We start from the raw sequence: 72,089 nt of genomic DNA on the forward strand, positions 1-72,089 counted from the left end.
AATTAACGCGTGTATTTTCCCTAACAGTTACACAAGGCCCTGTTGCTAATATTTCGCTACTTAATTATGCAATTATAGTCGGAAGGTGCTCAGAGGTGACGCGCGCCAATCACCATCTTATAGACGCGCCCCAACCCGTCAACCAATAAACCCTTACTCATCTTTAACTTTTCAAACTGAACTTGCTTAGGTCATAGACCTCAGCTGATTGGTCTCTTTTAATCGAAAGGAACCAATAGGGGTCTTCTATGTATGACAGTCATTTGACCGGTCGGTACCGTTCTCGGCTAGCATTCTGCAGGGCCCGCGTTCGATTCTCCGACCAGCCAATGAAGAATTAGAGGAATTTATTTCTGGTGATAGAAATTAATTTCTCGCTATAATATGGTTCGGTTTCCACAATAAGCTGTAGGTCCCGTTGCTAGGTAACCAATTGGTTCTTAACCGCGTAAAATGAGTCTAATCCTTCGGGCCAGTCCTAGGAGAGCTGTTAATCAGCTCAGTGGTCTGGTTAAACTAAGGTATGCTTAACTCATCTGAATTGCCCACGCCAAACCTCAACGATCGTATGGCGTTCGACGAATCAGCAATACTTGTTCGTTATTTAATCACAAAGGCGTACAAACAACTAGCAGATTTTCTGTTACGTCTCAGACATGAATTTCTATATAAATCAGTTCATATATATATTTCAAATACGTAGCAATTTGTAAAATGTGCGTACTAACACAAAATAATATTTGGTAAAATAAAACACCAATTTATTCATAAAATATTCTGTGGAACGCTATGGTCATTTAATAAGTTTAATAATAACATTAATAACAAGATAACAACAACGACGATCATGGCAATCGGTAATGACGGAATACAACAATAACAGTAATAATAACGACACCACTAATACAATACATGCCATCATTAATAAATAACAATTGTAATAGCATTAACAATAATTACGGAAATGGCAACAGTTGTGAAATAACCGTTTACGTCAAATAACATAAAATTTAAATTTTTTCTGGTTTCTCTGCCTATTAAGGTCCGACTTTTTTTTTTTATCTTGAGCTAAGGCCTATAAAAACTAATGAAGCAAAAGATGATGCGATTTACTTAAGGAAAGCAAAAGAACGTAGAAATGTCTCAAGCCACCAATGACCTCTTAACTTCTCAATTTCCTCACAATTTTGGGATCCGTTGTCTCCCTGTATCCTTTTAACATGCGTGGGTTCAAATTCCGCTGGAGAAAGGTTCGACTTCTTTCATAACGGTGCGTTGTATTTCCCGCTCGGATTAAATGTTTACTAAACTAGGGGCATTCAAAAGTGTGAGGAAATCAAGAAGGTAAGATGTCTTTGTCAGCTCACTGTCAAAAATACATCCAGCATAACACGTGCATGTGACCAAGAGATGAGTAATGTTTCAGATAGCGAATGTTAGATAGAATTAAGTGCATGCTTTGTAAACTTTAATCACTTTTGCCAGTGAGTTCAGAATTATAAAACAAATATGTATGTTTATAAATACATAGGCTACATATACATATATATAAATATATATATATATATATATATATATATATATATATATATATATATATATATTGATAGCTAGATAGATAGATTTAGATATATGGATATACAGTACATACGTGTGTGTGTGTGTGTGTGTCATGACAAAAATGTTCTTATGAACAAACAAGGAGAAAACACAAGGCCGTTATAATGCTCTGGTCATTGTGTGCCTTCATCGAACACTGATTTCACAGTTTTTAACAAGAATTTTACATAGATTGCTATTCATTAATTGGAAGATGAATAATGTAAAAATGTGCAGTATAACACCAGTATAAAATCACATTTTCCATTGATCTCCTTGTGTTTCCACATTCCAGGATTGCGCTACAAATACTCACCTGTTGGAATAAAAGTTTTCACTGACTGCACAACTTTGCAAATGCCTGTAATCTCCAGCTAGAAAAATGATCAACCTCAGTTGAAGACTTGAAAAACTGATTAAAAATGCTCTTATAAAACCTCAACATTGCACCAAAGCATTAAAATTCGTTAATAAACGAAATCATCGTCCTCCTAAACTCCACATTGAAATTTTAAGGCTTTCGAGGGATATTGTTCTATTTTCTGAGGGACCTGTGGGATAGTCTCATTTATTTCAAGTCGAACTACACTCTTGAAACGGTTTAACCAACAACTAATAATTTTTCTTTTATCTACGCAATACAGTCAGAATTAAACTGAATTCTGAAGAGGGCGGGAGCTCTGAAGAAGTACATTTATTAACAGGCATTGTGCTTCCAGTTGAATTCGAAACCAGAGTAAATATTTGGTCTGACGAAAGGCAAAGGGTTGTAGTTCACTGTTGTGTCAAGGTTTGTGTTGACTGTTACGAAGAACGGTCCTGTCTTCTGTACTGATGTCATCGAAGCCTAATGGAATGAGAATACAAAAGATTAATAGAATTACACTTAAAAAAAAAAACATGCTGACACACACGTCATCTAAATAGAAATATTGCATCTGAAGGCCATCAAACACAAAATGTCGATGATGAAATTGTACTTATGACTATTAAGCTTGCATAGTATGACTGTTCTAGTCTAGTAGTAGTAGTAATAGTGGTCGGGAGATACCACTGAAACGGCGCCATCTTCGCCACTGTGGGGCATCAACCATCAACCTCCGCGTCTAAATTTGTTAGTATAGTGGCACTTCCCCTAACCTTTTCCGTGGTTTAGATCTGTAGGTACAGCCTGCGCTTACGTTTCCTTTTTAAGGGCAGTCTTGGCTTACTTCATGAACAACACGATTAAGCTAGACTTGTGTATCTTTAGTCTTGCCTCTAGGAGAGCATCCAGTTGAAGGTTCTCCTTTTGTTTGTCATTCTTTGCTTTACTATTGGTCTAATAAAAATTCATGGACTGTTTCTTATTTCAATTACCCTCTTGGTTGCCCAAAGCCTATTGCTTTAGCATCCATGTGCTCAGTATGCTTGAATCTTTATTTCCAATCCTTCGAAATATTTCTCTGAAAGCCCTGTGGGTTCTCCGAGCACCCTCCCATTTCTGTGATTTATTAATTTTTTTTCCCCAAAAGCTGTTTAAAATGTTGTTGGTGAAATTATAAGGAAGGCAAGTAAATCAGTAGCAGTATTTGCCTGCAGAGAATATAGTGTTCAAAGAATAGATTTGATTTATGAAATGTTGGTCTAATGACCAGGAACTGAATAGGCTCGGGCGATTAAGCATATATCTTTTTCTTGAAGACTGGTAAGCCAGAAGCATAGCTACCTACAAGTGACATGCTTTGTTTTCCTTTTAAGCAAGTACACTGTCAAGCCATGTTTGAACGAAACCTTGTCGTACAGTAACAGAACTTTCTGCGCCAGAGAAAATGGGATGGAAAAGCCACGATTTTAAACATGAGCGCATTCAGATGTCACTGTAAAAATCAGTGCTGCAAGCGTCATGACTGTCAGTAACAAAGTGATGATGACGTTGATGACCAGACCCTTGCATGAACGTGATGTCATTTGAATGGAAATTACTATGCCATTTCTGTGTTTTAGTGACTTAGTATAAGAAAGACATGAATTTTTATGAATGATACATAGATATTAATTAAAAGAAATTGTCAAAAAAAGCACAGTTCATCATAATGCATCAAAAGTGTCCCATTAATCTAAAACTTTGTTAGGATACTGCAGTTCGGCCCCACCAATAAATCTAAGTATTGTATAAAAAATCAGCTAATTTGTTAATTTCCCATCATTGAATTGACCAACTCTACAAACTGAACAACATCACCTGTAGAAATCTCCTACGCAAGAACAGTGAAACTTCTTTACAAGACCATTAATCTGGTTCTTTTCGTTAGATTGATTTCTATGTCTGTTTGAATAAACGCAAATATAAGCCGAGAAATGAGAAGCAAAGAAAGAATCATTTTATATTTACCGGATACAGACAGACGCTAGACGAGTAATACATCTGGGCTTGTTGTGCGCTCGTCTGTGGGCACAAGGTTGTGGCTCCTGGGACTACTGGGTTGGGCGGCGTTGTCACTCCGTTCCCCATCATCAGTCGTAATACGTCTTTACTGTCGATGTACTGGTTGTCGCTCTGTGAATAGGAGCATTTCAAATGATGAAAATAAGGGGGAAATGAGATTTTTCTATAAATGAAAATAACAATACCGCCATTGTTGTTGTTGCTAAGAAATTCACAATGTATAAATAAATGTATTATTTGTAACAAATAAAAACAAAGCCTTTCGAATACCTGAACGGTGTTCCTCCTTAGTATATACGTTAAAACGAATAGCGAAAAGGCAGTTTTCCTAAGAGTTTTGAAACGGAGGGACGCGTGCAGACGGGGCAAGAAGATAGCGACCCAGCACCAAAGTATTGGTCTGAGCGTTGTTAACTAATCTTAGGGATTGCCCGCTCACTATTTCTTTTAACAAACACTGAGGAGGAACACCGTTCAGACTCTGGTTCAGACGTTCGAAAATCTTTGTCTTTATCTATTACAAGTATTACAGTTTCTATTTATATAATTGTGGATTTTTATTATACAGTCGTTGTTCTTATTACTAATAATAAAGGAAATATGAAAATGTTCACCAGAGATAAAATATAGAAGACAGGTATCTCTCCGATACGAAGCATAAACAGCCAAGCTGACTTCATAATACAGGCATTTTTGCAACTATGAGTAAAGTCTGTGAAAACTCGAACACCGGTGAAGCCTAACCTTGACTGTTGCTGTCAAGCGAAAACCTCACAGAAGTGCTGTGCAGTATATATAAAAGTTTGAATGTTCTGTATATGAAAAGATTACAAATCCAGTGATATAGCCTACTTTCTTGAATACCAACCAGGAGTATACTCGTATCTTGATGGCAAGACTCTTTGGTTAAGCTTTTTGTGACCTCATTTAGCCGTCAGTATGAGCACTGACCTCTGCCGCGTCCAATGACGGTTTACCTTCTATTAGGTTTAGGGATATGAGTGCTTCTCTTCATTATTATTATTATTATTATTAACTGAAAGGAATCCCTCTGAGGGCAGAGCTATTAAAAACAGATGCTGTTTCATTGGTAGCCTATTAAGCCTATGTATTTTTCTTATTGTATTCGTCTCATCAGCAGGTGGATGATGTAACAAAGTCCTAAAGGAAATGGAAAAGATCATCTATAGAGAGAATGAGCAAGATGCAAAGGTGTACATGCATATATACCGGGTGAGTAAGGTTTAAGGTCTGCTGAAGTTCAGGTTGGTTCAACTGTCGTGATTCTTCTTCTTCTTCTTCTTATAGTTTAAGTCGATAATGTGCTAGACTGGGTTCATGCTATTGGGGATCCCGTAACCAAATGGTTAGTTGGGGTGCCGGATGATTTCGCGATAAAGCAGGACTTCAGGAAGGAGCAGGCGTCGACGGTCTAGTGCCGTGTCTAGAAGGTTCACTACCTTAATCAATCATCTTTCTGGCCTTTGGTGTTCATGACTGCAGTGATTGAAAATGGCACCTTTCTGTACGTGACAGTATTTAAAGTTTTCGTCTCCATGCATGAGTAGTTTCCTATCCAGAGGGAGCGTAAAATCGTTCGTCGCAGATGGCGCTACTTTTCTTCAATGCTGTCTGAGGGAGAGCCAGGCATATTATTTTGGTACCCGATGAGTACAATTTTCTTTTCATCTGGTATAGGTGTCGTGAAAAAATTGGATCCGTTTTTTCTCGACAATCCTTCTCAACGTTCAGGATAAGTGAGGGGGAGTAGTAAGCAGGCGGCGGAGTTCGTGGTTCACTTTTTTTCTGTAAATATGTCTGATTATTATTTGTGTCCGGTGAATTGCCTGTGTTGTCTGTGTCGGGAATGTCGGAGAGGATCCTTTTTATATAATTCGAGTGCCTTCTTTAGTAAAATAACCTATGTATAAATCTTGAAAGGGAACGGGGGTGAGACGAAGCATGCAGAGAGGCGATAGGCTATGCGTTTTTGTCGAGGGTATCGCTTTCAGCCAAATCGTTCATTTTAAAGTCAAGAGCCGGTTCCTTTAGTATGCTAAATTAATCTCTTCACGTTTTTGCCATTCGGGGCCTGATACAGTTAATATTCATTTAAAGTGCAGCCAGATTGTACGGAAATAAGTTTTGTGTAAAATTATAGCTTTTAGAGTTTTTTATTTTATTTTTTAAAAATAAAATTGTAAAACCCTGCTTGATCTTGCTGGACCTTCGCTTCCATGTTTGCTGGTTGAGCCCTTCAGTCCTGATCATCCCAGTCGTTGGGAAAAATTCGCGACAATAGGAGTGACGTTTTCTTTTATGTTTTTTCTTTGTTACATTTTCATCATGCAGGTGTTTTCGGTATATAGGCTATGGTTCCGAGATGGAGTAAAGATCCATTTTCGTTGTCTTCGTACGTCGAGTTATTTACTTTAATTCTGGTTCAACCATTTGGTTCGATAAGCCATTACTGAAGAGTGTCTGTGCCGATGCCCCAATCTCCTTATTGTTGTCCCAGTTCTAGAAAGAGCAGGTCAGCAAGAGCGTAACAAATTTAAACCTTATCTGCACATCTACGTCACAGATCTCATGTTGCCATCGATAATTTTTCTGCTCGTTAACCACGCTCTTTAAACTTCTCTCTCTCTCTCTCTCTCTCTCTCTCTCTCTCTCTCTCTCTCTCTCTCTCTCTCTCTGAATGAGGGAAAGAAACAGGGTGAAAATGATTTTTTCGCAGATTTCTTGAATTTATTTCATACATTTCTGCACGCTGGTAGACAATTGCTAGCTGTTTTAGAATTTCTTTTGTTATTTGCGAAACGATATCCTTATGGCAAATGAAACTGTAAGCGGTAAATCAAACAACACTTCCTTTCGAAACACTCATTAATCAGATTGTAAGTTTATTCTTTTCTAATTTTACCCTGCAAGTCTGATCTTAGCATTATGTCACCCTTAAATATATAGATAATATTAGCAAAAAATGCTTATTACATCGTCAGAATATTCATACTGAACTGTCTTATTTCAGAGAAGAATTTTTCAACGTTGTTTTCTTTATAACAACCTCACCGTATGAAGCAATAAATATAGCCCACGTGACACCTAACGCAGAAAACACTTGACTATCAGGTGCTTGGATCGCTTTCCCTCCTGATGCACGCTTCCCACGATTCAGTCTGAATTGCGGCTTCGCTATTTTTATCTCCCAAATTCGGATAGTTCATAGAAATGTTTTGATTATACCAATAATATACCTCAGATCCTTTTCTTCAATGATCCCGTCTTCATTTTATGTATTTCTGTAACTGTATTTTCTTATCTTACAGTACTTCTAGCAACGCTTTGTGCATTTCAATTTGATCTAATCGAAAACATACTGGTTGTCGCTCGTTTATATGACATCATGACTTGATCACCTGAACTTTTTCCTCCTGCTCGTAAAGTGCATCCATTCCCTCATTATTAATGCATTTTTTTCAGTGCTGACTTAATAAAATGGCAAAATAGTAATTTTTTTCTCATTAACATGAATAAACCTGCTTTTGATTGCAGTAATGTTAATAATGACGGTGGAACTCTTGGTTTGCCATAGGATTTTTAAATGTTCTTTAAGCGTAGGGGAGAGAGGTGATGATTCGGACTGTAGGATGGTCCGGACAGTGCATTTTCTGGAAAACTTAAGGGGCCCTCAGCTCCGAGAAATCACGTGAATCGCGAGAGTTTGTTTGCCATTGACTCGTGGACTTGGGGAGAGAAAGGTCTATAACTTTAATGTAAGGGTTAATCTTTGTGGTTTTTCTCATTTCCTATGTATTTTTTTATTTTTATTTATTTATTTTTTTTTTTTTTTTGCGTTGGAATCATAAAGCTGTGTTGTAGTGAATATGATGAGGGAGTTGATTATCAGTTTTGGGTGTGAATTTGTACTGTATGACGAAGATGTAGCTATCACCCGCGAAGGACTTGGATCTGGGGGTGTTATCAAATAGCTATATGAGGGGGATTATTCGGACGTGTCCGAATCATCCCTTCTAGCAAACCTTTACTAAATATGAATTCCAACAAAGAAACAAGATTTTCACCAACAATATTGAAGTTATATTTTGTGTATATACATTCATTAGCCCCTCATTACCTTATAAAACACTGCATAAACCCATCATAGAACCCCTTCTTACGAAGAAAAATAGCCTGTCTTTTGTTTCAGATTGATTATAGTCCCTCAGGCCTATCATGGGACGAAAGTATAGGAAGAAAACCAATAGGGAAAGGGATGCTGCTGCTATAGAAAACGCACTTCAGGAGTTTAGAGAAAAGGGTGGTTCAGTTAGAACAATTGCTCTTAAGTTTGGAATCCCTCGGAGTACATTTCACGATTATATGAAGAGAGATAGAGACAGGGTTGACCAGGAGGGTTTTCAGTTACCTTCTTACTCAGGCAAGGCCTAAGTGCTCTGCTGTTGTTCACGGACTATCAACTTAAATAAAAAAGGAAGCTTGCATATTGAGTATGCAATTGCAAACAAAACACCAGTGCCAGAATCATGGGAAGGCAGAAGGATCTCTCTTTAAGAAGTCCAGAGGCAACAAGCCTAGCTCGGATGACAAGTTGTAATAAACCATGCTGTTTTCCAGACTAAACTAGAAGAGATTTTACAGCCACACCCTGCACCATCATCACAACAGCAGTTTTCTCCTGAGAATAATCAACCATTCCCAAAAGCTGGAGTGAGGAAGGAGACAACTAAAGTCAGAAAGCGGGGAAGATGCATGAATGCAACGGACACTCCAGAAAAGCTTGAACTTGAACAGAAAGAACTGAAGAAAAAGGGCCTTCCCCCCTCAAGAAAAAAATGCCAAGAAGGAAATAAATTTGGAAATGATAGCTCAAAAACATTAACAAGCAAGAAAAAATGCAAAAAAAAGTTAGACAGTGATGAAGACCTTCATCTCCTTGAAGACCTCTTAACAGCCGAGCTTAATAATTCTTTTGACATCTCAGAGGACGAGATCGAAGACACAGAAATTGGTTTCTTTGATGAAGTCCCAGAGGAGGGAGATTTTGTTCCTGTTGGGACAGATCCAGTAAAATGTAGCAAAGTCTATTATATAGGTAAATTAATCAGCAATTTAGACGAGGATGATGAATTTCAGGTTTCTTATTTAAGAAAATCACAGAAATGTGCTACTAATAGTTTTAAATTTCCAGCAATTGAGGATGAAGCAACTATTGGTAAAAAGGCAGTAATCGGAGTGCTTGCAAACCCAGTTCAGCAGAGTATTAAAAGAAAGATGGAGTATTTAATTTTTTTTTTTTTGTGTGCAGTATACAATATTCGTTAGGCCAACTTTAACATTTAGGCACAACAAATGTCATGTAATTGAATGACATTTTGTGTTTGGTTTTTACTCATGGAGAGAATAAATTCAAGTATATTTTGGTTATTTAAAAATTTGATGGCAAGTATATTTCAAATTTAGTTTTTTTTTTGAAGGATATAATATTCTTTAAGCCTACTTTAACATTTATTCTCAGCAAACATCGTGGATTTGATTTACATTTTCTATCTGTCATTCATCAAGGGAGAGAATAATCTTTTAAGTTGATTTTGATTATTTAAAAAAAATCGTATGGTATTTGTTTTATTTATCATCTGACTCAAAGGTAAATATTCAGTTATAACAACTGTCCGAATCATCCCATGCTCTTGTCCGAATCATCACCATACGTAGGTATGATTCGGACATTTTGGAAACTTTTATTTGAAGATAAATAGCTTCAAGTATACTGTAGTATACGACTTGACACATTCACTCGTAAATGTAGGATGATGAGGCTACACATTGACATGCCGAGGATATCACTGCTCCTTTAACTCTTATTTCTAGATAAAAAAAAAAGTGTCCGAACCATCACCGCTCTCCCCTACTCTTGCTAGTGCGCTGCAGAGGATGTGCGATTGATTGATATATGAAATTTAGGGTGTCAAGCAAAGCGCTGGATCATTTACAGCTATACTGCGTTTAAAATAGTGAATAGAGGTAGCTGGAGTGGTTGGACAGCAAGATGAAAAAAACTAAAGGAAATGAAGTACAAAGATACAAAGGTGGCACTGGGAGAAATAGGCCTACAACTGCACTAAGAAAATTCAGTTAGAGGTGTTGGAGAGCAGGCAGCGTTACAGTAAAAGGCTAAAAAGTGGATGCAGCTAGCGAGCGAAAGAACACTACAAACACCTTATAGTAATGCCTACAGCGCACAATGTGAGGTTGCAAGGTTGCAGTAAGAGGTTGCACTATCCCCTACGAGTAGGAGACCGTGTCGTCAGAGTAGCGATGAATCACATCAACGCGTTGGCTGACCTGTTTTTCTAGTCTCGACCGACGTAGTATCCTTCCAAGTGGAACAGCGCTTAAGGGCATGACTGACGAAAGTATCCATCATACATTTCTTGTACCTGTCCGACTAAATCCTCCAAGCAATATCTAGTTAACCATAACGTAAATTTACCTTGTAAACACATGATAATTGAGACCCTTGCCCGTTCATCGCCATATGTAAGTCAAAGGTGACTAAAAAAAAAAAAAAAGCTTTGAGCGGAATTGTCGAGTACGAAATTAAAGTAATGTTAGAAAAGAAGGAGCAACCCATTTGTTCTCTCCCCTGGGAACTATGGTTCCATCCCCGGCTAAATTCATCGAATCCCCGTAGATCACTCACAGCCATCCCTCCACTTCAGTCTTAATTTCTAGTTCCTTGATGTCTTACCGTCTTTGAGAGAGTGTAAGTACAGTAGTTAACCTCTCTTCGGAAACAGATGGAGTAGAAGAGTCCGGCTAAATAATAACTGTTTACGTTGTAGTTGTAAGAATTGATCGTCCCGGATAATCCAGTGTAGTATTGGCCACATTTTGTCGGAACTAGAGGGGAAAAAAAAATTTGTTAGGTCAGTGCTCTAGGATATAATATGTTAGGAAATATAACTGAATATTTCATCTTCAGACAAAATGACGTTTTTACTAAAGTACTTTTTCCATCTGAAGCTTTTAGTACAACAGCTAGTGTGATGTCAAAAATCATGACTACTGAGTCCAAATGCTGTCTCTTACTATCATGGTCAACAACAAGAACATCCAGTCAAAATGAGACTTTAATTTGCCAATTATAATTTGCAGAATCAGGGAATTACATTTTAGTAAGAGTAAAAAAAATCGAGCATCAAAACATTCTCCCCTGAGGAACTTACCATTAAGGGAACAGGGCACGTACGAAACGCGTATCGCGTAATTTCGATCTTTACTGGTACTGTCTGTCTTGATAGTGAAGCTGTGTGGGCTAGTCGTACCAGCGGTCTCAACATACCCTGTGGAAAAACGGGCGTTAGCCAGTTAATTCGCAAATGATTGATTGTATGAGAGCTATTGATTATTATGGCAGGAGTTTAAATAACTTATTCATCAACTAATAAAAATACGCTGTTAAATGTTCCATCTTGAGACATGAATGAGAGCCGATACATTATTCAGAGCTGTGGTTGTGTCTCCCTTTCCAAAACCTCAAACAAAAAAGCTAATCGGACGATGTTTTGTTTTAATGTTTCTCGATTAGTTATACTACAGTGGTATCTCATCCTAATGGAAGTGTTTGACTGATTCTTCAGAAATTGTGTCCTGCATTGGCTCTGAAAAATAACGGGGAAAAGAAACTTGCAATAGCGCCACGATGGAAGTCTTGTCCTTTTTAAGCTTTGCGTTTTCGCAAAGACAGGAGTACAACACAATGTCTCTTTGGGCGGGGGAAGAGATTTTTTCCCTATATCTAACTCACATTCAGTTATTCTTGCTGACCACTCATAATTTATATTACAGTATCAAAGAGAGTAAGTGAAATTTGTTTGAATAAATTGACCATTATTATTATTTCTTTGGGTTTCTGTTACATGAAGGGCATCAACTGAAGAACACCGAGAGGCCCCTGACCTGTTGGTCTTTATATATATATATATATATATATATATATATATATATATATATATATATATATATATATATATATATATTATATATACTGTATATATCAAAGAAGGAATGAATACAGTATAATAGTTCAGATTTAAAATATGCAAAAGGACAAATGCAGAGATGCATGTACATCTTTTTCCTCGCGTTAATCTTGCTCTCAGATGAAGATGAAAAAAAAAAAAAGATATTTAGAACCTATACGACTGAAGAAGTCGTGTGAAGAAGAGCCACTTACAATGGTAGTTGTCTGGTGCCACTCCGCAGAACCACTGGGACTTCGTGTCGTCATGGAAAATCAATTGGTCATTGTTGCAGTAACCTGAAAGAGTCAGAAGTTGAAAGGCATCTTCTACCTCACCCACGGACACAAGTGTGAACAAGTATGTAAATATGCAACACTTTTTTTTTTTTTTGTCAGAAACCTTGTTTAAGAGCAGATGAAAGGAAATTTCATTATCTCAGTCAGTTAAACAGCTAAGATAAGACCAGATAAGACTAGGGTAGTAGGAAGCTTTTACTGCTACTAATATTGGTAACAATAATAGGCTAGAGAAGTAGCTTTATGTTTTGTAGCATGAAGGAAATAAAAAATTAAGGACATTTCCCGAGGGCATTTCTGAGGTAATGACCGGAAAGCGATTTTTGAACAGGCAGCATGAAACAATTTATAGAAATGATGCCGAGTAAAAGTGAGAATGAAATGAAATATCAGGAAAACCAAATCATTGCAAGACTGCTTTCGTACCATAATTTATATGAGAATGTTTTTGGATTAACTATATGGACTGAAATGCAGTTTCCTTCTCAATGCATTGATTAAATTCGATTTTACAGAAATCTCTACGAAAAGCAGCAACGAAATAAAAAGAAATTGAAAGAAAACAAATGAAACTCTGTATGTAACTCGCTACGTTTCCATATCGAAAAAAAACTAAGAAATAATATATATATATATATATATATATATATATATATATATATATATATATATATATATATATATATATGTATGTATGTATGTGTGTGTGTGTGTATAGAGAGAGAGAAAGGTATTGCTCTTAACAACAGAAACGCAGTCACACAACTTTTCTCGACGTCAGCAATTCTCACCAGTAGTGGAGGGTCCCACGAGGGTACTATCGGCAAAATCGTAGCGAATCTGGCATATCCTTCCAGCAGTGTCGTCGAAATAAACGTTCCACGTGCACGTCCTGGCTTCGTTGAAAGTGCCCGGGTACTCGGGATTCTGTACCCAAGTGTTGTTGACCCGTATGTCCCCTCCGCACTGTGTCGTCACGACTGCCATGTGAAAATAATTATAGTGAAGATGTCAGACACTTTGAATCAATGTTTTTTTTTTTTTACCAATGAAGAGAAATAATGAAAAACTTCACTACGATTAGATTTACTCCTTTTATATTGCCTTTTTTTTTTTTTTAATAAAGTTTAGTATGTTCTAGATGTCATGAATTAAAAAAAAAAAAACTGAAATACTCTAGAGATGTTCTATCTAATTAATTTTCTTTGCGACGTGTTTCGTCGGTCCCCGACTGATATTTTTAAGCCTGGGCACTTGAGGAGAACAAGAGGACATTTTGTAGAGGTGTGACTGAAAAAGCTGCGAGAGCTGCTGCAGGTCACACAGGCTAATGTATCAAAGACTGAGAGGGTCTGCACAAGTGAGGAAGATGATGAGGAAAGGTGAGGAATAGTTGGAAAATTTCTTTACATAAATTCAGAAGCAGTGGCGTAACTAGTGGTGAAAATTAAACGCACATTTTAAGCCTTAACATCTCAGTCATTTATTTTATTTCATAAAGCTAAAAGAAAACCAACACAGCAGATTTACAACGGAACCCTACGAGCTTTGTTGGAAGAGAATTCGCTAATAACAACATCAAAGTCCAACTGATTAGTAATTTCATGCTCTATTGACAATAGATACCAGAGTGCCACCCCACCCGCACGGACAGTGCCGCCCGGGGCGGACCGTCCCGCCCCCCAGCCCTTAGTTACGCCACTGTTCAGAAGAACGAACACAAATAGGGAAGCTCAATAGAGCATGGAAGGAGGGTACTGGTGAAGACTTGAGGAGATGAAGGTTCAGACAGTAAGAGTCAAAACAGAAGAGTGGGGGGTAAAATTTATGGACTGCTCTTCTGGAAGTCCTAATGCATCTAAAATGAGCATTTGGACCACATACTGTACCTCTACCTGCAGCAACTCTTAGGTGACCTGCCAAAATCGTTCTTTGTGACCTGAGGGACTTTCCCAGGTCGGTGGCGCTACGGGTGTCACGTATATACTGTACATATACTATACAAGAACACTCAGTATCAGGAGTTTTTGTGAATCGAGTCTCCCTCAAGAGAGCATGTATTTGTATACGTTTAGTCGAGAACCAAACAAGGGTAAAAAAAAATTGTTTTTTTTTAAATAAAAGTGCTGATACAATTGCCTGAAGCTATGTCACTTAAGTTAAGTACACCTTAGTTTAACTAGACCACTGAGCTGATTAACAGCTCTCCTAGGGCTGGCCCGAAGGATTAGATTTATTTTACGCGGCTAAGAACCAATTGGTTACCTAGCAACGGGACCTACAGCTTATTGTGGAAATCCGAACCACATTATAACGAGAAATGAATTTCTATCACCAGAAATAAATTCCTCTAATTCTTCATTGGCCGGTCGGAGATTCGAACGCGGGACCAGCAGAGTGCTAGCCGAGAACGATACCCACCCATCCAATGAGGAACTACTGATTTACGAGATATTTTCTTCGGTGAAAGTTTTTTTTTTTTAACTAAGACAATATTTTGGAAATTATTCGAAACTTGGGATAACCGGATTTCAGATTAAAATCTGTTTGTTCTAACCACAAGTCTATACTGATGAAATCTAGATAATCGTATGTATGTCACTGATAAGTCATTCCATATCCTCATCGTCCTATTCCTAATACCTTAACGAAACTTCTAGTCATAAGCTAAATATTATGAAAGTACTAGATAGTATACCTATGAGAAGAACAATATATATAACGCTCAGGTTACCGCATATTAAAGATAATTATACCAGCGGTATCAAGCAAATCATTTATAAAAACTGAGAACTTTTTGTTTCATCAAGCTCATTTTAAATTGAAAGGTGAACATTTTATCTGTTTCAGTGAGGAATCATTTCCTTTGCTATCACAAGGAAAATGATTAGGCAATCCTAAAATTTGAAAACGTTCAGGTTTACCCTACATTCAGAACAGAAAATATACAGTAGTATTCTCAGAGGAATACGAAAAATAGAATTAATTCCTGCGGACATGCACTATTTACAACTTAGCTTATGAAAAGGAAATAAAATTTCTGTGACATCATTTCTTACGCAACGCTTATCCGAACGTTTCTTTATACTTAAAGAAATTTCAAACTTTCGTTTTAACCTGAAAAAGATTGAATGTCAAGGAAAAACATTCAAGTTCCTATTCATAAAAATTCATTGAGAATTTTGTTCTGAATGAGTTCAGTACATTTCTGTGCTATCCTCATGAAGATATTATATATATAAATAAACTATTTTTATATTTTATTTATATAGAAGATGTCTTCATGAATAAAGTATATATAAAATATTTAAGGGACTCCTAAGGACAATGTGCGCTCTGGCATAGCATATGTGTGTTGTCCGCAGAGCCATTTACATTTAGTCAGGAGCCTTTGTTTCCGTTATCTTATTATTTCGCACTATCGCCCACAAAAACATAATCCAGACCTATTTCCATCAAATAGATTCATTGTTTTTTACTGTGGTATAATTTTTGTGAGTAACGTGTGGTGACATTGTCCAGTCAGGGTATACATGCTTGTTTTCATGACAGCTATTAAACTCAGCCTGGGGTTTATAGTATCAGGTGCTAAGTTGTCGTTTAGTATCAGGTGCTAAGTTGTAAAACCGTCAGGTTACCAGACGCTAATAAATTTTCTCCAGTCATGAGTGACAGCCGCACCTGAATCGACGGGATGTTTCAGCTCGGGGAAATAATGGCATCCAAAATTGCTCTGGAGGTTTGACTGACTGGTAAAGACCTCGAAGAAGATGGCGGTTAGTTAGTTGAAAATTTGAATTTAGTTGCACATATTTCTTTATTTTTATTTTTTTTTTTTTATAGAAGAGAGCAGTTCAAAAGTTTCCATTCGGGTTTTATATCTTAAGGGCATTCCCAGAGCTTCCAAACCTCAAGGAATTTTGCCGGAAAGTTAAAAATCGGGTCCCCACAGCTCCATCAAAAAAAAAAAAAAAAAAAAAAAAAAAAAAGACAATGAATAAACCAGGTGTACTTCAACTGTGTTTGCAGAATTTATCATTAAAAATTGCAGATGTAAAATGAACTGTCATTCCTTACACAATTTCTTGCCACGGGGAACGAGTTCGGTTAGAAGACCCAGATGATTTCTTTTTAGATGATCTTTGACATGTATTTCTAAAATGTTAATAGGACATTATTTAAAACTGTAGAAAACCAGAAATCAGGTTTTATTTTTTGCCTTTGATGTTTTACAGAAGTTCATGGATACACGTTAATAATTTATTGATAACTGAGAAGCACGATACGGTGTTTTTATATTTCATATATATATATATATATATATATATATATATATATATATATATATATATATATATATATATATATATACATATATACATATATATATACACATTATATATATGTTTGTATGTATATTTTCATGATGCTGCCGTGTAATACATATATCCTCCTATAATTTTGATATACAGTATTTTCTCTTTCATTTATCATGTATTATGTATGATAATAACTATTGAAATATCATATGTGGTGTAGATTCAGATCTCCAAAGACTTAGTGATTTAGAATTAATAATTTCTTCCCTGATAAAAACGCAGTATATGAGGAACACGTGTGTCTTAGTGAAGGTTTGTTTCACTTCATCTGTCATCAGTTCAGATAAGAGGAGCGCATTGTGTTGGTTTTTCCGCTTTGCTTTAATTCACGCGATGACAGGTCGGGAATAACAATTGCCATCTGTTTGATCATGTTTTGTAAGGTTACATGGCTCTCGTCACGTATTCTCTTTTGAGAGACGAACAAGTATTGTCCTGATTGCGTTCAATTACATCATCTTCCTTCTAGAAGAATTTTTGCATCTCGCACTCAAAATGCCTTAATGATGTCTTATGATTGTTGAATTTCTACTGGAATCCTCAGATTAATTAATTTTCATTCTGATTAGAGAGACCTTTAGCAGTGGTTCTCTCTCTCTCTCTCTCTCTCTGTATTTCATCAAAAGAGAGAAATATTAACGTAGAATATTTGTGGTCACTAGTATTAAATATAGCTTTGAGATCTGAATTTAGTAAAATTATTTAATTTGTAACGGCGCCCGGTAAAAAAGTGTGTTTTGTGATTCCAAGCAGCTGCATATAAAGGGATTTTGCAAAGGTTTTCACAAGCTTGTGTAAGGTAAAGTGAATTTTACTTATTATTACCATGGTATGATAAGGTGTGTTAGGAAAATTTTTGCCTTAGTGAAATTATTATCGATAAATCTTTTGTGCAGTTTTGTGTGTTCTTGTGTTTGCAATCTCTTGATTTTTATTGGTGATTTAACATTTATTTACTTGGCATTTTAAGTATTTCTTAATAATTTAACATTGCATACTTGATTTAACTTTCATTTATTAAGATTTTCTTTTCAAATCTCGAGTAATTCTTGATAGTTTAAATTTTACTTGATTGATTTAATCTCTTGATAAATTGAAGTTTTGTGATTTAATTTTGTTCAATAATTTAACTCAAGAATTAATTAAATTTTGTGTTGTTTTCAAGTAACAGTAAATTTTTCAGATTGTGAATTTTAATTATAAATTTTGAATTTAACAATAAAATTTTTTATTTAATATTTTTGAAAAACAGTGTTTCATTTATTGACCACCAGTGAATAGGATTAATTGTGTGTGCATAAGGCAAAGTGATAATCATGTTTTGTTCCTTTAGTTTTGCTGAAGTGAATTAAGACCAGGGAAACAGTTAAAGTTGTTTGATGGAGTGATGCTCTTTTATTCTAGTATATTTCTTGTTTAAACCTCACAATTCTTTTGATAAACTTAGTTTGATTTTTTCATGTGATTAATGAGTTTTTTAAGGGATCACTGTTACCTTAAGAGTACTCAGTCATAATTCTTATTGTTATGAGAGTTCAGGTATCTGGCTGAAATGAGGTACATTTTTGAAATCTGTGATTAGTTGTGTAATAACCAGGTACTTGGTGCGCATCGTGACAATATATATACACACATATATACATACATATATATAAAGTATATATATACATATATATATATATATATTATTATATATATATATATATATATATATATATATATATATATATATATATATATATATATATATATATATATATATATATATATATAATATTCCCAAGCAAAAGAAAGCCGAACAAATCACGAATCTGAATTTCTTACTGATGCAATAATTCATAATAAATAATTACTTCTTGACCTATTCAAAAATACTACTGAATACTTGGCCATATCAGGCAACTCAGTTAATGAATGCTGTAGTTCTTACCTTTGCAACAAGTGCCGTAGCCCTTGGCACAGGTGCTGACGCTGGAACCACCGTTGGCTGCACACTCTTTAGATGTGTAGCAAGTTCCCGAGTCTGTCCCGGAACCACAGTAATCATTGGGGAACCTTATCACGGTGAAAATAACTGCCATAAATAAAATACTTCATTAATACGTATAGAAATATCTGTCACTTATATATAGTAGTCTATATAGAATTCAGTATATGTCAAATAAATAATGAAAGAGAACCAACAAATTGTCAGTGAACCAGGATAGAAGTCGGTTTCATTTGAGGGCACCAAACACTGCCTACTTCAAAAGCTTAACCACAGACATGACAAAAATCCTTGATGGACAATAACAAACACAGAGCACAAGTTTCTATAGCAGTGATCAATTTTGACAAGGGTACACCAGATACATTTTTTTTTTAAATATACGATTCTTTATAATACAACAAAACTCATTTGGGAGGATACTTGAAGCTCAGTTCAAGGAATCACTTCATTTCCAAAGTTCAAATCTCCACGTTTATCCAAAGAGCCAAACTTACTCAATTAAATCGCTACCATACATATTCTCAGTTTAAGTTCCTACTATTCCTAAACATACATTTGAGCACTTTTCCCCTGAAGCAATGGATCAGTTTCATTCTGCTCCTCCGTTCCTTACACACTCTGGTTATCCATTCAGTACAGATCCACTGCACGAAATCCTTTTATACACCCTGACAATATCACTTTTATCCTAAGACCCACATGTTCATTAAACTCTCTCTTCCCCACAGGTGAAATTTTTTCTCCCTGAATTTACTCAAACTCAACTTCTGAAAATTTCAGCTGCTATCACTTTTTCCCCTCTTACACTCTCCTTGACCTTATCATTTCTCTTCTTGTATACCTCTATAGAATCCTCTCTTCTGTCCAGCAATTGCTCTTTAAATTATCCTCATTTTTACTTTGCGGAATCGTTTCACAAGCCCTCTATCCATAATGCCTATACTAATCTTGAGCTAAGCAAACTTTGCCATTTTAAATTTGTCAATGAAGTTTAAATCCACAGAATTATACCACATTACACTGTTTAGTATGAGATTTTTGGTACCAGGATTCTTCACATCAAATCAGTTACAAGTTTACATTTTATTAGTTAAGTATCCATTTAATTACATGAATGAATGAATGAATTAACCGTATAAACCAACCGTATAAATTAACGTGTAAACGTGTGACTACACTTGGCGGGAGCACGATCCAGATTTCTGGATCCTGGGCGGGAGCTGACACGAGAGCGATAACTAAACCTTCATCCTTGCGTAAGGATGAGACATCAACCGGAAAACGCGAGAATAAAATTTTTATCATTTTGATTTCGAATTACAGCTAAACTCATTTTTTTATTTTTTTAATTTCTTAAAGATTAGTTTGGTCTCATTCAAGAGTTAGCTGTGGTGAACGCTAACATTCAAGTATGACAAGCCCCAGGCATAAAAAAAAAATCTCTGAAGCTTTTTCATCTGGCAACATCTCATATTATTATCTCCATCTTCCTGTCTCCCTCTTTTCTTTATGTTTTATCACAAAATTTCTCTCTCTCTCTCTCTCTCTCTCTCTCTCTCTCTCTCTCTCTCTCTCTCTCTCTCTCTCTCACATACACATACACACACAATTAATTATTTTTTTTTAACATTTGGTATCACAAAAGAATTGCATCTGGCAGCAGCCGATATACCCCCTGGGCAAGATTACCTGAAAACATGTTCGGAATAGGATGATTATTATTATTATTATTGTTATTATTATTATTATTATTATTATTATTATTATTATTATTATTATTCCAGTAGATGAAACCTATTCGCATGGAACACGCACACAGGGGCCATTGACTTGAAATTCAAGCTTCCAAAGAATGTTGGTTTCAACCTCCCACCGCAGACCCCACACTGCAGCGGTAACTGATCATAATATAGAGCCAGTGATTTTTCATTGCCCTGGGGGAGACGCGAACCTACGACATCTGAGTGGCATGCCACGACACTAACCACTGGAAAAGTAATTATAAGAAATAAAACCTAACAAATAATGCCCCTTCATGTGCTGGTGTGTGTGTGAGTTTGTATATTTATGATTCTGACAAATTCACACTATCATATTTAGGCTTCCATAAATTGCCAGTCAAATATAATATATCTTGCTTCTTTGGCCGCCCATTCTTAACTAAAGTTCAGTGAAAGCCTTCATGCGAATCAGTTATATGCACGGATGGCTAAGGGACATTAAAACTCAAACCAAGGGTTACAGAAAGAGTAAGCTAAGGAAAAAGTGGAATATTTAACATATAATGTCGCGCGGTCATGGCTTAAAGATGAATGAAAGCGTGAAGAGCAAAGTATATCTTAGTTTTAACCAGACCACTGAGCTGCTTAACAGCTCTCCTAGGGCTGGCCCAAAGGATTAGATTTATTTTACGTGGCTAAGAACCAACTGGTCACCTAGCAACGGGACCTACAGCTTATTGTTGAATCCGATCCACATTATGACGAGAAATGAATTTCTATCACCAGAAATAAATTCCTCTAATTCTAATTTCCTCTAATTCTTCATTGGCCGGCCGGTCGGAGATTCGAACGCGGGACCAGCAGAGTCCTAGCTAAGAACAATACCGACCCATCCAGTGAGGAACTACATTATGACGAGAAATGCGTTTCTATCACCAGAAATAAATTCCTCTAATTCTTCATTGGCCGGTCGGAGAGTCGAACGACGTGAAGAGCAAGATATGTGTGTTAGCACGTACAAATCTCATACTGATGCTGTAATGAGACAATGGCAGGAGAGAAACGAAGAAATTGGTCAAGGGACCTGAAGAAGGAAAAGAAAATTTGAAGGAAATATTAAGAGGACTTCAGATAAATGTGATAGAATTAGCGACGAAACAAAGAAGAGGAAATAACTACAGATGCGGTAATAGAAGTCATCTAAATAACTAATTCATGAAGAAAATGGGCCTTAACCAGCGAATGTGTAACTGACACTTGAATGTTTTAAGTAATAACACAGTCGGTTAATGAAGACTCGGTTAATGTTCTGAAAGTGAATTACTCATAATTATCCTGCTTTGACTGAATATTTTGCATTGTCACTCGTCACGGGACTTGCACAATTTTTGGTTAAAAGCGTAAGAAAATGCAGTGTCATCTGAAATGACAATAGAGGCGATGTAATGACATTGTCAGCAACACAAGTCAAATGTTCAAGTATAGCAAGGAGCCATTTTCAAACCATCAGCCACTTACAGGTATTGCTACATTATGTCGTTCTGTATAGATTAAGAATGTGGTTAGGAAAGTAAACAGCAGCAAGCAGGGTAACAGTATACAAGCAAGTCATGTAAAAGTGACAAGCAAAAGTGCCGTGAAATATCTACAGCCATTATCAGCACCACAACAGACGTTTTTCTGCAGTCCCAACAACAGGTGTTGAAAAGTACAGCGCCCTGAATGGCAGATGTTCGTCGCTGAGGTGAGAAAGGTGTGAGCCATATGGTGAAACTCTAGAGTGGGAAGTTTAACTTTAGCCTCGTTAGCGGCTTCAGACGACGGGACGCTCTTCAGGAAAGCAGGTTTTAGCTACGTGGGTGAAAGAAACGACTATTCTATTTTCCCTTTTCACTTTACAAATTTGCACGAGTGTATTATTATTATTATTATCTATATCGTAATTTTTATCATTATTAGAGTTAGTGGCATTGCTATTCGAAATGTTTCATGTTTCATGTTCAGCATGCTTGCTGATAGTGATGGCGGTACTACTAATCATAGTTATTTATTTCTGTCCTCTGGGCACTCTGCCTATGATGTAGTGATATGTGGTAAAAACAAGCAGGGGTCATTCCACTAGGAGTAAAAACCATCTAGGTCAAAAGAATGCAAGTGAAAAGTTAAGTGGGAGATGACTAATACATTCCATCTAATTGTTAACACAAAGAGAGTTTCTTATTTCTCCTCACGTCAGTGTGAGTGGAATAGAGCCACATAGTATGATGCACATTAAAGTCTCTTCAGGAAAAGCAAAGAAAATAACAAAGGCTTGTGTCAATAAATAAAGTAACTGAACACAGTATCAGACTCGGTAGAATTTGATGAACAACATCTGAAGCATAATAAAAGAAGCTAGAATGAAAAAACTCTTGCCAGAAAAATTATTTTTGAAATGAGATTCAAATTCTCGAGTGTAGATGTGGATGAAGTTAATGTTACAGTAAACATGGACCTCTTTTGTTAAAGAAAACATGACTAAAGTTTCTAGCAAGGAATTGGAAATATTCAGAGCAAACATTTGTTGTACATCAGGGCTTTGCAAAGAAGATTCAAGATTTGGTGAGGTGTAGTTGACAAGTTGGCAAAAAAATGAAAGATTTGAGGCCTACAGTTCAATTCTTAGGGACGTGAATAGGAAAAGGGGCATGTCTATTATGAGCGAAGTATTCATTTGTGGATCCCTTATGTTGCCAGATGAATCCTCCCTTGCACTTTCAATGGAGTCTGTAGCATTCACGGGAAATAGTAAGCAGCCCATGGTATCAGGTGGTGTGACCCGTGTGTAAAAGGTGGAAGGTGAGGCGCGTTCACTGCTGTTGCATGGGACGAAAGAGATAATGTGTAAAGAATAGGTTAGAATATTCAGAGCAGGTGTAAGCTAATGAAAAGGGCTGCTCTCTTATGTGGAAAATTAAAGAGTCCATTAATTCTTTCTGCACTGTAGGGTCTATCAACACTGCAAGAGAAAATGGCCTACTTACACTTAGGATCCCTGTCATCTGCTATAGTTTGGTTGCTATCACCTGCTGTCAGTGTTTCAGCTTGTACAGTAAAGGTGACTAATAACATCCACATGCAAGCCGTAGCCCACTTCACCAAGGACAGGCTGTTGTTATCGCTCTTCAGCATGTTCCTGAAAAATCAATCATTTTTAAAGCCTCTAGTACGTCATATACAGTGAAATATCCAGTTTTCTCATCTCTCTCTCTCTCTCTCTCTCTCTCTCTCTCTCTCTCTCTCTCTCTCTCTCTCTCTCTCTCTCTCTCTCTCTCTCTCTCTCTCTCTCTCTCTCTCTCTCTCTCTCTCTCTCTCCTGGAACTGCAGTGAAAGACATTTGGTACTAGATGAAATTTGACCAAACGTGAAGGTGGGACAAATATTAAATGCTCCAAAGATGAGAGGTTTTGTGGCTCTCATTTGGCAACGGAATGAACAATACCTTTAGAATTGAAGATTTCTGTAGACTACAGTGGAAAAATGACTGATGAAGACCTTGCTTCTAGCTTAGATGCAACTCAGCTCCATTGTAAGGTTGTTAAGCTATAGTCTGCTTCTTGGCCATTGCTTTCAAGAGTTTCACGCACACAGATACTGTGTGCACCTCATGCATTGGTTTGATCAATCTTTCTTTGCATTTCCCTTCGAAATGTGGAATTCTCTGCCCTCCCCCATGTTTCTTGCAGTGACCTAGGTTGATTTAATAGCCATTCTCATTGGGTTCATCTCTCCCTTTCGTTTCTTTTACTGTACCTCCTTTCATATTCTCTTTATTCCACTTACTTTCCACCCTCTCCTAACAATTGATTCAGAGTGCAACTGCGAGGTTTTACTCCTGTTACACCTTTCAAACCTTTTACTGTCAATTTCCGCTTCAGCTCTGAATGACCTCATAGGTCCCAGTGCTTGCTTGGCCTTTGGCCTAAATCCTATATTCAATTCAGGAAAGGGTGAACGAAGGAAGCAAAATTCTGTTGCTTCCTAGATGGCCGAATCAAACAGAAACGGGAGGGAAAACCTTGACAAGAAGAAAAAAAAAAGTTCTGTTTCATGAGAGGCTTAAATTTATTTACTGCGCCATCTGGATCCACACTACTAGATTAGGTTTTCGTGAAAGTTCCTGGTTACAAATGTAGCTGTCATCTTTGGGTCCTGGCAGTAATAGAAGTGTGAAATTAGAGAAAGTTTTGAGGCAATTCCAAGGCCTTTGCATAGCAACAGCCTCGTGAATGGTTGCGCCATTCATCATCTCTCTGAAAACTGAGTACAGTCTTGCATTCATGAATATTGCATTTGAATTTCCAAAGAAGTTTGATCAGAGTTGAATGAGAAAGTTAGGTGTTAGCTATTCACCATTCTAAATGAAGATGCGGATGGCAAAGAGAGACTGTTATGAGAAATTTGAGAAAAATGGAAATGGGAAATACAGATTTTAAAAAAATGAAAGAATTTATTTTAGTGAAGACAATAGCTATTCACTCATGAAGTTTTTTTTTTATTTAGTACGTTCCGCTTCATGAAGATTATTTAGGCTTTGTTTAGTACCATTTTCAAATTCAACTTCCCTCTCACTTTTCTCCACGTTTAATTCGGATAAACTGCAAATACTAAAGCTGAAAGCCTTTGCTCTCTTCCAACAGTACAGTTCACGCACTATTACCATACACCGAAGACCCTTCCCTTTACGAGTGATGTGCTGTAATATTGTTTTATCACTTGGATGTTTGCACTGTACCTTGAGCTTTGTCTCTTGAGCGTATTTGCTTGAAGCTTTAGTTTCCTTTTCCGGACAATAATCGTTATCATTTAGGCCAGTGTCAGAGGAATAATTTTTTTTTAAATTTTTTTAGCCATCATACGTACTCTATAACAGTGAAAATTTGCAGTAATGGTCTCGGTGTCTCCCCCGTAAAGAAGTGCGCGCTATTCATTTTACGTTAGCTGTCACGTCCTAATTCCCCTTAACACGGGCATTTCACTCCATTGCGGTTAAATTGGGGTCCAGGTCTCATAGCTGTGTTAGGACTGTTAATGGTCTAAAGTTCAAGATATGTTGTGTTGCTATAGAAAATTTCCACTATATTAGAGGCTTCATACACCTACAAAAAGGGTTCTTCAGCAGCTCATCACAACTAAATGCACTGCACCAGTCACTTCTATCTTGCAAACATTCATTCTCCTCCTAGTTCTTAAGGTCCTTCCATTCCAATGCACCGTCCACCCATCTACCTAGCAATATCTCGGTCTTTCTCTTCCCATTCCTCACAAAACCTTTAAATTATACACTTTTGGACATGACCAAATAATCTAAAAACACTCTGATCTTCACTTTTCACCAGTACTAACCTTTTTACTTCCCTTACAGTATTCCACATTTCAGTCCTTCTGGTGGCCCTTATGCTATAAAAACAATTAATCGTAGCATGTTTAATCTATTTTCTTTCACTGGCATTCAATATCCACATTTTACTACCATAACGGAGAGTTGGTTTAAAAACCCCTGCACAATCCAACTTTAGCTTCCTTGGACACTCCCATTTTCACTCGTCTTTCGCACCCACCCTGATACCTTGCTTGTCTCACCTATTCAATGACTCTTCTTCTCTCGTCCTTTTATCATCTGCTCCATTTCCTTGAAAACACCTATACAAAATTAATCATTTGCTTCCAATCTTACAACAATCACATAAACACTTATGACTCCAAGTTTTTGGTTTCCATTTACACTGACAGACTGAATTTCACTCGTTTACTTATAACTTTCCCTCATTTCACTTTCAAAGTTTTTCTCAAGTTCCTGCAGTTTATCTTAACTATCCACAGTCAGTGCTCTACATCTGATAAATTCAGCCACTGTATGCTCCACTCGCAGCCGATTTTCTTATGCCACAACTGTGCAGCTATATGTGACGTCCTTTTCCTGGCTTCTCACATCACTCGATCTATAAATATTTTGAATAATCGTGGAGACATAATATTCCTTCGTCTCTGGCCCATTTTGGCACTAAACCAGTCACTTTACCATCCACATCCATATATTCTTAAATCGCTTCAGTTTGAGTGTAAACACTTGCGATTAACTACCATACCTCGCATACACATACCATACATTGCATCCTATCAATTATTCAGTTAGAAGCCCTTTTTTAGGTCATTATATTGTTCCTAATAAACACTTTATCCAAACATCCGTTTCATTGTCTAAACCTACGCTGCCCTTTCCCAATTAACCTTTCTGTCATCCACCATACAGTGACCCCTAATAGTTGTGACATAAGGTAACTTATTCTCAATCAAAATTCTGCCATTCATCCCTCCCAGTATAGTAGGCTATGCAGTGTCTCTGATTCTTACTGTCTTGGCACACACACACACACACACACACACACACACACACACACACACACACACACACATATATATATATATATATATATATATATATATATATATATATATATATATATATATATATATATATATGCAACGAATGGAACCTCTCTCCAAGTCACCTCACCCTTTTTACATCCGTAACATAGCAGAGAAAGAAATAAAATTTATTTTGATTGTTTCAATTACTAGAACTGTGGATTTCCACTTGCCCCTTCATAAACTCTCTCCTTCATTCCCCAAAATGGTTAAGCCTAACCGTTCTCTCTTTTCAAATGACTGCCTAAGGCCTTGTTTTCCAAGTGACTGTCGTACCTTCTTGGTGTCAAGCAAGGCAAGGGAGGAGCCAAAAAAAGAGAAAGTTGGCAACCCACCCTGTTCTAAACCCTCCATGAGGGTTAACTGATGCCATGTGGCTTATATAAAAAACATGACAAAGATTGACCTTTGCGCTACCTATGTTGGACGCAAAGCGTAATCTCTGAAGGTTTTTTATAGACGATGCAACGGAAATCAAAGAGAGGGAAGCACGCAGAACGCCACTAAGGAAAGATGTCCTTAACCTTGCCTGGCCCCCCGAACTTTCCACGTGTTTGACCCTGAGGCTTGAACCAGTATACTTTTGTGGCGGCATTTTAATTCCCTCCTCCATCACCAGCACCCTATCGAACGAGGACACCGTCATCTTGACAAAGGTAATGTACCGGAATAAAGTTTCTTAGTCACGATTCCTGTTATTTCTCTGTCTGATTTTTCATTTGTTTTCCGTTGTGCAATCACCTTCAGTAGTTTGTGTTGGAGCATTCAGTGTTAACGTAATTATGCATTAGTGTTGAACTGAGTTATTTGGCACCATCTGTGCATTCCCTCAGTTCCCTTTGAGCGTCTTATTATTCTTGCAAGTAACCGCCTTGCATATATTGGCCTCGACTGTGGAATCTCTCGGCTCTATCCACGTGCAGTCCCCCTTCTACCCCCACTGCGATGTTTCCTGTTATGAAAACATCATCGGCGTAGAATAGTTATTCTGTGTAGGATTCATTCATTTATTGTTATTATTACCTGCCCAGTAATTCGTCATTCTTCTGATCTGTGTTTGTTTTGCAAATATAATTAGTTAAAGAGAACCCTTGAGTTTACGTAATTTTCCCTCACATGAAGAAGGACCTAAGCCACAGATTTCCCTTGTTTGTCTACGAAGTTGTCCTAATATTGAGTCAGATGTTTAACAAATACAGTAGATTTCTTGATAATGTAAGAACTCCCTGCGTTCATCCGTTGCCGCCCAGAATCAAGTAAGCATCCCCTTGACATTTGCTATTCGTAGCAATATATATACAGAGAGAGAGAGAGAGAGAGAGAGAGAGAGAGAGAGAGAGAGAGAGAGAGAGAGAGAGAGAGAGAGAGAGAGCCTGTTTTGCAAGTTAATGACTGTTCTGTTAAATGGTCAAGTGAATGTTTCACATGGAAACCTACGAATAATTTTTAGAGAGTATTCACGAACTGAAGCAAAACGAATCTGCCAATTTAATTCAGTTCTTCAAGGGAATCGTGGGTTCTTGCGCCGTCAGTACTCAACAACAAAAGGAAACGCTTTTCATTTATCTCGTCCAGGAGTTATCTACTGTACAAAGATATAACCGCATATATGTGAATTACTTCATATTTTCTATGGACAATAACATCTAGTCAGTGTTCATCTGCTATCCCTTTTCGTTTCCCTGAACTATAAGGCGGCGCGGTTAACTCTCATGCGTAATGAGAAAATAAAATGCGGGGAAAGTACTGACCGACTGATCCGTAACTCTTAACTAAGGAGGACTTGGAAGTGTTTCCGACTATATGCAAACGACAAGCAAATGTAATTAAATGTGACTCTTTCCTTCTACCATTGCTAAAACCCTGACTCGTAAACAGTTACTCACATGCATGTATACACACACACACACAGGCTTTCTACCTAATCAGTCACAAGTTTTATTTCCGTTAACCTCTTGGTTTTTAGAATTAGGGAATTATACTTGGGTTTTATCTGACTCAGTTTCTTCAAAATTTCAGTAAATAATGTGAACTTTTATTATGTTTGTCATGAGAAAAATTAGAGGAATGGAAGGAGTCATCCTTGAGACATTCAAATACTGTCACTCTTCTAACTATAAAATAAAAGCGCAATTCCTTGTTTAACTAAGAGTAAGGTAACGAGTTTTCTTTTTATAAAAATATATGTGCATTACAGTACTAAAACCTCCAAAGACGAGACATGTTAATGGGCCTTTTTGAAACGGTTTTGACAGTTGCAATTGAAACCACTCGGAGAGATGTACTGTACTATAAAATTAGTAAAATTTCATTTCTTACGAAGAGATTGAGATTGGAATATTGAATAATGAAGAGTAAGCTAACAAGAATGCTAAGTAATCTTCAAAATTGTGTTAAAAAAATTTATGAACATTTAAATAACTGTGTAACATTGTAAAAAGCAATGCAGTGCGCGTGCGTGCGTAGTCATAAAAATTAAGCGCTCAAGACTACATAACATTACATAAAACAACCCCAAGCAACGAGAGTAGCAATTACAAAAAAATAAATAAATAAATAAATAAATAAACAACAACGGTCTAGACTATATTTACGACGAGACACGAGTGCTTGAGACATAAGTTACTGTAATGCCAACTTGTATTTACAAATGCCGGTGTAATGAGATCTAGACAGGAGAGAAGGGTGAATGCCTGTAGGCCAATTAACTCCATAACTGTATAACAGTTACACCAGTTGGCGGTTAGGAGACTAGGCTATGCTGGGGCCTGGGGGACGTCAACCGAGGGAAGCGGCATCTGGAAGATTATTTAGGTCGGCAGCCCCCTCAGTGGCCAAGGCCTTTGCGTTTTGTTGACGGCATGCCTCGTTATTCGCATGAAAATAACCTCCATGACAAAAATAATATTTCATTATTGATACACATAGATACATTATTTTTTTGTCTATTAACATATATGACAGAGAAAGAGACAGTAAGAAATCCTCCCTTCCGGAAGCAGCGGTCAAGTGGCCTGCCTTTAAACACCAACGTACCAGTTTAGTGCTGTCACCGCTTCCGTTATTATAACGGCTCTCTTCTTACGGCGAATTGGTGACAGACCAATTAATAATCACAGCCATTATCTTCAATGTTTTTAGGAATATAATATGCGACACAAGAGGCAGAAATATTACGAAATTGCTTAAAAAGCTTTCGTAGAACACCTTCTCCGCTATATACTGTAGATAACTGTGAATGGAGCGCATATTCTTATTTTTACCAGTAAATGGCTGTTTCTTCCATGTTAAAATAACATGGGCATCACCTCTTTTTCTTTCGTTTCATTGTATCACATAACTTTTTTATATTTCACATGTAACAATTTCCCAACAATATTACCTACACATAGAGACACGAGCCATTATATATATATATATATATATATATATATATATATATATATATATATATATATATATATATATATATATGTGTGTGTGTGTGTGTGTGTGTGTGTGTGTGTGTGTGTGTGTGTGTGTGTATTAATTTTCTATTTTAATTAATTCAACGATTTCTTAACTTCTTGATTTCCCAGAGAAATGGAAGCAGAGATTCTTGCCAGATGGCATTCATACCTGCTCTGATTAGAAAAACAAGCATGAGAAAAATATAAAATCAGGGTTGCATAAAAAAAAAAGAACGGGGTCGCCTACATACTTCGTAGAGGTCGGTATGCCAAGTACCTGTGAAAGAAGGAGAAAGTTTAGAGAAAGAAAATAAAATAGGCGAGAAATAAAAATGAAAAAAGGCAAACCAAGAAATGTCTCGTCAGGACTAGATGGAGAAACCGGAGACAAAACACAGATTTCAGAGACACAAACTAACAGGAAGAGGCGTCGTTCTCAACCGCTCTCCCCTCGCCCGCAGATCTGCTGGCTATACGTAAACCACAGTCACTCCTGCGGAAAGTCGGGGTCGGGGTGACCCAGTTTTTGCCTTTCTTTGGACCTTGGTTTTTGCATTCAGTTTCCCTACTATCCAAGATGTACCCACTGACAAAATATCTGTTTCTGTGACTTGTGTGGACAGATGAACGGACGAACAAACGAGCTTACGAATGGGCTGAAGGCTCCGTTCCCTTCTCAACGCCTATGGGCAAGAGACAAAAAAGGAACAGGATGTCTCTAGCCTGACCAAATGAGAGGCCGTCGAAAAAAAATGAGGAAAATTTACTACATGAGGAAAAAATGAAATGGCAAGAAAAGGAATTGAATAAAAACAAAAGATAATAAAAGTGTAACCAAAATTTAGCTGTCTTGTGAGGGTTAACACGAGAAACCGAAGACAGAAGTGAGTAGTACATAAATTCATTTCTCTCATCACTCCTTTCCATAGTCTCTCCCAACAGCTTTGGCAAGACAATGTTTTGCTCCTTTGCCAGGTTAATCTCTCTCATCTTTCATTTTTATGGTCTCTTATCAGCTGTGACAAGTTGTTGATTGACCTACTTTTCAGTTAAATCTCTGATTTCCTGGCTTTCTCTCATTAGTATTTAGAAGACATTTTTTGTTCCTCCTTCTGGTCAAATCTCTCTCTCATCACATCTATCACTTGTCTCTTACACTGGCTTTCAGGACACATTTCACTTCCGTTCTTTATGAGGTATCTCTCGCTAGTTTTGAGAAGCAATCTCTTGTTTTTTTTTTTTTTTGCAGTAAAATGCGTTTAACTTGCTTCGAATGAATGAATGCCTGAATCATATAATGTAGGCTATGAAGTCAAGCAATATGGCATCCCAAGCTATTTTGTGTTTAAGGCAGTGAAAAGAGGGAGTTGGAGTGGTTGAGCAGCAAGATTAAGAGATCCAGTAAATGACTGAAATAAATTGCGAGGATCTAAAAGTGAAACTGGGAGAAAACCCCAAAGTTCAGCTTAAAAGTAATAATTAGAGGTTGGACAGCAAGGCAGAAAAAAAGAGAGCGGGAATGGAAGTAAAGTAAAAGTCTGAAATATGGGTGCAGCTAGGGGCGGTAGGGACGCCACAAACACCCGTTAGTAATGCATGTAGTGCACCACGTGAGGTGCACTGAGGAACTACTTAAGGGTCATGCTTTAAAGACATTTCTTGTGCCCTGTTTTGGTAAAATCTCTCACGTCTTGTCTCCAGAAGCTTTCATTTTCCAGGTCACTTTTCTCCCACCTATTCTATCCATGGTCACTCTCACCTGATTTGAAAAGGAATTTGTCGTACCTTTGCTTAAGAAAGCTTTTTCATCTGACTATCTTTTCTTTCGATCTTCTCTCTCACTAACTTTGAGGAGATATCTCTCGTTCATTTTTTCCAGTGGAATCTCACTCGTCTTTAATTTCATTGGTCTCTCTCACTAGCTTTGAAATGAATTGAAATTTCAACAAAATCTCTTCTTTAGCTTTTGAGTTAAATCTTAATCATCTCCTTTTTTTCAATGCTCTTTCTCACTTGCTGCTCGGAGATATTTCTTGTTCCATCTGTCAGTGAAATCTCTCTCATCATTAGTTTTCTATGGTCAGTCATTGGCTTTGAGGAGAAATTTCCCGTTCGTTTTCCTAATGAATTTCTTCTATCTTTTCATTTATGTGGTCTCCCTCGTTATCTTTGGGAAATCGTTTCTTCCTCCATTTTTCAATGAAATCTCTTTCAGCTTTCATTTCTGTACCTTGTAGAAGGTTAGTGCCGTCAGTGTACTTTACGTAGCGCAATGTAGGCATTTCCAAAGTGTGTTTGCAACGTCTCTTCGACCGCTAGCTGCATCCACTTTTTAGTCTAATACTTTACTCCCGTTCCCCTCTCCTTTCGTAAATCGTGCCTTCCAAACATATAATTGTTCCCTCCAGTTCCACCTTCAGATGTTTGTATTTTGTTTCCCTTATTTTCTTGATATCTATCTTGTTGTTCAACCACTTCAACTCCCTCTTCTTACTCTCCTCAGAACTGAATGGCCGAGAGTGCCCCTTCAGTGCTTGGCTTGACAGCACTAAATTTCTAAAATCCAATTTCATTTCTGTGGTCTCTCTTACTAGCTGTGAGTAAAAATTTCTCATTCCCTTGTCTAGTTAAATCTCTTATCTTTTCTCCTGTGGCCACTCTCGGTAGCTTTGAGAGGATGCCCTTATTCCCTTTTCGCTTAAATCTCTCTCTTATTGTCTTTCGGTGAACAGTACTTATTCCATTTTTAGTTTTCTGTAAAAGAAAGCTACTGAGAGGGCTATTTTTCTGTCCGCCCTCAGATCTTAAAAACTACTGAGGCTAAAGGGCTGAAAATTGCTATGTTGATTATCCATCCCCCATTCATCAAACATACCAAATTGCAGCCCTCTAGCCTCAGTAGTTTTTATTTTATTTGAGGTTAAAGTTATCCATGATCGTGCGACTGGCACCGCTATAGGTGCCAACAACACACGCCACCACCGGGCCGTTGCTGAAAGTTTCATGGGCCGCGGCTGAGAGTTTTATGGGCCATGGCTGAGAGTTTCATACAGCATTATGCGCTGTACTGAAAACTCGATTGCGCCGAAGAAACTTCGGCGCAATTTTTACTTGAGTTACATCCCTTATGTCTTCTACCTGTGGTCTCTCTCTGCACTTGAGTAGACAATTCTCAAACAATTCTCGAACCCTTTTCAGTTAAATCTCTCATTTTTAAGGGTTCATTCGCTAGCTTTAAGAAAATATTTCTCATACCATACTTCAGTCAAATATCCGTTATATTTTGTTTTTATGGCCTCTCTTACTAGACTTGAGAATACGTCTCTCGTTACATTTTTCACTTAAATCTCTGTCTTACCGGATTGGATTAAAATATAAAATTTAGGCCAAAGGCCAAGCTCTGGGACCAACGAGGTCATTCAGCTCTGAAGATAATGTTGGAACAATTGTTAAGAGAGGGTGGAAAGATGGAAGAAAGAGAATATGAACGAAGTTATAGTGAAAGAAATGAAAGGGGCTGCAGCAAGGGGCCGAAGGGACGCTGCGAAGAACCTCAAATAACGCCTACAGTGCATCGCGTGAGGTGCACTGAAGGCGCTATCCCCTTACGGATCCCGTATTATCTTTGTGTGTCCCCTCTCACATCTTTGAGAAGAAATGTCTCATTACCCTTTCGGTTAAACCTGTCATGTTTGCTGTCTGCGGTCTCTTGGACTGGCTTTCAGAAGTCATTAACTGTTCCCGTGTCACTTACATTTTCCTCATCGTTACTTTCGACCGTCGCTGTTACTAATTTCGAGGAGGCATTTTTCGGTCTCTTTCCTTTTACAATCAAATCTCTCTCATGGTCTCTGTGGTCTCTCTCTCTGTCTCTCACTAGATTGAAGAGGATATTTTCCTTTCTCTTTTTTAAGTGAAATCTCTCACTTCTTATTTGTGTTGTCAGGGGCGTTCTAGACATTTTGGGGCTCGGGGGCACAGTCTCATTTGGGGCCCTCTTATGGGGTGGGAGGCGAGTGAAGCGAGCCAAAGCAGCTGGGGCAGGGGTGGGGGCGGGTTTTCGAGGCGCGTGCTGTAAGCCTCCCCGGGAAAATTTTTAGAATATGAGCAATTGTAGGATCATTTTAAAGGCACTTGTAAATGCAAATTTCAGAAATTTTATTTCTTAGATTTCGCATTTTGGGTTCCCCCTCACTTTGGGGCCCGGGGAGCGGTTTCAAACAGGCCCCCCACCTCAGGAACGCCACTGTGCGTTGTCTCTCTCATTATATCTGATGAAAGTTCTTTCCCTTTTTCAGTATATCTAACTCATCTTTTCTTTCTTTGGTATCTCTCGATAGCTCTTGTTCACTTTTCGGAGTAGCTCATTTGTTACTATTTATGGTCTCTCACTATTTCTGAGAAAACAGTTCATGTTCTCATTTTCATTTAAAACTCTCATATTTTCTCTTTATGGTTTGAGAAGACTCTGCTTGGTCTCTTTTTCAGTTAAAGTGGTATCATTTTTTCTTTCTGTGGTCTCTCAGTAGATTGAGAGCGGCTTTCTCATTCCTTTTTCAGTTAGATCCTACTCATATTCTCTTTCTATGGTCTTACCCAAAAACTTTGGGAAGAAATTTGTCCCATCTTCCATATAACTCTCATTCCGTTTTATATCCCCTCTCTTACCATCTCGTCATATGAAATTTCTTACTCCTTGTTCAGAATTAAAATGACCTTATCGTTTGTTTCTACGGTAACACTCACTAATTTTTAGATAGTTCCAGGCAACTATTAATTATACTTACTTTCTGTTGTCCAGCTACGAAAGTTCGTATCTCATTGCAGTATTTGGTTCGATTTCTATTATTATTTCTTTAGATTTCAAAAGAAATTTTACGCTTCCTTTCTAAGATAATTATTTTATATCTTTTCTTTCTGTCGTGCCTCTCCTAAGCTCTAAAATTCCCTTTTTTTTCACTTAAATCTTTCTCATGTTTTCCTTCCTCTGTCATTTCTCATTGGCTTTGAGATGACTTGTGTTTGCACCTTCTTCAGTTAAATCTTGTTCATCTTTAGCTTGTATGGCCTACATCACTGGCTTCCAGAAGATACCCCTTTTTTTCCCTTATTTGTAAAATCTTGCTCGATATTTTTTTCTGTTGTACCTGTCACCAGCTTTGGTAACACATTCCTCCTCCCATTTTCCAGTTAAATCTCACTCCACTTTTATTTATAGTTTCCTTCCACCCAACTTTCTGCCTAATCTCCCATTTTTTTCTATAGCCTCTCTCATTAAATTCAAGAACAAAAGCCTTGCTCTTTTTTTCAGCTAAATCTGTCTCTTCTTTCTGTAGTATTTCTCACAAGCTTTGAAAAGACGTACTTGTCATCGTTCTCAGTTAAAGATATTTTTTCCCTTTTGTGTTAATACTGCTCATTGTACAGGAACTCATGGAGTATAAAAAATCCCCCTTTGATGCTATTATTGGTCACAAGAGGACGTTAGACAGTGTTCTCAAGTGGGAGGTTTTGCGTCACTATAGTATTTCCGTTAAATACGCTTTGCTAATTAGATGAATCCACGGACTAAGTAGATGCAAAGTTAACTTTAGTTCACAGACGAAATATTGTCTAATATCTAAAATATTACTATTATTGCTTCCAAATATATTATGAGGGTAAATTTCTTAAATTAAAATCGGAGCAAAGAAAATTTTTTTTATAGATAATATCAAATCTACATCCGGCTTTGAATTTACCTGAATTTATTTTGAAAACTAAGTAAAATTAAAGTACAGCGAAAGGTTGCTAGCGTCGTGCAATCTGATCTTACAATCCTTTGACACACATAACGTTGCTCGCTCGAGCAGCAAAGTTGGTTCTGATCAGTACTCGGACGGATGGTCACCAAGAAAAGCTCGGAACTGGTCTCGCTCACCAGAAACATGTATTCATTTTAATGGACATAATGACCTTTCAACCTCTCGGTTCCTCACACTTTTTGGATGCCAGCCTTGAATCCTAATGGAAAATAAATGAAGAAGCTCTTTCCTTCTGTGGTGGAATTTGAAAACACAAATGCAATAATAATAATAATAATAATAATAATAATAATAATAATAATAATAATAATAATAATAATAATAATAATAATAGTGAAATCACCATACGCTATTGAAGCATAAGTAAGGTAGCTGATTAGTTCATTATGCAATGTCGTATCGTTATTCAATTATTCACACTATGTATGTTCACAGTTGACTGTCTCTTCTGTATAATACCGTTAAAAACAGGGACGTGAAAATGTAAATGACTCTAAGGTATTAGCACTTTAGCGATGATGATGAATGTTTTAAAGTAGTTATTACACAAGACTGAAGTCCAGAACAATATAGGCCTACTTTTCGAATGAAATCTATTCATTATTTCTTTGTTTTGTAGCAAATATAAACTATACAGAAATAAATGACGGGAAACATGGCTCAAACTCGGCACTTAACGACGGTCTTTCATGGGCTAGATATATCCCGGATTACAATGTAACCGTTAAATTTCTATTACATTGACCGTACGCGGAGGGAAGTAAAATTCTCTGGGAACAGCTAAAACAGCATCTGTGACTTATGCAGCCCAAGACATCATAAAAAAAAAATCTTCGTAAAACGAGACATTAACTCGACCGTCCGCTTAAAATTACCATTAGTTCCATGATGAGTGTAGGAGCCAATGCGGAGAGAGAGAGAGAGAGAGAGAGAGAGAGAGAGAGAGAGAGAGAGAGAGAGAGAGAGAGAGAGAATATTTATCTGTGGTAACACTATTTTATTCGCAAAGTTTTATTCACACATATATTTGCCATCGTTCCCAATGTCGTTTGAAGACAAAATCCTGCGAACAAAAACTTCTTCGAGATAAAGTATGAGATGAGTATTGAACTGTAGTCATTTCCAGCAAATTACGCCGTAAGTTTACGTGACAGACTTGAGTCTTCTACTGTATGACCAGCTCGGAGATATGTCTGGTCCATTGTCGATGACAAGCCTTTTGACATGTCCAATACATCGTTACAAATCTCTGCATAATTCAGTCTTTGAAATGTTAGTGAGCACAGAGGCCTTTCCAGATGTTGCAGCAGTGCATAAGCTACCATGGTTTTGTGTCAAAGCAATGGGGACAGATTATAAATACGCCCAAGAATCCTTTCCCAAAGGGTAAAGGAAAATGCTTTTGCAGTTTTTTCCGCTTGATCATGATAACCATATATGTGTTTAATTAGTTTTTTAAACATTCTGTTGATTTAGTTTTACGGTATCACACACAAATATATATATATATATATATATATATATATATATATATATATATATATATATATATATATATATATATATATATATATTAGAGTAATAGCTGTTGTCTTGCTTTTCGGATACTGCTTCTTAGAATACCATCTACTATGTTTTGTTTCTCGTGAATGACACTTCAGCAAATGTTATCCGTAATGTGGAAAAATGCTAACCTCGTGTTATTTATACGACGACGTCCCTAGGCTTATAGGTGTGTTTTCCGTTGGATAGACTGGCTCCCCAGTGGTCGCCGCCGTCGCTCTCAAACTCAGACTGACTCCTACTACTCTCTGTGAGGCCGCTGAGGCGGTATTTGACTCGAATCATTACGATGAAGGGGACGGGTGACGGGGTGGACAAGAGGAGGAAAGGAAAGAGCGCGAGGAAAGAAAGTAGGTAGCATGTCATTTTAGAAAGGTAGACTGTGGCGTGGAGTTGAAAGACAAGAAAGAAAACAATGAGAATGGTGAAAACCAGAGCAAAAAGAGAGAGAGAAAAAAGATAAGGACAGATTTTTTTATAACAAAACCCAAAGTTTGCTAATTACCTGAGCAAACGTTTGCCTCAAAATAGGTAATGTTATTCATATAAAATTATATATATACTGTATATATATACACACATATATATGTGTGTGTGTGTTTAGATATATAAATATATATCTGACAGTTTTGTTGCATATACACACGTGACTTTTTTAATGCACACAAATATTAAGCCACAAATATACCTAATTGTGGCATTCAGTTTACCTTAGGATAGCAAACACACTTAGGAAATTGTGACTAATTAGTGCATCTGCCCCCTTCTGGGATTCGAACCTGTGCCTTTTTGGATTTGATAATTAGGCAAACAATCTACTTATCCTTTCGATAGATATATGAACACACACACACATACATATATATATACATACTGTGTATATATCAATTTATATATATATATATATATATATATATATATATATATAATATATATATATATATATATATATATATATATATATATATATATATATATATATATATATATATATATATATATATATATATATATATAGAGAGAGAGAGAGAGAGAGAGAGAGAGAGAGAGAGAGAGAGAGAGAGAGAGAGAGAGAGAGCTCAAAGACCGTCTTTGCTCACAGAGTGGAAATAGCGGCCATAACTCGTACAAGCCGCAGACACATTGACCTCTGAAGCTGCTACAGTGCGTCACGAACGCTTCCAGTTTCTGCTTCCAGCTTTCCAGAATACAGGAATGTCATGAGACTCGATTAGCAGCACTATACTTTTGTAGATCTTGTCCTATTCTGCAGAGTTTCATAGAGACTTGTGGGTCCAAGAGACTAAAACCTATCGGTGATACATTTTTTCCTATAGCCTATTACAGTATTTATTTATTTATTTTTTTGGCGGACTACGTAATTTACTAATATCTCTACAGTTTATGGGTGTTAGCAGGGTCACCCCTCGCCATTCCCTACTCTCCCCCGGCCTCCAAGACCCCTACAAAAGTTTTTTGCGACGACTAGCGACCAAACTATGAAAATAAAAAAATAAACAAATATAAGTAATATAACGTAACTCATGAACCACAAAACAAGTTAACAGTAGAAGTTCAGTAAGGACAAATGACGACGTATTAAGACAATACCCTTTTATTATGATGGAAGATTTTTTTTTTAAATAACAAGCTTTTCTCCATAACTGAAATATCATGAATTTGTACAAAGAAACTGATCCATGATACATCATCTGGGAGGATAAAAAAAGAAAAGGATGGACTGAAAGAAATGGAACCAGCGGAGATCATGAAAAAGCTGAGACTCTTCCTCGCACTGAAACATCCTCTGCACATTTCACTGACCAGCTGTGCACAACGAGCAACCCTGAAAGGTTTTCCAGGGACGGAACGAGTGGTAAAAACTCGGTTGCTATCGACAAAGCCTCAGTGGACGATGATCATGATGAGTGCCATGTTTCTTTGTACACTCAGCATACATCGTGCACCGAGAAAAATGACGCTCGAGAAAAGGAAGGAGAATTACTGAGAAAGTTTCTTGCAGTACTCTAATGAATTTTTCCCTTTTTAACATAAAGTTCCTCTTCCCGCTTCCATTCCCTTCCTCCCGACTGGAAACTTTTGATAGAGTGGATTTTGTTCTCAAAGACAATTCTCATGTGGACGTTAGGCTGAGGTTCAGGTGGAATGTTATTGTTCCCTAAGAGTAGTAACACCCTGCCAATCCACAAAAGTGCGCTTTCACCAAGTCATTTTGGGCATTTAACGTTACCCCTATCTTAAAACTGTCTTTAATGAATAATACCGTAGCGTGTGTAGATTCTGGCAAAATACAAACAACAACAATAACAATAATACCATGACATGTTTATGACAATTGCTTCTTGTCTTTAATCGTTATCCCTTTTTAAGGTAAGAAAAAACAACCAGTATCAGTGTAGCAATCCTTAAATTTAACCGTACATTTTTTATGTAGAGGGTAACATCATGTATTCTGTTTTAACACATAGTTGAACATTTAGACTAAGAGGATTTTCATCGGAGGAATCTAGGTCACTACACAAGACTCAACATTTTCATCATCTACAATGTACTTTTTGATGTCTCCTTTTACGGCTGTGGTCCAATTCTCTTGCGTGGCGTCATTTAAATCTTATTTTACGAGATCTTCCAGCTCAGCCATTCAGAATGTGTTTCTTTGCCATCATACTTTAACTACAGCCCACGGAAATGGCAATGATAAAGAGGGAGACGAAAGACTAAGAGCAATGAGTGCGGGTAATTTCTGTCACATAATATATTTTCTAAATTACGCGAGTAGAGCTTCACTGCTTTCAAAAGTTCTCCCTCAGGCTCAGCAGCTAATTTGTGGGCAGTGGTCGGTGGTTTTCTGTGCGAACTGTATGATGAAGCGTATTTTCCATTATAATGGCGGAGGATTGTGGAAAAATGAGAAGATATGCACGAAACCATTTTTTAGAAAACCATGCTGTTTATCTGTAATCGCCGTAATTCTTTGTAGAGAGCATTAGATGATGAAACAAATCCACCGGAAAATGGTGAGCCTATTCCTGTTCTCTGTTGGAGTAACATGAGTTAATATCCGCCTAGAATTCGCTAAATGTGTAAATCTTATTGACCCAGGTCTCGCTTTGATATCCTATTTGGTTTATAATTAGCATTTAGCGCAAAAGCTTGTTCTCGAAGATCTTTCCATCAATAATGGGGCACCCTTCACAACAACTGGTTCATACGATTTCAGCCATAAACATGAGAAAAGTCGGATTTCCCTTCGTGCCGAAAAGCTCAACTCCGGGTCCAAATTCTACTCTTATTAGAAATGCGATTTTCAGTACGATTTCAGAATCATTTCCAAATCTCCAAGTGACGACCAGAGTGGCCGTTTTGATTTCGGCAAGCGCCGATTTGGCCCCCCCGAAAGCAAGAAGTATGCCATTTGTACATGTTCTTCAACGTATGAAAGAACCTGACATCTTATTTTCTTTCTATTAATACATGTGCACATTTTTGTCGTCACCGAACTTATTTCTATATATGAGCTTAGATCGCCATGTAGAGGACCTAATCTTTGCGAATATATTTCATGTAATATATTGTATATAATCCTCTTGACCTTTTATAACATGTTGGTTCCAGTGGTCATCTGAGTAAACTGAATAATTTAATGTAACTAATTATTAAAGGAATTAATTATTTGACTGATTGATTATAAGTTTTCAAGCATCACACTACAAGAGTCAGTGATGAAGATATTGATATCTGATACACTAAATGATGAAAACTACCTGCTACTAATAAAAGTTACTGGAAACAAATAAGAGCATTCATGTTCCAACCCATAAAAACTGTGGTATGAATGAGTTTAAAAGAAACTTGTTGTCAATAGGAATATAAGTCAGATGTATAAAAGGATTCAAATCCACCGTTTTAATTGTCTCTTTAGATATGTTTAACTTACTGTAGATTTCTTTTTTTTTTCGGTCTCGTTTATCAGCTCTTGACTTTTACATGGCAATCTGCAATCACTCCGGTAGTTTTATTTTTTTTCTGTTTACAGAGATACTTCCTGAATGCTTTATCCATCTGACCTATGTTGTTATGTAATTTTCACATTTCATTCCCATGGTCTAACTGCTTTTTCTTCCTTCTAGGCTACGCTAAGTAAAATTTATTTAATTGTTGGTTTGTATGATTTTCCAGATTTGACGAATTTACTATAATTTTTTCTTCACTTAGTTCCCTCGTTCATTGCGGCGATTTATTATAATCGACTTTTTACTATTTCTAGTTTTATTTGCATTTTCCCAGAACTTTAAATTCGCGTTCATTTTTGCGTCATCGTGTGTTTTCTTTTTTCGTAGATTGTTATTCGCGCGAGTTCCAACAATATATATTTTATTAGATAGGATAATTATGCAACTTTATAGCTAGTTATTTTGCATCATTGTCATGAAATATAAAGCTGCTATAATTAATCCAGAAAATAATTAAACATATTTCGAGTCTTCACATTTCTGATGTACGCACCTCCTTTTTAAAAGACTTTAATCAATCTTATTTTCAAGATAGGACAGCGCGGGACGTGAGCTAATGTAAACAAACATGAACGGTGTAGAACTTCTTGGGTAAAGTTGACGGATTCGGAAGCTTATCCTAAATTATGTCATCGTATTTGCCATCAGAATTGGCTCGGCTAATTCTAGGTGAGGAACTGGTTTATTTGTTACGTAAAGTTCTAATGGAAAGTAACTCACATTTTTTTGTAGCTCAAGTTTATATTGTCAGGCTAGCTTAGGCCCAAAGGCCCTACGGTAGACTAGGCTAGCAACTTTCTTCTTTGCTCTGCTGTAAGTAATATCATGAGATCACTTTACTGAATTATGCTCAAAACAAGCGAAACCAATGTCGTTATATAGGCCTGTGTTAATTAAGTTGTGGTTTGTATGTATAGCTCAGTGACTAAACCTAGCCTACACAATAAGGTGAACGGTAGGTCAGGCTAATGCAGGAAAGTAGGCAATAAATGTAGAGGGGATAGTAGCCTAGGCCTCTGCAGAGTAGGGAGAAAGGGATATTCAATGCTACTTGGAAGGGGTCCATGAGGGCTAAAGCAGCCCTGGCCAGGTCAGGGCACAGTGCTTAAAACTAGGTTAGGAAGGTAGGGTCTGGTTAGGTTAGAACATGGCATTCTAGTCAAGGTTGGGATTTCTCACACCTACCCCTGTCTCCCTACCCTGCCTCTGCTCCTGTAGAGGAGTAGGCCTCATGAATAGTGTAGGCCTCTACCTTTTTTAATATAACTTTTTAGCTAAAGTGTAGAAAATGGTGTATATAATGTAGTACAGGTAGTGTAATCTGAGAGATTTACCAAGACAATGAGAAATTCACCATTTTTGTCTATATTTTTACTTAAATTCTTGAGGGCCTGGTACTAAACATGGCGCGCTGAGAAGCTTCCGTCATGCTCAGTAGGCTGCCAGGAACTCAGGGATTAGGCTAATGTAAACATCAACTAAAGATGGCAGATTTTTTATCTTAGCAATTTTCTCAGATCGTCTCTACTGCAATACATACACCCATTTCCATTGTGTTTAGCCAAAAAACTATATTAATGATGGATATTCAGTTAGATTTCCTTCTAACTTGACTTTCTCTACAGTTTTTTGGTTGCTAATCATGGATTGTTTCGACATGATATACAAATCCTCGGTCCTTTACAGTAGGAATTACTTTCAGCGCAGGCTGAAAACGGCCGTTGAACTTTTGAACAAAGTGGTTTGGCAGTTAGCTACCGTCTGGGAGGCAGGAGTACCGCCTGCCCGGATGTAAATATTCCAATTTGCTTTCGGCCGTCGTAGAATGTGGACGTTGTTCTTTGCTCTCTGTCTAACTGCCCTTCAGCTTTTTGGTGGGATTTTTCCTTTCTGTTGTAATGATGAATGTTGATAAGCCTTCTAAACCCTCCTGTCCCCAGCGTGTGTGTCCTGGGGTAGGAGGTAAAAGATGTAATACCTTTCGTTCTAGCGTCGACACAGACCCACATGCCCTTTGCCCAACTTGCAGGGGACGCGTTTGTTCGCACAACGCTCCTCGTAGTGAGTGTTGTACCAGGTCTCCCGAGCAATGGAAGAGGTTCGAGGGGAGGAGACGCTACCGTCATAAGCCTGCCAAGGAATCGTCCGAGGGTAACACGCCCCCGATGACTCCAGTGGTGGCTAATGTGTTGGGATCGTTTTTCCCTCCTTGCGAACTTCCCCTGCTTGCTCCCTCTCCCTCAGGTGAGGACTCCCCCTCCACTTCCTCATTCGTTTCATCAGGCGTGGGGGTGCGGTTGATCAGGACATCCCCTCGGGGGCCTCTTCTCGCTCTGGGGGCAAAATTTTTCCCCCCGAGTGAGCAGAGGCTTCCCATTTTGACCCAACTGTTTCCTCAGGTTTGTGGATGGAAGTTCCTACGGATCAGGTATCAGACTTATCTTCTGCCTGGATACACCTGGGCCTACCTGGCATTCCGTCACTGGAGGGCCTGGTGTCCCACCTGTCTGGTACTCCAGTGACAACCCACTCGGCTACCGCTACCACCACCACAACTGTCACCATGTCTGCATTCGGGAAGCTACCTGTGACGGTGCCTTCACACCTAGACACCCAGGTTTCGGCTGCTCCTGCCTCTCACCATCCTGTGCAGCTGCCCCCTGGGTTCCTGGCCCCACTATCATGACCTGGGCCTTCGTATGTGGTGATGTCGTCGGTGCCGTACATGACTTTACCTGCCCCAGTTGCTGACCCTAGCTCGTTCATGACTATGGTTCTGGCTCCTTGCTTCCCCGTCTCTCGGCCCGACCTGACTGCTGACACGCCTCCTGTGCCTTCGAGCCTGGCTCGGCCCGACCTGGCTGCTTGCACGCTACCCGTGCCTTCATCCCTGGCTCCTCCACTGGACATTCCTGCTGCACTGATGTTCCTGCCCCGGTAACTGCTGGCCCTAGCACCGTCTACACTGCCCGGGTTGCGCCTGCTGCTGTGGCCCCCCTGGTTGCTCCTGAGTCTTTGGCTGCTCCTGCATGGTTTGGGGACCTGACCTCGATCCTGAGGAAGATGGCGAAGAAGAAGTCAAAGAAGAGATCGCAGTAGGTGTTGTCGTCTTCATCTTCGTCTGCTGCCTCTTCTTCCTCTTCTCCTTCTGAGGCTACCCAGCCAAAGAAGAAGAAGCCTGCCTCTTCCCCCTCTAAGAAGTCTCACACCGAGACCTCTAAGGGACTGGCTCCTTCCACAGGGAAGGCAGTGGGATCTCTCGCTGGCTCTTCCTGATCCACGGATCAGGGAACTGCTGCCCTGGCCCCCGGGTCAGTCGCATCGGGAGCCAAGGGCGTGCAGACCACGGTCCGCACTCCCCCTGCTGTGCTGAAGAAACCTGCTTCTAAGGCCAGAGGGTCCATGTTGGACACTGGCGCGCGAGTTGCTCCAAGTACCCAGGTTTCCAAGGAGACCTGGGTACCCCAGTCTGGTACGGGAGAAACCTCTCTCTGTACAGACCCAGACGTAGAGCAAGAGAAAGAGTCCGGGCATGCAGGTGCCCCGACTCTTCCTACTGGTACCTCTGCTAGTGCCAAGCCAGGTTCCTGGGAGGGTGCATTGGTCCCTTGAGTTCGGTCACCTGGAGAAGCAGAGAAGAGGTCCCCTCCTCAGTCTTCCCGAGAGGTTACAGCCTCGAAGAAGTCTGGGACACGTCTAGAGGACAGTGCAAGTTTGTGCCAGCCAGCCGCGCGCTCGACTCCTCCCAGTTCCCGGCCACGTCTGCGTGGCCAGCCTGGCTCGGGGGAGGGGAGCATGCGGCTCAACTTACGCGAGCCTCTCCTCTCTCCTTGGGCGACTGCTTTGCCCAGGTGTAAGCACTCTCCTCGACCTGCGCTGCTGTCACCATCACGGGTTGGTGATCGCTCCCAGCTTGCTGCCCCTGTTGGTTCTGCCAGCAGGGCCAGTGGGAGCGCCCGATCCTCCTCGCCTGTCCCCTTTACCTCCTGGGCTCCTTCCAGGGGGCGCGAGTCATACAGGAAGAACTCCGGCGAGTTGTCTCCCCAGAGTTCTACCTTGGGGGTGTATGTACCTGGCTCGGTCCTTGGTTTGACCAGATCTTACGCCTGCGTGGTGCAGGAAAGATCACGGGGGTCTGCTGAGGTTCTCCCTCCTGCATGGAGAGTAGATCGGGAGGACCACACCCTGGAAGGACTCGAGGGTCCTCTCCCCCAGGATGCAGACACCCCCGAGATACAGAGGACGTTTGCTGAGGTTATCGCGCTGATTCGTCAGCACAACGACCTCGGGGAAGGAACCACAGCCTCGTCTGTGGATTGTCTGTCACGCCTCGAATCCTACTGGGGGCCCAAGAAGGAACCCAAGGCTTCGGTGAGGCTGCCGTGGTCCACACTTGCCGAGGGGGTCCTCGATCAAGTGAATGGTCTTGTGTCTGGGCAAGACAATTCGCTCAGATCGAACCGCTTGGACAAGCTTCTTCCCCCTCCTCTGCCTTGCCAGAAGCGCTTCTACGCTCCATCAGAAAGGGCATTGCCGCCTAAACAGGTTGACCCAGACCTGGTTCGTCTGGATCCGGGTCTTACGTTGCAGCAACTTACTGCAGAGAGCATCTCCCTTTCTCAGCAAGAAGCTGGAAGCCACCGCTATGGCGGCCTTCCAGGCAGTCTCGTGGCTGGACCTGTGGTCCTTCACAGTATCCAAGGTGGCTGCTTCCTCGGGTGCTATCGTACCTGGGGAGGACTCCGCCTTCGGGAGACTATGCCAGTCTGGAGGTAGGGCCATCTCCTACCTCGCCCACCAGATAGCAAACCTGTGGGCTAACCTGGTCCTGAAGCGAAGAGATGCCGTTCTCTCTAGCTTCTCCAGGTCTGTGGGGCCCGAGTCGGCAATGACCCTGCGGAATGGACCGTTGCTGGGTTCCGCCTCTCTCTTCCCTAGGTAGATGGTGGACGCTGCGGTGGATAAGTGCCGGGCCAATGACAGTCACCGGCTTGTCCACCAGGCAGTGGCCAAGACCTCTGGGTCTTCGCGTTCCACTGAGGCCAGGCCCTCAGGTCAGGCTAGCACTTCCTCGGTCCCTAAGAAGTCCCAGCCCTCAAAGGGGTCCCGTGGAAACACCCAGCCTTCTTCTTCCTCTAGAAAGAAAAGGGGGCAAGGGGAAGAAGAAGGGGAAACGCTCGGGGCGGCGTTTCCCCCCCAAATGCTGCCGAAGGTGGGGACTGCCTGTCGAGCCATTGGGCAACATGGCAGCGACACGGAACTGAGACCTGGATAGTGGATGTCCTTCGGAAGGGATATCTACTACCCTTTGAGTCTCGGCCTCCCCTCACCTACTCTCCGGTCGATCTCTGTACATACGTTCAAGGAACTCCGAAGGACACCGCACTACAGCAAGAAGTGCAAGCCAGGTGTGCAGAACTCCAGTCAGTTCAAGAGACTCACTCAGATTCCTCCCTCCAACCAGTGAGTCTTCCTAATGTAAAGGACCAACGGTTTGTATATCGTTTCAAAACAAATCACAATTTTTAAAAGTAAATTGTATTTTCCCTAACTATACAAACCTGAGGTTCTTTACAATTTATGCCCGCCTCATGTTACCCCTCAGTCTGAACCTGGACTGAAAGGCAAACGGGAATATTTACATCCCGGCAGGTGGGTATTCCCTCCTACCTGATGGTAGTTACTGCCTAACCACTTTGTTCAAGAGTTAACGGCCGTGTCCAGCTTCGCCGTAAGTAATTCCTAATTTAAAGAACCTCAGGTTTGTATAGTTAGGAAAAATACAATTTACTTTAAAAAATTGTGATTTTTATGATAAAGTTTTATATATTCTTACCAAGCCATTACATAATCGTAGCCCGCCCTCCTCCCCTCAATGGACATTTAGGCATCAAACAAATTGAAGCTCTATGCTGAGTTGTCCCTATCAGTCCCGAAAGTGTGCGGGACCCTGTCACCTACACTAATGAAAATTTGAATTTCATTAGACTGCCATGTAGAAAGCTAGTAGCTATGTAATTGCTGGGTAAGTGTATATAAAAATTTATTTTATCTTAAAAATGTCATAAATTTTATTATAAAAATGTTACTTTTCCCTGCTTTGCCTTTTTATGATTAGACAGTTTTGTCATGCATGCACAACATGAATTATATGAGGAAAATGAATGCATTTAATTTGCAGGTTATTTGGAGGAGAATGGCTTTAAAAAATCATCCCAAACTCTACTCAAGGAGGTGCCCGAATTGGCTGAATTTTCCAAGTTACGAAAACAAGGAAAGAAGATTAATACTCTTGTTGGTAATAACTCGTTAGAAGAAATTCTCATGGATTTTTCAGCAACCAAGGATCATGGTAAGAATTATTAGGGATTGAGATTTTATTTTATTTCTCCTGTTTGGATAAACAGAGCCGTTGAATTTTTTAGCATAAAAAACCTGTTGCTTTATGGCTATTACTGTTCTCTTCTTGTTTCTGTCACATTTCTCAAATGAAAGTTATTGGTGGACAAGACTATGGAGTGAGTTGGAGATGCCAATCCACTTTTTCCAGCTCCTACCTTATGAATAGCCATGAATATAATATCCCTTAGGGTCAAATTACTTGGGCTGGTTTCTTGAATTTTATACATCCATCCACCAACTGAGTGGGAGCATGTATTTTGGTTTAGTGCTCTGGTTAACCTTTAAGGGACGGATTGATCCTCAGTGTGAAGTAAAACAGGTTTGAGGAGGTGGACGGATTGAGCTTCAGTGTGAAGCAGAATTACGCACCACTGTTATGGTAAAAATGATTCGAAACAAAGGTGCCAATACTTCTGTATGCTATAAATTCACTAATGGCAACTTTTATACAGATGTGAGAGGTAGGCCAGTGTCAGTAATGCTTGTGACTTCAAGGGGGAAAGTACTGCTTCTCTCTCTCTCTCACATAAGTCTTTTTGTAAATTTGCTTGTAAATATACGAAGGGGTTGCTGTTGTTTTTTGTTTTTGTCTTTTACGATAGTACGTCAGTTGTAAATGTAATTTTACAAAGAAAATTGAAAAGAAATATTAGAAAAAGCTTGTAAAAGTAAAAAAAAAGTTACTGAATCTTCCTTCTCGTAAATTTACGTGAATATTTTACAACAAATATGCCAAAAATTTGTTACTGCTTTTATTTCTTATCTGTTTTGATATTGTGTGAGCAGTAATAATAATTTTACAAAGTACAATAAATTTATTTATTAGGAAAAACGTATGTAAGTTGGTAAAATTTACGATTGTCTTGTAAATGAGGCCCCACAAGGGGTTGTAAATAGTCATTTTCAACTTCTTGTGGAAGGTAGGGAAAATTTTTTAGAATTTTTTTATTTATACAGTGTGAATGTACGTGTCATTCTCTTTCCATTGATGTGATTTTTTTTTTTTTTTTTGCCGACTTCAAAGTTTCCCCGGTCTGGGGTGCTCCACATTGATAAATTATGCCGTCCCTTAAGGGTTAAAGCATTTTTTATAACTTTGACTAACATGCATTTCTAGCTACTATATCTGCAAACACCCAATGAACATTTCAGTAAGCTATCTTGGCCTCAACTTATGTCTTACTCTTCTTAACACAAAAGACAAACTTTCATAAGCTTTTAGCCAGTTTGCCAGCTTCTTAATCTGGCTTGTTAACTAGCAAGGGCTAACACACTACCAAACCTGAATTGGAGCAGTCCTACACCCATAAGTGGGTTAATGACATTAGGTGACATCTTGCTAGTTAGAAAGTTGCCAGTGCAGAAGGCCAAGTAGTTCAGTAAGAGCTTGAGGAAAAAAGTTTTTCTAACAAATGTAATACAGTACTAGGAGGAAGGAATGTAATTTTATTTTGTAACTGATTCTTATCTTATTTCAGTGCGAGAATGTCTAAAAAATCATCCAGCCACTTTTCGAAATGTTCCCAAAGGAGCATCTTTATACGAGCAAATTAAAATTATTTCTTCACTTGCTTCTAGTAAACGAAATAAAAACCAGGTAAGATTTGTCATTCATAGTAACAGCTTCACTTGAGATATGTTGCATTGTTATTAATTGATATTTTTTTTTAATTCAGGTAAATTTAAAGGTTATTTATTTTATTACCTTTATTACTGTCACTTCCCTCAGGTAAATATACATACAATAAGGTTCCCTCAGGCAAATGTACATACAATAAGGTCTCATAACTTGTAAAGATGGGTTTGAAACTTTTTCAGGATACTACGTTATTAAAGTTCTCAAAATTCTTGCAAATTCATAATTAATTAATTGTTGATGCTTATTCAGCCCTACATTTACAGACCTGCAACTGCTGTAATTACAAAAGTTAGTATAACACCTAAACAAGATAGATAGCTGCTAAAAGACACCTTTACTTGATACCATAAAATCATGGAAATGCTATGTGGTTGGGTCTTGCCTAATGTGTGGGGTTGGGTTCCATGACTCTGACATAGTCAGACATCACATAGATTCAAATATAATATATATATAATGGTGCAATATGCTATACTGTACTATATAGGGTATTTGCATATAATAGGGATAGCCTCCTGTTTAAAGCATTCACTATAAATCATCTTGATGTTGATTAAAACACCCAAAACAATGTAAATGCTGTGCCAATGCAATTGATATTACAGTAAACTTATGTTTAAGGAATCCATCCTAAAAGTATATATACACTTGGTATTCATAAAATACATTAACATTGTCTTTCATATAAGTTGTCTTTCATATAAGTAACTTACCAAGTAATTACATAGCTATAGTTTCTAACTTGTGTGGCAGCCTTTATTTAAAAAATCGCGGTGACAAGCCCTGCCCACTAACGGGAGTACTGGAAATAACTTAGCAAAAACCTCATTCTGTTGCTGCCGCGCTCTTGAGCAACATCGGGCGTTTGCTGCAGTGTTTGCTTATTGATTTTCGGTTGTATGGCTGGATTTTGGTGAAGTATTATTGCTTATTTGAGTAGCCTTCAAGCTTTAATAGCTTTCAGGATAATCTTTTTAGTTCTTTGGTTATTATTATGTCTGATTCAAGTTCACCTAGTTTCGCTATTGTAGTGAAAGTTGCAAATCCAGATTAATCAAATCTTTATATGATTCTCATACAATTTGCAGTAAATGTAGTGGGCAAAAATATAGTAGGGAGAAAACTTTTGCTAAATGTATGATTTGCAAGAGTAGAAGGTACTTACATCTCAACTAGACAAGTTAGAGAGGGATAGAAAAAGGAAAGCGGCCTCTAGAGCCAAGAAACGAGCTTCCTTTAACCTAGTATTCTACCCTATCCTAGGTTAGAAGATATCTCTGCTATTCCTTTTTCCCTCTTCCTTTTTTTCTCATGCTACTAGCCTTCCTACTTTTGATTCACTACTCCCGCGTGTGGCTCCCTCGCTTCCAAACCTGATGCCATTACCAGTCTTGAGTGTATGTTTGACAAGAAAATTATCCTACTAGTGAATGCGGTGGCAGAGTTAGGTGTGTCACTGAAGCCGTTTATGGGAAAATGTATTCAGATGGCGCCACTTCCCACAAAGTGACCTGTGATAGTGCTGTGCAAGTGGAAGAGGTGGCTACTTGTCCCATCGGTTCTCCTAGACCGAGGTCACTGTCCTGCTCCCCCAACCCTGGGAGAATAGATACCGAGAGTCCAGGGTAGGCTTAGGGGGTTTGCCCATGGGTAGTCACTCCCTCAGTTGCATCTGTTGCACAATCCCAAGTGTCTGTAGACAGCCATTGGAAAGGCTTGTCCAGGGATGTGCGTGGCTTGTCCTGAAGCTCATCCAACGATAGCGGCACAGACAGGAAGCGCTGTAGACATTTTGTCCTTTCAAGTGCTCTTCCGCAATCCTCAGTCAGAGTTCTGATCTGATAGGGAGTCCAGTTCATGTTAAGAAGTAGAAGCATTCTCTTCGCAGTCCCAGGCCTTCATGCAGTTACTCAGTGGACCTGTATGTGTCCGCTTTGGTCCACGAGCACACTCACCTGTCCACTTTGGACATTCCGGAGAACGTCTCACCTGTCCGCTTGACTTTTGTCCACAAACGCCCACACCTGGCTCCCAAGCGCCCAACTTCCAGATGTTCTGTGGTGCTCTCAGAACATCCGGCGTCAGCTACTGAGTGCCTGGCGCCAGCTACCAACTGCCCAGCGCCAGCTCCGGCTCACTAGCATCCAGCGTCCACTCATGAGCACCCAGTGCCTGCTCCCGGGTGCCCATTGCCCGAGCCTAGTCATCCATAATTGACTTGGTCTTCCCAGAGACTGCGGTCTCCTTCACCTCCTCCAGTCAGACCTTCAACTTCATCTCCTTTGCCTGTGGACCCTTATGAGCCTGCACTTGCTCCGTTTAAGCATCCGCTGCCAGTATGTGAGCGCCCAGCACCAGCTCCTGAGGGTTCAGGACCTTCTAATGTGGACAGATCAAATCGAGTGAGTCTTAGTCACTCGATTTATTCAGGGAAAACTAAATATTCTGGTGGACGAACTGAGCCGTCGAAAAGTAGGTCCTTCCCACCTTGGATCCCCTGGTCTATCGGGATCTGCAATAATATGGGGCAGGCCGGTATTGGACCTGTGTACCACCTCCAGGAACCATCGCCTTCTTCTCTTTTGTTCTGCCCTGGATCTAGCCCCGTTCTGGCCCATGAAAGAATGGTTCCAGGACCTGCTACAGCTGCGTGTGGACTCTCTGGGACTCTTTCCTCTAAAAATCTGTTTACTCTGACAACCTCACTTTAAGAGATACCAAAGGGTTGTCCGCTCTTGCCCCAACAGGCTTCAGACTGTCCGGAAGCTTGTCAGAGTGTAAGGTTTTTCAAGACACTCTGCAGAGGCTGTTGCAATATGCAGACTTCGTTTTCCTAGCCGTGTCTTCCAGGCTAAGTGGGCGATTTTCCTAAGCTGGTGTCTGAGACATCTGTGACCCAAGTTGCAGATTTCCTTCTTTATGTGAGGAGATCTAGGAATCTCTCATCCTCCATCATTAAGGGGTGTTGAGCTGTGTTTAGCTCTGTTTAAACACAGGGGTCCTGAATCTTGCATCAATTCCGGATCTTTACAACCTCGTCAAGTCCTTTGATACATCTAGCAAAGAAAGGAAGATCCGGTCTCCTGGAACCTGGACGATAGTGTTGAAGTGGCTGACAGGTCCCTCTTTTGAAGCCCTTTGTTCCTCTTCTCGGAGAAACCGTACTCGGAAGACTCTCTTCTTCATGGCCTTGGCTACTGATAACATGTTTGTGAGACCCAGGCTGTCGATAAAGGGTGGGTTTTTTCACAAGACAGTTTGCTACTTTACACTTGGATTTTTAGCCCTATTTTCAAGAAATTGTGTTAAACCAAAACCAAGAAAAAGATGTATGTACCACAAACTATGATAAGCATTTTGAAGCATTTATAATTGATCAAGAAATCTTTGTATTTTCACTAAATACTGTTGTAGCTAAAATTAAATGTCACAACATTAGCACAGAAATAAGGTTTAAAAATGTTAAATCTTTTACAATATCATGTCAGTTAGTGATAGCAGACCAATTATATTATGAACCTCATCTTTTCACAACATATAACTTCAACAAACATGTGCCATATAAGAATTACTCATATAAAATAAATGAATTTATGTTGTCTCAGAATTAAAGAAGCTTGAAAATTTGAACTATGTTGATGAATATTTTTACTATAAAGAAAATGTCTCCCCAATTTTATCATTAGTAAATCTAATGGTAATCGTAATCACTGTTTTGTTTATCATAATAGTGAGAAATCTTATCAGAAAAATACAAGGGACATTGACAGAACTCAATAACAACAGTAATTAAAAATTGATGTTAACATTAATTGTTACATAATAATGATTTCATATGTTTATTATTCATATGTGTATTGTCCATATGTTCATTTAATATACTTATGAATTGACATACTTATAATTTAATGTGTTTGATATTTTAATATGATAATTTTTTTGAGAATGTTTTGATGAACTTGTCTTTTCCTCCACCATTGGAGAAACAAATTTTATATCCATTATTATGTTTTAGTGCCAATGTAGTTATTAGTATTGTATCCATTTTATTATATTTAGTTAAACATTGAAGACAGTGTTTGGTAGGTGACCGAGTGATGTAATGAATAGCGTGAAAATAAGAGAGAGAAAAAGAAATGAGAAGAGAACCAGTGATATAGAAAGAGAGAGAGAGAGAGAGAGAGAGAGAGAGAGAGAGAGAGAGAGAGAGAGAGAGTGGAATAATAATGAAATGAGACAGAGAGAAAGGGAGTTACAACACTTCCTGTGCAGTGATTATGTAGCAAAACAGAGAGTTTAATCTACGGCAAATCATTAAGGAATTTTTAAGCATCTCGCCTGTGTGTCTACCATTTCACTCTCTCCGGAAACTAAGACTTCCGTTGATGTCATAAGTCCTTCCTTCGGAGGAGGGAATTAGTTCAACTAATCCACCCAAAAGGATGTCGTTAGATAATATCCAACCAATTAGGACATCTAACAAGGGGCTATTGCCCGCCTACTGTGGGATGGGTATTTTGTTTAACAAGCCTTCAAGAGGTAAGGAAGAAAGGAAGAACAGCAGAGAACAGAAGAGAAGAGAGAGAAGAACAGAGAGAAGCAGAAGAAGATCCGAAGAGCCTTAGGGAGAGAGGTTGTAGCCTCACCAGTTGTGGGTTGAGATGAAGCAAGGCTCACACTTCAATTCGTATTCATACTACTTAACTTTCATATGTATTTCACTTGTATATGTACAGTGTTATTTTTACTAGTGCTTTAATGAAGTAAAAAAGCTGTACTGTGTCTTCCTAAAACCTACTAGGACTCAAACACTACTATAACAACAAAGCCAGAAATGAAAAAGCATCTATAATAAACTTCTTTACATGGGCAACAAATAAAAGCATAATAGAAGGTGGTAAAGAAACATTACAAAAAAAGGAAATCATCATACTATAGCCATGTACTTACTTTGTAAGTATATACTGTATAAAACTTTATCATAAAAATGTAATTGTTATATAAGCTACTTACCAAGTAATTACATAGCTATTAGTTTCTATTAACCGGCAGCTAGAACTTTGAAATTCGCGGTAACGCTACTTTTGTTTTGCCTAGGCGAGTGACCCTGCCCACTTTCGGGGTAAGAGAGCAACCAGCTTAGCAAATGATCTCGATATGTTTCTGCCGGCTGATGGCTGTGGTTACAGTGTTTGGCAGCAGTGGTTTTTTGGAATTTCTCTTCTCTTTTGATCTTGGAATCATTGGTGAAGTATTCTCTTCATGGGAGCCTTTTTTTCAGAACAATTAGATAGTGTCGGGTTTCCACTGGAGACCAGTATTACTGATTTGAGGATTTTTGGGATTTTCTTTGGCTCGCGACTTGTTAACAGTGTCAGATTCGGGCTCTCAAAGTTTTAGGTATTGCAGTAAAGGCTGCAATACAAGACTGACTAAAGCCTGCTATGACCCTCATAGTCTTTGTACATTTTGCAGGGCTCAAATATGTTCCCCTAATTTGACTTGTTAGGAATGTGTTTCCTGGGATCCTAAAATGTGGAAGACTTTGAATAGTCATTTGACCAAATTAGACAGTGATAAAAAGAGGAAAGCAGCGGTTAGGGATAAAAAGAGGAAAGCAGCTACTAGAGCTAGTAACAAGAAGACTTTAGTTAGTCAGGTATCTACAAAATCTTTTTCTGATAAGTTTTTTTGTCCATAATGGTTGGGTAATGGTTTGCTTTAACATTTGGCTGTAGGTGACTGTGTTTTTTGGTACTGTGCCCAGGGCAGGGGCAACTTTGTTATTCTTTGTGTGCAATTGGACACTCCTTTGCAACAAAGGAATCCCACTAATATAGCAGGGGACTCCTGGGCTACACCACTATGCGTTGAGATGAGTGTCACCCAGAAGCCGTACTTTCCTGTAGCAGCTCTCTCAACAGGTAAGGGGCCAGCAAGCATTTTAACTAATGCTAGCAATTCTTCTGTTTATTTTACATTACAATTTTTAATGTATTAGGATAGATAATCCATGCATCCCACCTCCTACAATGTGGGATTCAGCTATGTAATTACTTGGTAAGTAGCTTATATAAAAATGAAATTTTTATAATAAAATAAAATTTTATAAATACTTACCAAGTAACTACATAATCAAAGCCCTCCCTCCTCCCCTCGCATGGTTAGGAAGGCATAAACATATGGAGAGCGTTTGCTAAGCTGGTTCCTCTCTTACCCCGAAAATGGGTGGGGTCACTCGCCCAGCCAAAACCAAAGTAGCGCTACTGCGAATTTCAAAATTCTAGCTGTTGGGGAATAGAAGCTAATAGCTGTAATTACTTGGGAAGTACTGTACATATAAAACTTTATTTTATTATAAAAATGTCATTTTCCAGTTGAATACACCATGTTGAAATAAGGCTGGAAGGTGCATTTTTCAGTCTTTTCCAATGCATAGCTCCTTGGTAGGAGAGTGCGAATTACCCCTGGATTTTCATTGCCTCTTGTTGCTGGTTTGATACTGGCATAAAATCTAGAGGATTCCAAATTCACTAACAGGAAAAGTTGTTTTGTACATACAGTAGTAAAAACTAATTTACTTGTTATTATAGTTTTCCAAATCACAGAATAACTTGGAATCTCCAAGATCCAGGTGTGTTACCTTCTAATAGTGGAACATTATAGGTGCATATCTGGATTAACACATGTTGGAAGGGGTGATGTATTTTACATTTTCAGAACAGAATGCCATAAAGGGTCAGTTTTTAGTTTTTATCGAGAGGTCAAATTCCAGTGAAAACATTGGATTTAGAATAAACTCTCCAAATTGTACTGAAAATACAGATTGTTCATCTTCATAGCAGACTGCTTTGGAATGGTAACATTAAGAAAAATCTTGTCAAGCATTAGAAAAAAAAGTTGTGAAATTATCAGATTCTGTAAGTGTTTTACAGACTATTGAACAGTTTGTTCGTTAGTAAATAAGGAAGCTGTTAGTGCCACCACTCGAAATAACTTCCCTATACTTGTGAAAGGTAATTAACTTAATCGTTATATATGCTTTGGAAATTATGTTGGGAGCTGTGAAATAATAACGATGACAGAAAATATGAAATTCTGACACCCTTGGAAGTGTCTGGGTATAAAAAGAACAGCGTGGTTTTCGTGAGGAGAAGAAGCCCACTGCACTTCTCTAGAGACTCTCTAGTACCTCATGACAGTTAGATATTTTATGATTGATTGTTGCAGTTTACTTGGTGAGTGAATGAGAAAGACTTTTTTAGCCACTGGTAGAAATGATGATTACTTACTTCGCAAAATTGAAGGGCCTATTCTTAAAGAAGAATGATTTTTATTTACGTAAAAGTTTTAAATGAAATTTAGATCTGAATCTTTGGTTTTCTAATAGATTGATTCATGCTTTTGGAATATTTCTTTTGTGATTATTTTTTTATTTTATTCAAAATATAGCAGTGTGATGTAATTTAGTATCATCAGTGACCTCCGTAATTATGATGCTAGAAAACTCTCAGTATGTAGTTAAGTCATTCTGTTTATAAGTACTAACACTAAATGTTAAAACATTGGAAATGCATATCCCACTAAGTTCATGACCAAGTGGGAAAAAATAACCATACGGTACCCATTTCTTTTACAGAGTCAGATAATTTGTTTATATGGTGTACAGCAAATTGGCACCAAATGCTGAACATTTTCCTCTTGATCATCAGAAGCTAATAGACAGTTCTAGCATTATTATTATTAATAAAACTAGAGTATGAACACCTTGTCCTAGGTTAAAAGTTACAGCTTGTATTAAAGTTTGTAAGGTATGGAACCCTTGTTAGTAATATGTGCAGTGCCTCAGTCATCAAGTTTTTCTCTTATTATTACAGCATATGACCCTTGGGGTTTATGGAAAAGGAGGACAGACTGCACGTACTAGATGGCTTATAAAACAGTATAATGATGTCAGAAAGGATAAAGAACAACCAGAGGATTCTCACTCTTCTCAAAACTTGTGTAAGTACAGCTCATGTAAGCTGTGTACAGTTTATATAAAATGTCATTGCACAAAAACACATCTTTGCCATGCATACACTTAAGTTTCTGTTTGAAGGGGGTTGTGTGTGTGTGTAAAAAAATTTTATAAATTTTCCTTTTTAAGGACAAACCACAGCTCAATAACATTAAACTTATATTTGAAGGGAATGATTATGGGATAATTATCTTCTGATTGAAGGAGGTGATTATGTGATGATTATAACTGTCGGTGTTCAAGGACAATCCCTTTTCATACATGTTCGTAAATTTCTGTGTGAAATTGACTATGTATTAAAACTGTCTTTTTATAAGAACAGACCATTGTCCTGCATATATATAACATCTGTTTGCAGTAGCTAATACAGCTTAGGTTAAAGAATGATTGCAGTAATCAATAGAGCCAAGGCCCTGTCAGGTGAAGGCAAAATTCGGTTAAGGGCAAGTAAAAAACTCTGGGTATAAAACATCAACTCTGTACCTTTATTCCTCCTACCTTGTCAATTCTGCATAACTATAAACACTCAGTATGTTTTTAAACAGCAACCATCACACTTTGAGCAGTATATTTATAAACAGCAGCCATCACACTTTGAGTTGAAACTTTATGCAAAAGGTAAGTATCTACCTTTTCTTATAATCATAACAAAATATACTGCATAAATATACCTTAAAAAAAAAGTGAACCATTCCTCCTCCTCTCTCGTAAATGACACAGTTCGGTGGGTAGGTATCCTACCTGTGTTTTATTACCATTAATGTATTTTTACACAGTAACTTTCTTATCAGTTGTTACCATATTAGCATAGGCTGGGTGTTACACTTACAGTATCTATTTACATAAGTCAAATAGGCTGTTAAGCTGTATTTAAGATGAACTGATGGTAATGAAACATATTTTACTTACTGAATCCATTTATACTGTATTATTATCATGTTATATTATTATTGTAATATAAAAGAAACTTTTATATAAGTAACTTATCAAGTAACTGCATAGCTATTAGTTTCTAACTATTGCAGCAGCTTAAATTTTAAATTTGCAGTAGCGTTCTATTGTTTTGGTGTCGATAACTTGACCCCATCCACTTTCGGGAAAGGATAGGTACAACGCAGCTGAAGAGCTTAGTTCGTTTCTGCCGCTCAACGACTGATCATTGGTTGTTTCAGCAGCACTCGCTGCTTTTGGCAAAGTATTCTTTGCTTTGGTAGCATTTGCACTAATCGCATTAGCTTATCTAGTTGACTTACTCGATTGTGACTATTATTTACCCGATTTTGACTATTATGTCTGACTCTAGCTCTTCTAGTGTCTGGTTTTGCAGCAAGGGCTGCAATACCAGACTTAAGTCAGTCAAGTATGATGCTCATACCATTTGTTGTCATTGTGATGAATGTAGGGACTGGGATCAGGGGAAGTGGAAGACTGACTAATTACTTGGACAAGCTTGAGAGAAACAGACAGAGGAAGGCAGCCGCTAGAGCCGAAGCTAGGAGTTCTACCAGCCAGGTATCTGCTAAGATACCCGCTACTTCTACTCCTGTGACTGCTTTTTCCCCCTATCACCAGTCCTCCGATTTTTCCAGCAACTCCATTACCTAGCTCCCAACTTTCTGAACCCAATGCCATTGCCAGTCTGGAAGCCAGGATAGACCATAAGTTTAGTCTTTTAGTAAATACTGTAGTTCAAATTGGGGCTTCAGCAAGAGGTCTGATGGATAAAATGAGTACCACTGATCACGGTGCAAGTGTAGTGTCAGTGGAGGAGGTAACTGCTCGTCCAACTGACGCTCCTAGAAGAACGTCCATGTCAAACTCCCCTAAACCTGGGAGGAGGCAAACTGTAAGTCCAAGGGAGGTTGGTGGGGTTTGCCCATGGGTAGTTGCCCCCTCGGCTGAGCCTGTTATATATGGATCCCAGGACTCGGTGGACAGCCACTGGAAAAGTGTCCAGCTGGGTGTACATGCCTTATCATTCAGTGATTCAGATTCCAGTGCAAGTAAGCGGTGCAGTTGGCACTATTCAAGTGCAACCAGGCCGTTGAAAAAGCCCGTATCCACCGCTGAACACGCTTCCCCGCTTCTGTGTAAACAGTCCAGAGATCATGACCTTAGTCCTGAACCTTGATGTAGCTTTAGGGACAACCCCAGTCGTTTGTCTCTGACTTTGTGTGGCAGCGTGCCAATATGTAGTACTGAAACGGGCTTCCAAGAACCATTCCGAGCGGTCAGAATGCCCAGTGGGATCCAAGTATCCAGTGGTATCTAAGTGTCCAGTGGGATCCAAGTGTCCAGTGGGATCCAAGGGATCCGAGTGCACAGTGGGATCCAAGCACCCAGTACGATCTGAGGGGTCCGAGCGTCCAGTGGGATCCGAGGGCCTAGTTGGATTTAAGCATTTAGTGGGACTGTTGAATCCAAGCTTTAAGTGGGATCTGGTGGATCCAGGCACCCAGTGGGATCCGAGGGATCCAGGCATACAGTGGAATCTGAAGGATCTGAGTGGCCAGTGAGGTCTGAGCTATCTGTGGGATCTGAGCGCCCAGTGGGATCTGATAGGGTTGATCGTTCAACTGTTTACATACGTAAGTCAGTGTTTGTCAGCTCACCTTCCGGCTTGGCGCCAGCATCTACCAGGCATCCGGTGCCACATTCAGGGCGCCAAACGCCATCTTTCCAGGATCCTTCTTTGGAACCCATCCAGCGTCGCCTGGACAGTATCCTGGATCTACTGCAGAAGCCGACAGCAACTCAGGAACCCGCGGATTTAGGCACTTCTCCTTTTCGTCTGAAGAAGAAGAAAAAGAAGACATTGAACAGGAACATCCTTCTTCAGCATATGCTTCGCTTTTAAAGCACTTCCTGTTATGCTATCCGTCCTTCTTTTCCCCAGATACTCCATCTTCTCCGATTTCGGTGTTCATGATGAGATAGCCTACAGAATCCTCCAGACTGCCCAAGATGGTACTCTCTTCCTCATCGAAGAAATCCCTGTCAGGTATTGAGACTTGGCTGACAGAAAAGAGAGATCTAGGCAAGGCGGTATTTTGCTCCTCTCCTTGCCTTTCAAAAGGAGGTACTTATCTTATGTCACTGGGGAAGCTCCTTTGGGAGTTTCTGCCTCCTCCCAGGGGGACGTCTCCAGCCTGATCGATTTGGCACATAGATCGGCATTCTCCTCCACCAAGATTGTATTCACATCATCGGAGCTGGACCACATGGTGAGAGACATTTTTTTAAAGTATTTGAAATCTACAGCTTCCTAGATAGGACCGTGGATGCCTTAGTGAAGAAGATTGAGGACTGCACCACCCTTCAAGATAACTTCTCTGCAGACTGGTTAGGAGTGCTCTCCTGCACAGATAAGATAATTAGGGATGGTTCCCAGGAGCTGGCTGCCTTATTTGTGGTTGGAGTTCTCAAGAAAAGAGAGCAGTGGTGCTCTTTCACCACAAAGGAGTCACTCCTTCCCAGAGGTCAGCTCTCTTTTTTGTGCCTTTAGGCTTCTGTAGTCTGTTTCCCCATGCACCGTAGAACATGTAGCAGCAGAGTTGCAAAAGAAATCCACGCAGGATCTGCTGGCGCAGTCATCCAAATATCCTAAGGAGACAGGATATTCGGTCAGTTCGACCAACCAAGAAAACATCAGCCAAGCCCTCCCTCTCATAAGTGAGGATCTTGTCGTCTGTATTCCGGTGGGAACCAGACTTCTACGCTTTTGGAGCAAGTGGGAAGAAAGGAATGTTGAGCCGTGGGTATTAAAAGTCCTCAGAGAGGGATATTCCATCCTGTTCAGGGAGAAACCTCCCTTAGCCTCCTCTCCTGTCAGCTTGGCAGCCTACTCCATAGGCTCGGAGAGGTTTTTGGCCTTGTCACAAGAAGTCTCGTCCCTGTTCAGGAAGAGGGCTGTAGAGGTGGTCAAAGGCGTAAACATGAAGGGGTTTTACAACCTCCTATTTGTCGTCCCCAACACTGAGAAATGGCTTGAGAAAAACTTTCTCCAGCCAATAGGAGGCTAGCACTGCACCATCAGCCAATGACAAAGCATGAGGCAAACCCCCCCCCGATCACCTACGACTATTTGTAGAGTAGATCCCTTTAGCATCACCAGTTTACTCCGACCCACTGCCATAATCATACTTGGATGAATCCGGGAGAAACGTTCGCCACTTCGAGATTTCAACTTGCAACCTAATTCAACTTATACCGATCTTTATAGTAAATATAACCCTATGGGCTATGCCCACCATATTTGAGTTACTCCAAATAGATGTGCAGTATGTAGAAATCCCTGGAAATTAACTCCCTCCGGATGAATCACATTGTTGCATTACTTGGCAGTTGCAGTAACAGAGAGAAAACTGTTATAAGGAAAATAGAGAAGACTATACAAGATCAGTGCAGCTGATGCAGCGATTTCTTGCAATAGCACTTGGAATTATTCTTATTTTTGTACATAAAACAAATGTAAAACAGGTATACAAAGGTAAACCAACATTTGTTACTCTGTAATCCCTCAGAATTGCAAAATAGCTGTTTCTCGATTCTGTTGTTTGTCTGTACTCGATGTTGTTTATGCCAGTTTTTTGGGAAGTGATGCTCATGCAGTAGTAAGTATTTTGTTAATTATAAGAGTGATTATCTGTCAGTTTTATAAATTTAATAATTATTATTTTGTTATTTTCATTAAGTGCATTAGTGAAGTGGGTATAAGCATTATACATTTAAGAAATGTAGACAAAGTATGCTGTTAATTTTACAGCATTGGGCATTTGTAAATCCAGTCCTTTCATTATGTTTGGAATGGCATAATGGTTGTTATTGTGGCGTCATAAGGCATAAAGAAGTCAAGAGTTAGTAAAACGGTGATGTTGGGGAGTGATGAGTTTGCGGTGTTGGCGGAAGGTTGTGAGTGCTCTTGTTTGCGGTTTGTTGGTGGGTTTGTAAGTCTTTCTTTTGTTCGTTGTGGTCATGAGCTGGCTTGGGCGAGGAGTGTAAACAGGAACAGGTGTGTAAATTGAGTAATTGTTGTGTATTGGTCAGGCTGGGTGCTTATCCAAAGAGATGGTTATAAAGTTCTTCATACGCCATAAGTTTGAAATCTTGTTTGAAAGCCTAGCCTAGTATACTCCATTGAAAATGAAATGTGCTGTACAAGTACAGCCTAGTACAATACAAAAATGAAATTTGCTCGGGAAGTAAAAACAAGTTTTATTTTTTTACTTTTATTCATTTACAAGATGGGATTACAGAGGTAATGAGGTTAGCCTAATCTTATCTATGCTATTGAAAATGCAACTCACAAGGGGATGAAATTTTAAGGGTTACATGATGCGTTAGATCATATACAGTAAACCCCCTGTATTCGCATTCTCATGATTCGCAGACTCATCTATTCGCAGATTTCTCTGTGGAACGTGTATACACATTATTCGCGGAAAATTCGTCCATTCTCTGTATTTTTCACTGAGAAATATTCACTAATTACTGTATTTTCATATAATTTTCATGACTAAATGCACTTTTCGTGATGAAACTATTGAAATACTTGGGTATAAGCATTTGTAGAGATTTTTCTGCGTTTGAACATCAAAATAGGCAGTTGTAAGTGTTTTTAGAGGGGTTTCAAGTATTCGCAGATTTTAGCTATTCGCCGGGGGCGGGGAGCTGGGGGGCGGTGGTATGCATCCCCCGCGAATGCAGGGGGTTTACTGTAATACATGAGTATATAGAAAATATTTGTGTTACTTATATTTAGATAAATTTGCCTTTTTACTCTTAGTTTCCTTCCATGAATTACCCCAAGTATTGCATCCATATTGCACTGTAGACTTGGCTCTTTCAGTGTGTTATTTTTAAGAACATTTTTTAAAAAGTTTTCTTTAATATACTGTTGTATTGTAATCACTGAGTACTCGTTCTGTCTTGTCATGGAAACTGTGTGTGTATGTATGTTTAAAACACCCTGTGTTTACATCCTTAGTATATAAGGAGTTCCTCAGTGATGATGTATCTAGAGAAACTTAATTTTTAGAATCCTACAAAAATGTAATTATAGTAATTATTTTCTGTTTTATTGGAATTAGTGATTTTTCATTTTACCTCATATCACAGAAGCTTTACTTGCATTGGTGTATGCTTAAATCTACTTGTGGCATTTCATCAATATTGACGTCACTATTAAGCTCTTTTTATTTTTTTTAATAGTTGGCTAATATGATTACCACACATATCAGAAGAGCACATGAGAATATTCTATCACTGGTGATATATTTAATCTCAGATATAATGTTCTCATTCACAGTAAAATATTGATTAACGATATTTTTATGCTAATGTGGAATTAGTCATGAATGTGGAATTAGTCATAGATGTTGGCAATACGTATGCTCAGCTGCTTTATAACTCCCTTCTCTCAACTGAAGGAGTGTGTAGGTACATGATTATAACTGCATACACGCTAGGGGATATCGAATGCTTTTCTGTCTCTTTTGGGTTGTAAATTTCATTTGTTTTTTCATATTTTATGCAGTAAAATTATGGCAAAACACACAAAAATAAAAAAATGAGAAAATGCTGTTAAAATAAAAATGATGTTAATGTAAAATAAAAAGTAAAAAATGTGCTAAGCTTTAGTTCCTTTGGATCAATCGATGGTCTCGGTATAATGCTGTACGAGCCGCGGCCCATGAAACTTTCAGCCACAGCCTAGGGGTGGCCTGTCATATAGTGTTGCCAGACGCAAGATCATGGCTAAATTTAACCTTGAATAAAATACAAATTACTAAGGCTAGAGGGCTGCAATTGGGTATGTTTGATGATTGGAGGGTGGATGATCAACATACCAACATACCCTCGGTAGTTTTTAAGATCTGAGGACGGACAGAAAAAGTGCTGACGGACAGGCAAATAGCCATCTCAATAGTTTTCTTTTACAGAAAACTAAAAAGAGAAGGAGTATGCTTGTGCATATGTGTTATAGGCTTTAACTTATGTTGTATGAGTTGTCCTCTCTCTCTCTCTCTCTCTCTCTCTCTCTCTCTCTCTCTCTCTCTCTCTCTCTCTCTCTCTCTCTCTCTCTCTCTCTCAGTTATGCTTGCTTATTTCATTACAAGTTACAGTACAGTACTGTAATATCCTTTAATAAAATGTGGAAAAAGCATAAATGTAAAAAAGAAAAAAAGCTCTAACGAAATTAAATGCTTGCCTACCCCTCCCACTCATCCCACACTGCATTCCGAGCCCCCTCCCAGCTGGGGAAACTCTTTCCCTGGCCACCTTGGAAGCACCATCTAAAGCAACATTTTCTTTGAGTGAATCTCCTGCAGCCTTACTGCTGCTCCCCTCCCGTGGCACCCAGCCTTCCAGCCCCCACACCCCCCACCATGGAAACTTGTCTTGGCCTCCCACAACTCCAATCCCTTTCTAAATCTCTTTATGGGTGTGCGCAGCTTTACCAGCATTTCCTTTGACCCCTGCAGTGTTGCCAGCCATTGGAGTTTTTTTCATTATAATATATATATATATACACACAGGTTGTCCATCATTAATCTGGCATCACTGGGACGTGGAGGGTGCCGGATTAGCCATTTTGCCGGATTAGCCATTTATTAGGCTAGAATACACGAAACCCAGTAGCTAAGCACCTCATCTTAGAATTAAAATATCCCATAAATCAGTACAAGTTGGTTAATAAAGAAAAGACAATTATCAAATACTGTACAGGTAGTGCTCGAGTTACGATAATTTGACTTACGATATTTCGAGTTTATGATGGTGGTAGCAATTAATACCGATACGAAAATATTTAGGAAATATTTTTAGATTTCGCACAGGTGCAGGCAGCAGCGTACAATCAGGCAGCGAGAGGGACCAACTTACAGTAGAACAACTTCTTTTCCTCCATCTCTTTATTGCATCTGTTAGTTAAAAAAGTAAAAGAGAATGATAAAAGTATTGTTAGTAATGTTATACTCTTGTGTAAATGCGTACAGCCATAAACAACCGAAGGGGAAACTGTTGTTTTGCTAATAATCGTATCGGATAACAACTGTTGTGCTTGTATTTCAACCATCGTACGGTTAAACAATTACGGTAGTTATATTACAAATGACATTGAGTACTGTACAATAGGACTGATATATTTTTTACACTATACCCTTATTCGCTTTGGAGAAAAGACTGGGAAGGAAATATACTGCTACAGTAACTTTAAACAGCAAGTTGTAGCTGAAGCTGAGAAAACAATGTTCAAGCTGCTAATGACTATAAATTATCGTGCATCGGCCACATGGATGAAGCTCGACCGTAAATAAAATTGGAGAGAATGTATTTTAATCAAAACTACTGGGCATGAAAGAATACAAATTACTGCTGTTTTCACGCCGATAAAAGATAAATATGTAAAGCTCGTATTATGATGAAATCAAGAGAAAAAAGCGAACGGAATCTTGATTTTTTTTACACAACACAAACATGCCCCCAAAACGGCCAGCCGCGATTCCCGCGAACATCATATATTAAAAAAAAAAATAGCTAAATTAATTTCACAACGAGATGTATTTGTTATATTTTGACTTAAAAACACTTCGTATAACAAAAAATATCCTTGTCCCAAATAAATAAAGTATCTATATTCATTTATGCTAACTAGAAGCAAGAAAAGCACTCTGAACTGAGTTAAATGTGGTGAAATAAACACTGCGTGATCGATTCCCAAAAGAAAACATTGATTGCAATTTATAATACAAAAGCAATATGAGAATATACGCAATTGGATACAATGTAGTAAAGCATAACTTTTTAAAAGATCCATGAAAAAGATGCACATTCGTTATGTTGATGTTTGTATAATACTGTTAATATGTGAATAGAGTTCAGTATAATGTAGGCTAGGCTACCTTATATGTAGCCTATACGATATACCATAGCGTAGGCTAAGCCTTGTTTGTTATTCAATTTCTATTTATACTGAATTAGCATAAGTCAATCTGCATTGAACCTGCAGAATTAGCTGACACCAGTAATTACTATACCATTTATGTATAGAGTATACTGTGTAGTGTAGGCTAGGCTACCATATATGTACAGATGGTACTGATTACATACATACATATGCAGTATATACAACAGCAAAAGCATACCTGTGTTTACAAACACCTCCAGTTTGTTGATGTAGCACACTGCACCACCAAGTCGAAGCGGCCGACGAGCGAGTTAGCGCAGCGACCCGGGAAATTTGAAAATTAGTTCGGAAACATTAGAAATTACTCTAGCCGAAAGTTGTGCCGGATTCCTGATTGTTCCGGACTACTGATTGCCGGATTACTGATGGACAATATATATATATATATATACAGGCAGTCCCCGGTTTACGACGGTTCCGGCTTACGGCGTTCCGGGGTTACGACGCTTTTCAAATATATTCATCAGAAATTATTTCCTGGCTTAAGACGCATGTTCGGGTTACGACGCATCGTGCGCCGATCGACGGAAGAAATATATTTAAAAACGGCAGAATAATCATAATTTGAAGGTTTTTTTTATGTAAAACTCAATAATAATGCAGTTTACATCGTTTTCAATGCACCCAGAGCATTAAAAGTAAGGTTTTCTTATGATTTTTGACGATTTTCGACGATTTTCCGGCTTACGACGATTTTTCGGGTTACTGACGCAAGTAAGCAAGAACGGAACTCCCGTCAGAAACTGGGACATACTGTATATATATATATATATATATATATATATATATATATATATATATATATATATATATATATATAAAATGCTTATATCTCACTAAATAGCATGTGACAATATATTTAGCCAATTTCTTCAAGAGGAGTTTGAAAATATTTTTAGCATATCAGAAAAATTAAAATACCCTAAGTATTTTGTTGAATGTGCTTTGCAAAAAGCACAAAAGACTTTTTATTCAGTAACTACCAGAGTGGCTTTTAATAATGAAAATGTATTTATTTTACCATATAGTGATCACCTATGTAGGGTTCCAAATTTTTGCAAGAATTTTAATTTTAATGTTGGTTTTAAATGTTCAAATACCTTGAAAAATATATTAATAAGGAATTCTCCCAGAGTTTCTCAGAGCTGCATTTACAGGATTCCTTGCATGAATTGCTATGGTTTTTATATAGGACAATCTGGGAAGGGACTAGAGACAAGAGTTAAACAACAAAGATATAGTGTGAGAGTGGGACAAATGTTGAATGTTTTATTTTTACACATTAATAATTTTAATCATACAGTTCGTTGGGAGGGGCCAAAAATTGTTTTATATTGTAACAATATAACTCGTAGGAATGTTATTGAATCTGCTTTTATTAAATATCATGGTGGCTTACTGAATGTAAGCCAGGGTATGTACAAACTAGATGCATTTGTTGTTAAAGAGACTTGTAAGATTGTTTCTTTTTTAATCACCTGTTGAGCTGTTCCATACTTGCTGTACTAGTTTTAACCGGATCTTGGATATTTGTGTTTACATTTTTTCAACTTTTATATTTACTTTATTAGGTATTCTCCTTGTTTTTAGCATTGTACCTCGAAAATGTGTTGAAAGAACGTGAAAGCGCTTGGTACTCCTCCTTTTATTTTTCCTGTGGCCTTGGCTAAATATATATATATATACATTATGTATATATATATATATATATATATATTATATATATATATATATATATATATATATATATATATATATATATATATATATATATATATATATATATATATATATATATATATATATATATATATATATATATATATATATATATATATATCTTTCTCTTTATATATATATATATATATATGTAATATATATATATAATATATATTTATATGTAAAATCTACTGGTCACTTTTTACCAGGTACTTTTATATATGTAGTTGTAATAGCCACAATGCCCTCTTAAATTTTTCGAAATCTTCTTGCTTTTTTGGATACACTTGTCACTACAAAGTCTTGAGATCCAAGTGCAAGAAATATGAAGAAGTTCTGATGCTCGGTAGCCAGAAACGATCCTGGGTCCACTGATCAGAACGAGGTACCATTGTCCACCTAACCTTCTCGTGGTCTGGTGTGGCAATGGTACCTCATTCTGATCAGTGGACCCCGGGTCGTTTCCCACTACTGGACATCAGAATTTCTTCATATTTTTTGCACTTGGATCTTAAGGCTTTGTAGTGACAAGCTTATCCAAAAAGCATGAGGAATTCTTCTGTTAAGAAGGCATCGTGGCTATTATATATATATATATATATATATATATATATATATATATATATATATATATATATATATATATATATATATACATACATATATACACACATATATATATATATAATGTGTGTGTATGTGTGTATATATATATATATATATATATATATATATATATATATATATATATATATATATATATATATATATATATATATATATATATATATATATATATATATATATATATATATATATATCTGGTTATGTCCAGACAATGTCAGTGTTGGATAACGTGCATCTGGATAATCATATATATATATATATATATATATATATATATATATATATATATATATATATATATATATATATATCTATATATATACACATATACATTTATATACATATATACACATATATATATATATATATAATGTACTGTGTAATATATATATATATATATATATATATATATATATATATATATATATATATATATATATATATATATATATATATATATATATATATATATATATATATATATATATATATATATATATATATATATATATATATATATTGGTTATGTCCAGACAATGTCAGTGTTGGATAATGTGCATCTGGATAATCAAGAGATTACTGTATTTGATATTTTTGGAAAGCTATTCGTTCCAGAATGTTGTAGTAAAGTGCGGTCATGTGAAGTTTTCATCATTGATTGAATGTTCTTAACTAATGTTACATGTTTTCAGTAATGGAAGTCAATGCAACACCATCTGAAAGCTTACCAGGTTCAAACTTGCACCATCCTATTCAAGTTGATGTCGGGAAGAACTGTGACCAGAGTCACCTTAACTCAGCTTCAAGTAGTCCATTAGGTACCCCTTGCACCATTTCTACAGAATTTAATGAGAGTACAACAGGCCAGAATACTTCATTTTCTGTGACTGGTCCGTATTTTGAAGGAACGCAGCAGAAGAGGAAAGGGTATGTGAACATGCTGGCCCATTAAGGAGGTTAAGATAGGTTATAATATGATATGGCCTTGCAAGATTTTCATTAATTTGCGGTTTAGTATTGAAATAGGACTATCCGTTCAACTTAGATGTGCTTTACCTTCAGTATCACCATCATTTACAAAGGTGTATTTTATTTTCTTATGAACCAATTTATCTTAAGTATACTTAGTCCATTTAAAAGGATCCTAGTCTTACCAGCTTGACAGATCTTGGAAGAAGGAGAAGTCTCATTAGACATGTCTGAGTCAGGCCCCACTGTCTCAAGTTAAAGCACCATTCCTCAAAATAACTTGTTTAATGTTGATGTTGCTGAAATATATATGTATATTTTTTGGTGTTGGTGCAATAATTGAGTTTCCCTTATACTAAATGTCAAGTGAGATATTTCATTCATTAAAAAAAAGCTAAGTGAAGAATAAAAGGATAAAAGTGTGTGTATATGTACTGATAGTAGCACCTGCAGTGTTGTAAGGTTTGACATTTAATTGTTTTATTTTTGCACTAAGTAAGCAGGACTTCTAATTATTATTACAGTATTTATTATCATTATCATCCCAAGTATAACATGATTTTCTAATTAGTTGTCTCATCTGCTGGCAAACTTTATAGGACATTCCCTGAAGATATGAAGGAAACAGTTTCTGTCAAATGAATATATTCTGATGTTTTGTTAAGTTGCTGCTCAAACCAGTCACATAACTGTTTCATAACAAATACTTGATCCAGAGATCATCTTTCCCATGAAAACTCACACTTCTTTAATTCACACTGTTTTTTCCCTATTAAGCCTTCTGTCATCACAAGGTTCAGCAGATCTTTGACTAGTAATTTATCAGGCAAAGTAGAATAAATACTGCAGTTGGTGTCACAAGACTTTCTCCGACCATATATCACATCAGCCCATTATAAAGATGTAAAATCGACATAAAGGCAAAAACTCGAAATCGACATAAAGACAAAAAACTCGCTCTTGTCACAGACCACCTTTTACATCAAACCAGTCATGACTAAGTCTTTGGTTCTTTTATTAAATGTGTTACATGGTGTTTTCATTGCAGGTGTTGGTCATATTATTGGTGATGATTTTTGAAAGGGTACTTTCATCATTACTATATTTATTATACATTATACCCTTATAGAAGATCATTATAGTTTTGTTTTGTTGCTGTTGGGTGAATAGGAAGAAAGTTTGTGCATGTGTGTGTGTTTATTGTTTTCCAAACTTCCAGCATTGAAAGGAAAAGTTATCTTCCTTATGGTGATGTGGATCTACTGTTGATTGATGTGGATCTGCTGGTGAATGTAATGATTGGAGAATCTGTTATTGATGAGTATAGTTGTATCCTTTTATGATGAACAGTAGGCAAGTGCCTTTCTGATGAAGGTATCTATTACCATCTTCTCGTACAAAGGAATAATAAACTGTAGGGTTCTGTTGGACCTCTACAGTAAAGCTAGTGGAGGGTACCATCATGGATGCTTTCACATGCGAGCTGAACACTCTGAAGGTCCTTTGCAAGGCTTCTGCTTCCTCTTCAGTCTCCATGCATGAAGGAGTCTTCTGTGCAGGGGATCCTGTTGAAGGCAAGTTTCTCAACTCTACCCATGTGAAGTTAGTGAAAAGGGCCCTTAAGGGATCCCATAGCCCTCTTGTCTTGGTGGCAGTAGAGGTAGCCTTTGTGAGCATTGAAGGAGGCTTTCTTGGTGCAAGTCTTTATACAGAGACCCAAGGGCTTTTTCTACAACGTTGAAGCTGGGAGTGTCATCCCTCTTGTATGTTATTTGTAAAATGTGCCCAATCATTTCATCCCCAAGAATGTTGGTGTATGGATACTCAGCATCCAGGGAGCCAATGATGTTAGTGGAGGGAACCTCTTCAGCCCCAATGGGAAATCTGTCAGTAACTGAGGACAGATTTAATACCAAGCCGGTGGCTCTGTCTTCATGATGGGTGGTTATTCCTTGGTAATATCTTA

The 72,089-nt window shown here is 38.3% G+C and overlaps 2 protein-coding genes across 3 annotated transcripts in view; one reads left to right on the forward strand and one right to left on the reverse strand.

Annotated features, from left to right (window-relative positions):
• Positions 1 to 1,589: 1,589 nt before the first annotated feature.
• LOC136843171 (uncharacterized) lies at positions 1,590 to 37,996 on the reverse strand. Its single transcript, XM_067111240.1, has 9 exons — positions 37,877 to 37,996; positions 23,485 to 23,636; positions 18,681 to 18,824; positions 13,163 to 13,351; positions 12,288 to 12,371; positions 11,278 to 11,394; positions 10,800 to 10,951; positions 3,974 to 4,138; positions 1,590 to 2,446 (listed from the first exon to the last, which is right to left on the reverse strand). The coding sequence occupies exons 2-9, from the start codon at positions 23,630 to 23,632 to the stop codon at positions 2,297 to 2,299; spliced, it is 1,149 nt and encodes a 382-aa protein (XP_066967341.1). The 5' UTR covers positions 23,633 to 23,636; positions 37,877 to 37,996; the 3' UTR covers positions 1,590 to 2,296.
• Positions 37,997 to 42,291: 4,295 nt separating this feature from the next.
• LOC136843172 (microtubule-associated protein futsch-like) overlaps positions 42,292 to 72,089 on the forward strand; it is a 103,707-nt gene continuing 73,909 nt past the window's right edge. Inside the window, exons 1-5 of one of the 2 annotated variants that reach the window (XM_067111242.1) lie at positions 42,292 to 42,448; positions 47,961 to 48,131; positions 49,660 to 49,778; positions 57,698 to 57,824; positions 69,847 to 70,081. In XM_067111242.1, the coding sequence (XP_066967343.1) occupies positions 42,406 to 42,448; positions 47,961 to 48,131; positions 49,660 to 49,778; positions 57,698 to 57,824; positions 69,847 to 70,081 (695 nt within the window). In that variant the 5' untranslated portion in view covers positions 42,292 to 42,405. The remainder of the gene's footprint in view (positions 42,449 to 47,960; positions 48,132 to 49,659; positions 49,779 to 57,697; positions 57,825 to 69,846; positions 70,082 to 72,089) is intronic. The other variant, XM_067111241.1, reaches the window with a different exon arrangement.

The sequence above is a fragment of the Macrobrachium rosenbergii genome, chromosome 11, assembly GCF_040412425.1.
Source record: "Macrobrachium rosenbergii isolate ZJJX-2024 chromosome 11, ASM4041242v1, whole genome shotgun sequence".
Classification (NCBI taxonomy): Eukaryota; Metazoa; Arthropoda; class Malacostraca; order Decapoda; family Palaemonidae; genus Macrobrachium; species Macrobrachium rosenbergii.

Bases quoted from the DNA above. Each gene is read 5' to 3' on its own strand.
- LOC136843171 (XM_067111240.1), bottom strand. From the start codon at position 23,632: ATGCTGAAGAGCGATAACAACAGCCTGTCCTTGGTGAAGTGGGCTACG. The intron at 12,372-13,162 runs GTGAGAATTGCT...TGACTCTTTCAG, and splicing joins CGTGGGACCCTCCACTACTG to GTTACTGCAACAATGACCAA. The intron at 2,447-3,973 runs GTAAATATAAAA...TCATTCCATTAG, and splicing joins CTAGCGTCTGTCTGTATCCG to GCTTCGATGACATCAGTACA.